General features: G+C 39.4%; 1 long non-coding RNA gene across 1 annotated transcript; it reads left to right on the plus strand.

The window, feature by feature from the left end:
• Window positions 1-28,796: 28,796 nt before the first annotated feature.
• LOC138811641 (uncharacterized) lies at window positions 28,797-35,629 on the plus strand. Its single transcript, XR_011367465.1, has 3 exons — window positions 28,797-28,975; window positions 32,123-32,314; window positions 35,029-35,629. It is a non-coding gene; the product is annotated as an uncharacterized lncRNA (long non-coding RNA).
• The last annotated feature ends 36,460 nt before the right edge of the window (window positions 35,630-72,089 follow it).

The raw sequence follows: 72,089 nt of genomic DNA on the forward strand, positions 1-72,089 counted from the left end.
TTCAAAACTTTGGCAAAGTAGCAGGGTATAAAATTAACCCTCAAAAAACAATGGCATTTCTGTATGCCAACAATGAAAAAAGTGAGGCTGAAATTAAGAAAGCAACTCCATTCGTAATAGCCCCACAAAAAATAAAATACCTAGGAATTAACTTAGCCAAAGAAGTGAAGGACATCTATGATGAAAAATTTGAAAACCTGAAAAATGAAATCAAAACAGAACTTAGAAAGTGGCAAAACCTCCCATGCTCCTGGTTTGGAAAGACTAACATCATGAAACTGGCCATACTTCCGAAGGCTATCTCCAAATTCAATGCAATACCTATTAATATTCCAACCTCATTTTCAAAGGAATTAGAAGAGGCAATCCAAAAATACATATGGTACAATAAAAGACCCCGAACAGCAAAAACAATCCTTAACAGAAAGAACAGGGCTGGAGGAATATCAATACCAAATATCAAACTCTACTACAAAGCCATAGTAATCAAAACAGCATTGTACTGGCACAAGAACAAACCTCAGGACCAATGGAACAGAATTAAAAACCCAGAAATGAACACACAGACTTATAGCCAACTAATCTTGGATAACGGAGCTCAAAAAATAGAATGGAAGAAAGACAACCTCTTTAGTATATGGTGCTGACAAAATGGGTTAACTCCTTGTAGCAAATGAAAGCTAGATTCTTATATATAATTCTGCACCAGAATCAACTCCAAATAGATCAAAGACCTCGGAGTCAAAGCAGACAATCTGAAAACATTACAGGATGGAATAGGAGAAACCCTAGGTCTCCTTAGCACAGGGTGAAATTTTCTTAATTGAGACCCAGAAACACAACAAATAAACGAATGTTTGAAAAAAATGGGATTGCACAAAATTTCAGACTTTCTGCATGGCCAAGCACATAACTAGTAAGGTCAATAGAGAGCCCACAGATTGGCAGAAGATCTTCACTAGCCATACAATGGACAAGGGCCTCATATCGAAAATATACCCTGGAACTCAAAAAATTAAATCCCCCAATAAATCTCCAAAGAAACAACTGCCCAATAAATTAGTGGGCTAAAGACTTACAGAGAAACATTTCTGAAGAGGAAAAAGAATTGCCAATAGACACATGAAGAAATGCTCAACCTCTCTAGCCATAAAAATATGCAAATCAAAACAACATAGAGATACAACCTCACCCCAGTTAGAATGGCAATAATCAAGAACTCTAATAACAACAGACGCTTGAGGGGATGCGAAGAGAAGTGAACATTACTACATTGTTGGTGGGAGTGTAAAATTGTTCAACCACTTTGGAAAGCAATATGGAGGTTCTTCAAAAGATTCCACATAGAGTTCCCGTATTTCCCAGCAATCCCACTTTTGGGCACTGACCCAAATGATCACAAACAAGACCACACTAAAGCTACCAGCACGACATTGTTTATTATTGTAGCATTATTTACCATAAGTAAGATATGGAACCAACCCAGATGCCTCTCAGTAGATGAATGGATCAAGAAAATGTGGTATATATACACAATGGAATTCTATGCCTCCATCAGAAGTGATGACATTGCTACATTTGTTCGGAATTGGAAAAGCTTGGAAAAAATTATATTAAGTGTATTTGTTAGATTGGTAGTTAAATAAATGATATTATTGTTAATATTAATTTTAATGCAATTTCAGGGAACTCTCCTGTCTCTGACCTCCTAACCCTTGTATTTTGGGATTTGTCTCTGGACATCTAGGATTTAGCAGGACTCAAAATAAACCAAGATCTTGCCCATGTAGTTGTAACTCCTTTGTGTGGTATTCTCACAATTAAAAAAAAAATAAAACAACTCAATGGTGAAAAACTAAAGCCATTTCCTCTTAACTCAGGAACAAGACAAGGATGCCCACTCTCTCCACTTCTCTTCAATCTAGTATTAGAATGCCTAGCTACAGCAATAAGAAAATATGCAGACATAACTGGGATACAAAAAGGGAAAGAAGAAATAAAACCCTCCCTCTTTGCAGATGACATGATCTTGTATTTAAAAAATCCCATAGACTCCACTCCCAAATTACTCAAACTAATTCAAAACTTTGGCAAAGTAGCAGGTTATAAAATTAACCCCCAAAAATCAATGGCTTTTCTGTATGCCAACAATGAGAAAAGTGTGGCTGAAATTAGCAAAGCAACTCCATTTGTAATAGTCCCACAAAAAATAAAATACCTAGGAATTAACTTAACTAAAGAAGTGAAGGACCTCTATGATGAAAACTTTAAAATCTTAAAAAAGGAAATCAACACAGAACTTAAAAAATGGCAAAACCTCCCATGCTCCTGGATTGGAAAGATTAACATCGTGAAAATGGCAATACTTCCCAAGGCTATCTACAAATTCAACGCAATACCTATCAATATTCCAACCTCATTCTTCAAGGAAATAGAAGAGGCAATCCAAAAATTCACATGGAACAATAAAAGACCCCGAATAACAAAAACTCTCCTCAATGGAAAGAACACTGCTGGAGGAATATCAATACTAAACTTCAAACTCTACTATAAAGCCATAGTAATCAAAACAGCCTGATATTGGCATAAGAACAGACCTCAGGACCAATGGAATAGAATTGAAAACCCAGAAATGAACCTACAGACCCATAGCCATCTAATCTTCGATAAGGGAGCTAAAACATTAAAATGGAAAAAAGACAACCTCTTCAGTAAATGGTGCTGGCAAAATTGGTTAACTACATGTAGAAAACTTAAGCTAGATCCTAATATATCACCCTGCACCAGAATCAACTCCAAATGTATCAAAGAACTTGAACTCAAAGCAGACACTCTGAAAACATTACAGGATGGAATAGAAGAAACCCTAGGTCTCCTTGGCTCAGGCCGAAATTTTCTGAATAGAGACCAGGAAACACAACAGATCAAAGAAAGTTTGGACAAATGGGATTGCATAAAGTTGCAGAGCTTCTGCAGGGCAAATGACATAGCTAGCAAGATCAATAGAAAGCCCACGGATTGGGAGAAGATCTTTACTATCCATACAATGGACAAGGGTTTCATATCTAAAATATACTTGGAACTCAAAAAATTAAATACCCCAACAACAAATCCTGAAAGAAACAACTGCATAATAAATAAGTGGGCGAAAGACTTAAAGAGAAACTTCTCTGAAAAAGAAAGAAGGATGGTCCATAGACACATGAAGAAATGCTCAACATCCCTAGCCATAAAAGAAATGCAAATCAAAACAACATTGAGATATCACCTCACTCCAGTTAGAACGGCAAAAATCAAGAACTCTAACAACAACAGATGCTGGAGGGGATGTGGACAGAAAGGAACCTTACTTCATTGTTGGTGGGAATGTAAACTTTTTCAATCACTTTGGAAAGCAGTATGGAGGTTCCTGAAAAGACTTCACATAGAACTCCCCTATGACCCAGCAATCCCACTTTTGGGCATTTACCCAAATGTTTACAAACAAGACCACACTAAAGCTACCAGCACAACCATGTTTATTGCAGCATTATTTACCATAGCTAAGATATGGAACCAACCCAGATGCCCCTCAGTAGATGAATGGATCAAGAAAATGTGGTAAATATACACAATGGAATTCTATGCCTCCATCAGAAAGAATGACATTGACCCATTTGTTAGGAAATGGAAAGTTTTGGAAAAAATTATATTAAGTGAAGTAATCCAGGCCCAAAGAAGCATAGGTCCCATGGTTTCCCTTATTTGTAATATCTAGTATATGTATGAGTCAAGCGGAAAAGGTCAGATAATGTGAGGTCAGGAAAATGAACCCTTAGCTGTGTATTTTAATGTTTGTTTTTCTTTCATGCATGTGTTTCTAATGCATTTATAAGATTATCTCTTTGTTGCTTTGTATGTCCCTCCCCCACAGTATAACCCTTGCTTTCACTATATCTGATGTCATTATTACTTGTGGAGGAGATGGGGAAAAACCAGTTGTTTAAGGATACTGGTGGACCTGTTGCAACAATGGGAAGTACAAGATGTCATGTCCAAAACGAGCTTTACAACGTCGGTGCGGAGGGGGTGAAAGAGGGAGGAAGGAGAAGGATTGGGATTGGGGGTCATTGGGGAGGCTGGGAAGGGATGTGAAGGGTAAACAAAGGAGGAGGCTACAATGCTTGGTAAGAAATGTACGCATTATCCTGCCCATGTAATTGTAACTCCTCTGTACAGTATGTTCACAAATAAAATAAAATTAAATTAAAAAAATAAAATAAGCCAAGAATATTTAAATTCTACTATTAAGGTTTAATGGTAGATCTCTACTTATCTTTCTCTTAAGTGTGTTGGAGAAACCAAAGCTGAAATTAACTTGGACTTTTGTGGTGGATGTAAATGTCTTAACTAACATCTCTGGTATTAGGTTCCATTAAATTTCAATTAGCCATCAGAGGCTCAAGCCTGTAATCCTAGCTACTCAGGAGGCTCAGATCTGAGCATCATTATTCAAAGCTAGCTCAGATAGAAAAATTCATGGGACTCTTACTTCAATTGATTGCCAAAAAGACTAGAGGTGGAGATGTGTCTCAAGTGGTAGAATGCTAGCCTTGAGGGACAAAGCCCAGCTTCTGAGTTCAAGCCTAGATACTGACCATCAATTAACAAATTCAGAGGTTCCACTGTGAGTGCTATATTCTTTTAGAGACTGAAGTATTTTTTTCGCATAGTCTTTCAAACATCAGCATCTCTAATGGAGAATCATTCTAGATCCTTCTTTTACACTTGAATAATTGTTGTTCTCCAAGAGTAGAGTGGCCAAGAGGCTTGCAGATCAAGAGCTCAGACATTAAATTGGCTAAAAAGAGATCAAATTAAAATGTATTCTTTGGTTGCAAATACCACATTTTTGGTATGTGTTTGCTAGCCTTTCCTGGCACTTCAACTGAGGGCCTGGGTGCTGTTTCTGGGATTTTGTGTCCAAGACTATTGCTCTACCACTTGAACCACAACTCTACTTTGGGCTTATTGGTGGTTAATTGGAGATAAAATTCTCACAGACATTCTGGACCTGGGTGGCTTCAAACTAGAATGCTGAGTAGCCAGGATTACAGGTATATGCCACCATCATCTGGCTCAAATACCACCTATAATGTTAAAAGTCAAGGATATCTGTTAATGTCTATCTCTGACAGATGTGCAATGTTTTACTCCTCATAGAATGAAAGTTCCTTTGAACAGTATTGCATCAAATGGAGTGGACTCAAGTTAGGTCTTGAACACCAACAATCTGGTTTGGTGGAAATGGCCTTGTTTTTCTACACCCTATTTGGCCATAGGTGTGGATTGTAGAAAAAAAAACAATTCAGTAAAAACAAATTCAAATAGTCTCAGACACTTACACAAGTTCTGGACATCACTTTCTCGTGGCTGCTGTTGTGCAGGCCCAATATTTAATCTGAAGAGAATCTTGGAATTACAAAAGTTAAAACCCAAAGTCTATTAACTTCTAAAAGGCCTGTGTAACTCCTTGGTCCTCATACCTGATACTGTGACTTAGTGGGAAAGGCAAAATGCAGATTTCTAGCTATTGCAGACTTCTCCCTTAGTAAACAATAAGTTACCACCTTCAGTCCTGGTTCCAGCACAGACTTGACTCAGGTCTGTGAACCTGAGTGTAGACGTTTGAATCTCGATAGTGTGAATGGAAATTTAACCTCTTACTAAGATACCAGTTTGAGGGACATGGATAGCTGTGGGCAAGTCTCTTTTTAATAGCCTGAACTTTGTGCACATTTGTTTTAGATGCAGGGATACAAAGCTAACTAGTCGCAGTGGTCACCCCAGGATAGAGCAAGAGAGACAGAATAGAGGGACAGTGATCAAGCTCACGCCATCTGCCATTTTATGCAGCTTTAATGGACATGTTCTTCATATATTTTAGTAATTCAAGAATAAAAATTAACACTACATATAGATTTTTAAATTGCCTCTTTGTTTCTAAGAAAAATTAAAAGTAAAAATGAATTTAAATAGAAAGGCAGTATGGTACGAGCAGGGAAAAGGAATGGAGCAATGATCATGGGCAGCTCCTGAAGTCCAATCCGGAGGTTTTATTTACCAACATTGGGGAATAAAATGAAACTATGTAACAAGACAGGCCTGCCTGTTTTTCTCAGCAACAAGGCAGCTCTGTCTGCTTTCCATAGCAACACAACAGCCCTGCCTGTCTTCCCTCATTTATGCCAGAGTCAAAGGGGTCAATAGACCATGACTAAGGGAGGAAATTAGAGCTGTCATTCAAAGATGAAAAAGAACAAGCCCTGGATATGTCTGGAAACCTATAAAGCACCTGAAGCCTTAAACACTTAGGCCTTTCAGAGACGAGTCTTTCACAGAAACTAAATATTGAGAGAGAAAGCCAAGATGTGCTCTGAGGTCTGTAGATTCCCTTACTCAGAGAACAACAAATTTAAAGTGTTAAAAGGACATATCTAAAACAACCTTTCTAGCAAATATACTTCCTCCAAATGTAAGAGATGAGCTAAGAACCTACCGATGGTCAGGCCTATAATCCTAACTCAGGAAGGTGAATTGTGAGGGTGGTGGCTCAAAGCCACCCTTGAACTTGTCCCCTCGTGAGGAACTTGTAGCACACAGCTGTCCTTGAGAAGGACGGAGTCCTTTGTACAGTCCTATTGCTGAAAAAAACATTGGATAAGGTGGCCATCAAGAATGGAGGCTATTAGCTAGTGTCTCCAGAGAAGCAATTTATAAGATTCAGTAGTCCTCTAGAAAATCAGAGGATTTTAACCACTGTCCTAGTGGTTTCAGACAGAAATGCCATGAGAATGACCAGAGCAATATGAAGCCACATGAATTCCTAAGCAACAGTCTTTGAGGTCTAAGAGCTAGAGTGTCAATGCTGGCAGGTTGTGATTGGTCCACTATTTCTCTGACCTCACTGGACCAGACTCTGATTGGTCCATTTCTTCTATGACATCACTATGCCTGGTTGTGATACCTCCATTGTGTAAGGTCATGAAAGATATATAGGAAGCCACTGTGCTCCAACCTATATCAGTTAACAGAGCTTGGAGCTCTTGCTTGATGACCCGCTGGACTGAATCAAAGTTAAATGATTTTTTGTTAGTGGGGATGGGCTGTTATTTGGATTTAGTTATTTCTTTTTACTCTTTCTGGGTTTTCCTTTACTTTATTTAATTTATTTAAGTTGACTTGCTACCTGCCATTGTAGCAGAAGGATGGAAGTACAGAAAGAATCACTCTCAAGCTCCTTGAAGGAGGAGATAATCAAACAATACCAGAAGAAAGAGCTCTTTGACAGAGGTACCTATGGAAAAGTGAAGCTGGCCCATTCTCACCTCACAGACAAGGACGTGGCATTTAAAATACTCTTGAAGTGAGAGTCCTCATCATTGGATAAAGAATGAGGTGGACATTTTTAAGAAGGTATGGCACAAACACATCATCAGGTTGTACCAGGTAATGGAGAACGAAGAGAATGTGTATCTCATCATGGAACTGGCCACTAGGGGATAGTTCCTGGGGAGGATCTGAAAATTCTGCCGCCTATATGAGGATGAAACCAGGAAGCTTGTCACACATGTTGTAAGTGCTGTTCACTACTTACAACAAAACAAAATCATACACGAAGACCTTAAGTCCAACAATATTCTTTTGGACACCAAAGACAATATCAAGGTCAGTGGATTTGGTCTGAGCATCTGGCTCACCAAGGGCAGTTGCTAATAAATGTATGTGGTGCTGTGCTATTCCATCTCCCTGAAATTTTCTTGGAAGAAATGATGGCCTGGTTCACGTGTCTCAAGCCTGTAATCCTATATATTTAGGAGACCGAGATCTGAGGATCATGATTCAAAGCCAGCCCGGTATGGCTCCACCCTCTGAGTGGACTCAAACTGATACCAAAGACTAATTTGAGTAGAAAATGGCAGAGGATAGAGGTGGCTAGCAAAATAGCTACCATTCTTCTCAGAACAAGCTGCTAAATGTGGGCCCAGATGAATAAGTTTATAAAATGATGTGTGCATAAATTATGACTCATCCACAAAAGGCTGCAATTAATATATGTCTGTCATGGATAGACACAAAATAATCAATTTATGTGAAATATATTGACTAAACAATTTCTTAAGGGAAATAGGGAAGATTAAAATTTTCTGGGGCTGGGCGCCCGTGGCTCATACCTGTAATCCTAACTACTCAGGAGGCTGAGATCTGAGGATCTCAGTTGAAAGCCAGCCCGGGCAGGAAATTCTGTGAGACTATTATCTCCAATAAAACACTAGAAAACCGGAAGTGGTACTGTAGCTACAGCGGTAGAGAACTCGCCTTGAGCTGAAGAGCACAGAGACAGTGCCCAACTCAGAGGTCAAGCCCCATGACCGACCAAAAACAAAACAGAACAAAAGTTTCTGGTGCAGGTCATTGTGTGGATTCCATCAGTATTGAAAGGAAAGTTCACAAGCAGAGGTAATGGTTAAAAAGTAGTGTGCATATAATTAATGTCACTGAATTTTATACCTAGCAAACACGAGGCCCTGTGTTCAAACTCTTGCACTTCCAAAAAAAAATGCTAAATCTTCCTTCTGTTACCTACATTAAGTGCTCTTCTACTGTTATGATAGTATTGCTCAGTGGTTCTCTTGTGGATGTTTTTTCATGCTTTTACCCATAATCCATTATTTGAATATTGATGTTGAGTTTTAAAATGTAATTTGTGTATTAAAAAAAGAGCAAAGCCTGTATTTCTAACTTAACAGGCTAAAGCAGGAAGATCCCTATTCAATCAAGGCTGCATAGAGAGGTCCTACCTAAATCCCCATGCTAGTGCTGAAACTGCAGGGACAATTGTTCAGAAGCAATTACAAATGAGAGATACGTTTCTGATCATATTAGATTTTGGTCATGACAGTTTGGATTTAATATTTACATGAATTTAAAATATTTTCCTTTTCCCCTTACTCTCAGTATGTCATTTTGAAACTTTGTGGTATGTTCTTGTTTGCAGAACTTACAAAAAAACAGTTTTCCTTTGTATCATTTTAAACATGATTTTTTTCTGTATTACAATTTATTATTTATTTTTGAATTTTTTTGTTTTTTTTTTCTCCATCTAGAGACTGGCCACTGTCTCAGAGATTTTGCTCAGTTCTGCCAATTGAGCCACAGGTCAACATCCAGCTGCTTTCTTTTTGAAGAGTTTCATGCGAACCCCAATACTACTAAGGAGGCTGAAATCTGAGGATCTTGGTTTGAAGCCAGTTTGAACAGCAAAGTCTGAGGGTTTTTTTAAATTGTTATTTTGCCATTGGTTGTGGGCCTGAAAACTAGGCTTTGGGGCTGTCCATCAGCATTCCAGCTTAAAGTTAATGCTCCATCAATTGAGCTGCAGCAACGTTTTCGGCTTTTCCTGCTTATGTGGTTCTGAAGAATCAAACCCAGTTCCTCATGCATGCAAGGCTAGCACACTACCATTGAGCCAACTTCCCAGATGAAGTCTGAGATTCTTATCTCTAATTAATCACCAAAAAGCTGGGGATTGTAGTACTCTAGACTTGAGGAAAACAGGGCAAGTTCAACACCTAGTACTGGAAATTACATACACAAGTCTCATGGACTTTCTTGTTAGTGCTGGCTTTGAAATGCAGCCTAGGTAGCTAGAATCTATCTACAGGCATGAGCAACCAGATTCTGACATTTTAATATTTTTACTCAGCTGTTTATTGCCTTCAACCTCAATGCTTTTTAATTGCGGTCAGTAGACCTGATCTCTGGGCCTTATTGCAGTTTCTTAACTATTTTTAAGGAGGGTGGAGTTGACCCCTCTGCCTGGTTGCTGTCTTTGAGCTCTTCAACTTAAGGGGAATGCTCTACCATTTCAGCCACAGCGGCACTTCAGGTTTTCTGGTGATTAATTGGAGATAAGACCTCATTAACTTTCCTTCCCAGGTTGTTTTTGAACCATGATTTTCATATCTCAATCTCCTGAATATCTAGGATTACAGGCTAGAGTCTCAGCGCCCTTATGTTTATTAGCTTTTTGACGCAAGGATTATGTTTTACAACTGAACCATAGCTCCACTTCTAGGTTTTTGCTGGCTTATTGAACGTAAGATTTTAATGTACTTTTCTGGGTGGTCTGGCTTCAAACCATGATCCTCAGATTTCAGCTTCCTGAAGTGCTCCAATTATACAAATGAACCACAAACCGATTGTTCATTTACAAAGGTTAATATGTTATTTTTTCCAATTTTTCTTTTTGCAATTTTCCTTGTTGTTATTTTTGTTTATGCTCTAGTCCTGGGGCTGCAAGTAAGGTCCTGGATACAATACCAGAGCTTTTTCTTCAAGACTAGTGGCTTACCACATGAGCCAAAATATAAATTGTGGCTATACTTGTTTTGCCTTGGTGCTTCAAATAAGGCCCTGAGTGCTGTCCTAGAAAGTGATTGCCCAGTTTGCAACTTGAGTCACAGCTCAACTCCAGTTTTTTTTTAATTCACTAATAGAAGATAAGAGTCTTATGCAAAGCCCTGCATGAATCAGTTTTCTGAAATCTGAGGATCATGGTTCAAAGCCAACCAAGGCAGGAAAGTCCATGAGACTCTTAGCTCCAATTAATCAATGAAAAGCTGGGAGTGGTGGAGCTCTATCCTTGAACAAAACAGCACAAGCTCAAGGCATAGAACAGCACATTGATGCACACACAGAGAAAGCCTCATGGACTTTCTTGCATGGGCTAGCTTTGAACCATGATCCTCAGATTTCAGCCTCTCTTCCTCTTCTCTTTGAAAATTTTATTGGTCCTGTGTCTTGACCTCTGACTCTGGGGCCTATTTCTTACCTTTTATACTCAAGGTTAGTGTTATTATCACTTCAGCCACAGCTCACAGCTCACAGCTGTGTAGCTGAAGATGAGTCTTAAGCACATTCCTGCCCAGGTTGATTTGACACTGCAATCCTCAGACGTCAGCCTATTGTATGGTAAGGATTAAACAACACACATGACCAGCAACATTTGGTTCATTTTAAAACTTTAATATGTGCTTGCTTCCACCTTCTTTTCTTATTTTCTTCATTTTTGCTTGTCCTAGGAGTAGAAATTGAAGCTCAGATGCTGTCTCAATGCACATATGGGACTAACCATAGCATTTGACTTTTGGGGGGGAAGTTAATTGGAGACAATAGACTCATGTAGAGGTAGGCCAGATTTGGGAAGCTGAAAATTGAGGAAAGTCCTTAACACTCTTTTCTCCAATTAACCACTAAAAATCTGAAAGTAAGTAGGTCATTGAAGAAAATAGTGCAAGATCAAACAGCAGGAATGGCACAGAGAGAGAGAGACAGACAGACAGAAATATATAGAGAGAGAGACAGAGAGATACAGAAAGAGAGGCATCTTATGAACTCATAACTTAGCTGAGCTTTAAACAGTATCCTCAAATTTCAGCCTGAGTAGCTAGAATCACAGATATGAGCCACCAATGATTGGTTCATTGAAACCTCTGGTATTACCTCTTTCTTCTCTTCTTCTACAATTCTTTTCATTTATTTTATTATTTTTGTGTTTGTTGGTCTTGGAGCTTGAACTCATGCAAGGGCTGGCCTGATACACAAGGCTGAAATCTGCCCATCATAGTTTGAAAGCAGCCTGAGCAAGAAAGTCCATGAAACTCTTATTTCCATTCAATAAACAAAATCCTATCTCCAGTGTGGCTACCACACACAAAACAGTCTCCTGGAATTTCTTTTTTTTTCCTTTTTTTATTGTGAAAATACTGTACAGAGGGGTTACAATTACATGGGCAAGATAATGAGTACATTTCTTATCAAGAATTGTAGCCTTTTCCTTTGTTTCCCCTTCCCATACCTTCCCATCATTCCCCTGCCACCCCACTCAATCCGCTTCCCCTCCCCCCCTCATTTACCAAAGTTGTGAAGTTCATTTTCGACATAACGACTTTTACATTTCATGGTTGCAATGGGTCCAACTGTTTCCCTGTTTAAACGATTTGTTTTTCCCCTTCCCCTCCACAAATTATACTGACATCAAATACAGTGAAAGCAGGGGTTATACTGTGGGGGCGGGACATATAAAGCAACAAAGAAATAATCTTATAAATGTGTTAGAAACAATCACATGAAAGAAAAAAATACATTTGAATACATATCTTAGGGTTCATTTCCCTAACATCCCCTTATCTGAACTTTTCTGCTTGACTCATTAAATAATGGAATTCTATGCCTCCATCAGAAAGAATGACATTGTCCCGTTTGTTAGGAAATGGAAAGACTTGAAAAAAAATTATATTCAGTGAAGTAAGGCAGGCCTAAAGAAACATAGGTCACACGGATTCCTGGAATTTCTTGACTGGGTTTGCCTTTACACTATGACTCATTTTTAAAATTTAATTGGATTTTCTTATATATTTTTTAATTTCTACTTTTTATTTCCATATGTATGCTGGGCTAGGAACTATAAATCAGAGCCTAGGTATTGTCCCAGTTCCTTTTTTTTTTTTTTTTTTTTTTTTTTGCCTGTCATGGAGCCTGAACTCTGGGCCTGGGTGCTGTCCCTCAGCTCTTCAGCTTGAGGCTAGAGCCGTACCACTTGTGTTACTGCGCCACTTCTGGCTTTTCCTGCTTATGTGTTGGTGAGGAATTGAACCCAGGGCCTCTTGCATGCAAAGCAAGCACTCTCCCACTGAGTCACCTTCCCAGCCCCGTCCTAGTATATTTTTAATACTAGCCACAGCACATTTGGAGCTTTTAAAAAAAACTGTAGTTGGCTAATTAGAGTTGAGTACATGGACACTCCTGCCTTGGCTGGCCTTAAACACTGATCCTCAGATGAGAGACCCTTGAGTAAGTACAGTAACAAGTGTAAGCTCACTCAGTTTTGCTCATTTTAAACTCTGAAATCGGCTCTCCATTTTCTTCTTCTACCTTTCTTTTCATTTATTTAGTTTATTCTTGTGTGTGCTGGTCCTGGAGCTAGATCTCAAGGTGTGGGTGCTGTCCAGAAATCATTGTCTCATTTCTGTCATTGGAACCACAGCTCAACCCCAGGTGTTGTTTTTTTTTTCTTTTTGGTGGTTCATTGGAGATAAGAGTCTCATGTAAAGCACAGAATGTCTCAAGAAGCTGAAATCTGATTATCAGTTTGAAATCAGCCTGCACAGGAAATTTCATGAGACTCTTTACCTCCAATTAGCTGATAGTGATCCCACCAATTAGCTGAGAGTAATAGAACACCAGCCTTGAGTAAAGTAGAACAAATTCAACCCCCATGACTGGCACACACAGAAAAAAATGTCCCATGTAATTTCCTGCATGGGCTTGCCTTTAAATGTTATTTTCTGATGAGTTCTGGGAAGATGGCAGAGAAGAAGCTGGAGGCTAAACAAGCTCTCGCATAGAAAGCAATTTTAGTGTTCTAATGAATAGTCCTAAGCCAGAGAATTACACCAAGTGTGCCGTCACAGGACAGAGAGTTACCCCAGAGAGGGAAAATCCAGGCAAAAAGACAGATAAGAGCACTTGGTAGTTGCCACGGATGCGGCGGCAGCAGTGGCAGCCATAACCGCCATACTTGCAACACAGAGAGTCCGGGACTTAGGCGCCAGACGTGGCAAGCGAGCAATTTCTACTCAACACCAGCAAGAACTGACAAGGAGCACACATCTTCATCCTGAAGTTCACAGACCAGAGATGACCCAGGAACCAAGACTCTGGCTTGAGTAGAAGCCTGACATCCTCACTCCTTCTCAGGGAGCAGAGGAGGGAAGGCCAACCCTCCCCTCTGATTACCGGAGATCTCCATCTTTGATACTGACAAAGCCTGGCTGTGCAGCTAGCTCCAACTCAGGCCTTGGAAGAAAACAAGATTCATTTAGCAGGTCACAGGAACCTAACCTGACCTGCCAGGCTCAGCTCCTCCTTGGGAAAAGTCATCCAGTTTGGGCCCCCAGACCAAGGAGTGTCTTTCTTCACTGGGTAAACAGAGCCAGAGGCTGCCCCTCCCTACAGTAGCCCTGACAATCAATTAAAATTCAGTAAACATAAATCCTGAGAATGGCTGCAGGCTGGGCTCTGTGAGTTTCTCAGAAGCTAACTCCTCAGGGGAAAGCTACTGTTTGCTGAAAGGCCTCAATTCTACCCAGAACCTAGCCTCATCACAGCATCTCCAAACTAGAGGAAACAGCCATCTCCCTCTTTTGTGAAACTCAAAGTAGATCTCTGTCCCATTGAACTAGCCTGGGAGGAAGATCACAAAATCCTTGGTAAAGCAGAGCATTTTTCTGCGTGCTCAAACAAATTTACTTAAGAAACCATCCAAGACACAGGAAAATAAAACACCACAAGCAGACCAGATACTCCAACAAGCTACTGGTTATGGACACAAGGGAGATACAGGATCGTCCCATCCCCCCCCAAAAGAATCAAAGATCTCTTTTCTTTTACCTTTTATAATTTTTTTCTAAACTTTTTTTAATTTTTAATTTTTAACTAAAATTTTTTTTCTATTAACTTTTTTTTCTTCCGCTTATAATTTTTATTTTGGGGATATATGTGTGTATTTTTTTCTGTTTTTCTTTTAAAATAAATTTGCTCTGTTTAGCTCTAGCGACCATTTAATCCTTTTTTTTTCTTTCCTTCTCCCTCTTTTCACGTTTTCTTCTCTTTCATTCTTTGTGTGACTTAATTGCTGTTCTCATCCTCACATATACCCGTAGTTGATTATTTGACTTTAGCCCCATTGTGTACACAGTTAATCCAGAAATTTATTACTTAATTTAAAACTACTTAGACTTAACTTCCTTAATAGCAGTACTACCTCTTAATACCTATATAATATTTTAAGCATTTTTGTTTTTAAGTTTTCCACATCTCCTTTCTATCTCTCCCGTTCTCTTATTCTATCCACGTTCTTTTCCGAATATTATGTTTTCAAATTGCATAATTTTTAAGTGTTATACTTCTTAATTTTTAATGTTTGTTTTTCTATTTTTTCTTGTCTTTTTTTCTTTCTCTTTCTTCTTTTTTCTCTCGCTACTATCATTCTATCCAAGCTATTTCCCACTTTCAGTTTAGTATTTATTTAAGTTAACTCTCCCACTGCATTTCCACATCCCTCTATGCCTATTTTTACCCACATCTCTCCCTAAACCTAATAATTTCTGTTTGCCAAATTCTTCTTTGCGGTTCGTAGTCCATTAATACTTTGTTGTTTGATATTGAATAGATATATCTATTGAACTATGTTGTATCTGCAGACTTTTGACTGTGCAACTACACACTTTGGTTGATGCTTGCCTTAAAATAGTGTGCTAGCACAAAACTGGTTTATTTTCATCCCAAATAGGCAGAGCAATCCGGAAAAACACAAGAAAAATGGCAAGGCCAGGTATCTCAACTCCCACTCATAATAATCAGGGGACAAATAAGATGACAAATAATCCATAGGAGAGTTCCCAAAAACCTCAACAAATACTACTTGTAAACATGGTAAATGTAAAGATTGAAAGCCTGCAAAGGACTCTGTATGATCATGATAGGGAGAGAGAGGAGGCAAAATAAAGTATATCATAAGTGTGAGGAAGCTACTCAAAGATTGATACAGGAATTGCGAGAGTAGCTTGAGCACACTTAAAGAGAAATAAAGGAATTGTGTGAACAGGCTGGGATCAGTCAAAGAGAAAGTCATGAATGGCGTGAGCAGGCTGAAAACACTCAAAGAGAACTACAGGAACTGCGTGAATGTGAAGAAGGTAATCAAAGACTAATAGAGGAATTGAGAGAGTGTGATGAGAATACAGAAAGATCCCTAAAGGCATTCAAGGAATCCATGAACAGAGAGCTCAAGTAAGTCAGGGAGACCACAAAAGGGAATGCTGAACAGAACCCAACAGAAGGAATGTGTATCCAAGGAAACCATAACCAATCAACTAAGTGATTTGAAATAAATACTGAACACCAAATTAAGGAAGTAAAGAAGTCCATACAAGATCTAAAACAAAATTCCAACAAAGATTCTGAAGCCATCAAAGCCGAGCAACTAGAGGGAAAAGAAATAAAAAACAATGTTGAAAGATTTGATAGTAGATTAGACCATGCTAAAGATCGAATTTCAGGGATTGAAGACAGCCTAGATTTCTAGAGAAAGAACATACAACCATCCAAGACAAATCCAAGAAATATGATAGAGCTATTCAACATTTGGAAGACAACATCAGAAGGCCTAATCTGAGGCTAATGGGTGTAGAGGAGCACCTAGAGACAGAAGTTAATGGTCTAGGAAATTTGTTTAACAGAATCCTAGCAGAGAACTTCCCAAATACCCAAAACGATAGGTCTATTCAGATACCAGAGACTTTTAGAACACCAAATAGACCAGACCAGGATAGGACATGCCACTGTCACATTATAATACACAGGGTCAATTCAGACTGAGGAAAAGTTCCTTAAAGCTGTCAAGGAGAAAAGATCAATCACCTATAAAGGGAAACCAATTAGAATAACCTGAGATTTCTCAGCAGAGATATTTAATGCTAGAATAGCCTGGAATGATCTATGCCATACCCTAAAGACAATTATCAAACAAGAATACTGTAACCAGATAAACTATCCTTCATAACCAAAGGTCAAATAAAAACCTTCCATAGCAAAGAAAAATTGAAACAATACTTCTCCACCAAACCAGATCTACTAAAAAGTCTTAAGAATGTCTTACACATAGAAAACCAACTAGATCACAATAAAGGCCAAGCAACTGCACCCAAACAGAATCCAGAAACCATAGGAAGAACCAAGTTGCCACAGCCACCAAGAATGTGGATAAAATGGCAGCAGCTCCCAAATACATCAGTCCTAAATCTCAATATTAACGGACTTAACTCTCCAATTAAATAACATAGACTGTCTACTGGAAGTAAAAAGCAACATCCTTCTATCTGCTCCTTTCAGAAGTTTTATCTTGCTCGTAAAAAAACCACATTTTCAATGTGAAAGGTTGAAACAAAATCTGCCAAGCAAATGGCTCCCATAACCAGGCGGGGGTTGCAATCCTAATATCAGATAAAATAGACTTCAAATTAAAATTAGTGAGAAAAGATAAAGAAGGTCGCTACATACTAATCAAGGGATCTCTCCTTCAGGAGGATATTACAATTCTAAATATCTATTTGCCAAACAACGGAGCACCCAAATTTCTCCAAGAAACACTACTTTCCCTCAAATCCGACATAGATCCAAACACGCAGGCCGACATTTTCTTAATAGAGACCCAAACACACAACAAATCTAAGAAGGTTTGGACAAATGGGATTCCATGAAATTGCATAGTTTCTGCATGGCAAAGGACATAGCTAGCAAGATCAATAGAAAGCCCATGGATTGGGAGAAGGTCTTCACTAGCCATACAACGGAAAAGGGTCTCTTATCTGAAATATACCTGCAACGCAAAAAAATAAACTCCCCAGCAACAAACCTTCAAAGAAAAAACTGCCCAATAAATAAGTGAGCTAAAGACTTGAAGAGAAACTTCTCTGAAGAGGAAAGAAGGATGGCCAATAGACACATGAAGAAATGCTCAATCTCTTTAGCAATAAAAGAAATGCAAATCAAAACAGCACTGAGATACCACCTCACCCCAGTTAGAATGGCTATAATCAAGAACTCTAATAACAACAGAAGCAGTATGGAATTTCCTCAAACGACTCCACATAAATCTACCCTATGACCCAGCAATCCCAGTTTTGTTCATTTACCCAATGGCTCACAAACAAGGCCATACTAAAACTACCAGCACAAGTATGTTTATTGCAGCCTTATTTATCATAGCTAAGATATGGAACCAACCCAGATGCCCCTCAGCAGATGAAGGGATCAAGAAAATGTGGTATATATACACAATGGAATTCTAGGCCTCCATCAGAAAGAATGACATTGTCCCATTTGTTTGGAAATGGAAAGACTTGGGAAAAAATGTATTAAGTAAAGTCCAGTTCCATAGAAACATAGATCTCATGGTTTCCCCTATTTGTAATAACTAGTATATGTCTGAGTCAAGCAGAAAAGGTCAGATAAGTTATTAGGGACATGAACCCTAAGATATTTATTCAAATGTGTTTTTTTTCTTCCATGCAATTGTTTCTAACACATTTATAAGATTATTTCTTTGTTGCTTTATATGTGCCTCCCCCACTGTATAACCCTTGCTTTCACTGTATTTGATGTTGTTATCATTTGTGGAAGGGAAGGGAAAAAACAAATCGTTCAAATAGGCATACAGGTGGACCCATTGCAATGAGACGTACAAGTCATTATGTCAAAAACGAAGTTTACAAATTTGGTGGGTGGGGGGAGGAGGGTTGGGTGGTAGGACGGGGAGAGGATGAGATGGGAAGGGGAAACAAAGGAGGAGGCTACAGTGCTTTATGAGAAATGGACTCATTGTCTTGCCCATGTAATGGTAACCCGTCTGTACAGTATTTTCACAATAAAAAAGTAGTCTATTTAGGAAAATGTTCCATGTAGTTGTCAGAAAAAAGTGAATTCTGAGGCTGCTGGGTGAAATATTCAGTAGTTGTCTGTTAAATCTAGTTGATCTAGGCAGTTCTTTAGATCTGCAGTTTCTCTGTTGAGTTTTTGTCTAGTTAATCTATGTAGTGTGGAAAGTGGTCTGTTAAAGTCATCAACAATTCTTCTTTTTAATTTTTATTATTATTATTTTTTTGTGAACACACTGTACAGAGGGGTTCAATTACATGGACAGGATAATGCATACATTTCTTATCAAGCATTGCAGCCTCTTCGTTTACCCTTCACATCCCTTCCCAGCTTACCCCTCACCCCCCATCCAATCCTCCCCGCCTCCCCTCCCCCGCCAGGCACCACTTGTCTTTGGATCAATTTGAGATTTTGGGGAAAGTAGTGTTTGTTGGATAAATTTCGGTGATGCTTTGTTTGGCGAATAGTATTTATTTTTGTAATATCTTCCTGAAAGAAATATCCCTTAATTCGTATGTAGTGACCTTCTTTATCTCTTCTCACGAATTTTAATTTGAAGTCTATTTTATCTGATATTAGGATTGCAACTTCCGCCTGTTTATGGAGACCGTTTGCTTGGTAGATTTTGTTCCAGCCTTTAACATTGAAAATGTGTTTGTTTTGGGGGGCAAAATGTGACTCCTGAAGGCAGCAGATAGAATGATGTTGCTTTTTAATCCAACTAGGCAGTCTATGTCGCATAATTGGAGAGTTAAGTCCGTTAATATTGAGAGAAAGGACTGAGAAGTGTTTGGTAGTTTCTGCAATTTTATCCAGCTTCTTGGGGGCTGCAGCAACTTGGTTCTTCCTATGGTTTTTGGATTCTCAGTTTGGGTGCCGTTTCTTTGCCTTTATTGTCATCTTGTAGGTTCTGTCTGTGTAGGACATCTTTAAGTATCTTTTGTAGGACCGGTTTGGTGGAGATATATTTTTTCAGTTTTTCTTTGCTATGGAAGGTTTTCATTACACCTTTGGTAATGAAGGAGAATTTAGCTGTTTACATTATTATTGGTTCATACTTTGTCGTTAGGTCATGGCATGCATCATTCCAGTCTCTTCTTGCTTTAATTTTCTCTGCTGAAAAAATGAAGTTATTCTAATTTGTTTCCCTTCATAGATGATTGATCTTTTCTCCTTGACAGCTTTAAGGATCTTTTCCTTGGTCTGAATTGACCTTGTGCATATTATAATATGACGGTGGGATATCCTGCTCTCTTCTGGTCTATTTGGGGTTCTAAAAGTTTCTTGTATCTGAATAGGCCTTTCTTTTTGCATGTTTGGGAATTTCTCTGCTAGGATCCTGTTAAACAAATTTCCTAGACCATTTTCTTCTGTCTCTAGGTGCTCCTCTACACCCATTATTCTCAGATAAAGCCTTCTGATGGTGTCTTCCAATTGCATATATCTAAATCCAATTGAATATATCTAAAACTATTTCTGGATTTGTCTTGGATAGTTGTACATTCTTTCTCTATAATATCTAAGCTGTCTTCAGTCAACAAGATTCTATCTTTTGCATGGTCTAACCTACTGTCAAGACTTTCTTCTTTGTTTTTTATTCATTTTCCTCTAATTGTTTGTCTTTGATGACTTCAAATGCTTTGTTGAAGCTTTGCTTTAGATCTCCTATGAGCTTCTTTACTTCCTTAACTTGGTCTTCAGTGCTTATTTTCAAATTACTTAGTTGTTTGGTTATGGTTTCCTTATAGTCCCTTTCCTTCTGTTGGGTTCCATTCAGCATTCCCTTTGTGGTCTCCCTGAATTCTTTCAGGTGTCTGTTTAAGGATTCCATGAATGCTTCTATTGATCTTTGTTTATTCTCGTCCCTCCGTTGCAATTCCTGTATTACTCTTTGATTAGCTTCCTCATGTTCATGCAATTCCTGTAGTTCTCTTTGATTGTTCTCAGCCTGCTCACTCAATTCCTGACATTATCTTTGTCTGTTTTCAGCCTGTTCATACAATTCCTGTATTTCTTTCACGGTTCTCAGCCTGCTCACACAATTCCTTTATTTCTCTTTGAGTGTTCTTAACATGTTCACGCAATTCTATATCTATCTTTGAGTAGCTTCCTCATGCTCATGAGATTACTGTATTGATATTTGGTTTGCTTCCTCTCTCTCCCTATCATGTTCACACTGAGTCCTTTGCAGGTTTTATGTCTGTTCATTCACCATGTTTTCCAGTAATATTTATAGAGCTTTTGGGGAACTCTCCTCTGGAATACACATTATCTGTTCTGTCACCTGGTTATCATGAGTGGGAGTTGAGATACCAGGACTTGCATTTTTCTTGTGTTTTTTTGGTTTGTTCTGCCCATTTGATATGAAGTGACACCAGTTTTCTGCTAGAATACATTTTTCAAGGCATGCATCAACCAAAGTCCTGTAGTGGCATAGGCAAAAGGACACAGGTATAATCTAGTTGAACAGATACAATCTATTCAACATCAAACAACTATGGATTAATGGGCTAACAACAGCAAGGACGAATTTGGCAAACCAGAAATTAGTACATTTAGGGACAAATGGGAGGAAAAATAGGATTAGAAGAATGTGGAGAAGTAAAAGGAGAGTGAATTTAACCAAGTTCTAATCTCAAAGAGGGAAATGGATTGGACAGAATAGTAGGAGAGAGAATAAAACAGACAAGAAAAATGGGAAAAACGAATATTTAAGTTTAAGAAATGAATCTTAAAAATTATCTAAGTTTAAGGTGATATTGAGAGAAGAAAAGGATACGATGAGAGGAGGGGAGGAATAGAAAGGAGACATGAAAAACTAAAAAATAAAGATTCTCAAAAATTATTTAGATATAAAGAGATAATACTGCTATTACAGAATTTAAGGCTAAGAAGTTTTGAATTGAGTAATAAAATTCTAGATTAAGTGTGTATACAATGGGGGTAAGGTCTTGAAACATTAAAAATTGACCATTACCATTACTAACTTGCTAAATGCTGATTCTGCTTCTGTAAACTTGCTTACGCTAGCACTGACCCTTCCCAGAAATGAGTTAAGAAGTTTCAGGGAACAAATCGGGCCTCAGGACAAGGTCAGTGGTCATACATAAAGAACAGAGAGTACGTGTTCCTCAGTTCCCATTTAGAAATTCCCCAGACAGGACCTTGAGATAACTACCACCTGATAAGACCCCAAGCTAAGCCAAATGTCAACCAATCATAGGCCTGTAACCATGTAAACCCCCCTTAAACCAACCATGAGCCAATTGTTTTACAAAGAGTGTACAAAATTTCCCGCGTGGCAAAGTGATTGTTGGCATATATGGTGACCTTTAAATGGACCAATCACAGGATGCTTTGTGTTATGCGTTAATCTTGTAACCGCTGCTCGGGGCTCTCTGACTGACTGGGACAGAGAGTCCGTTTGTGCAAACGTCAAATAAACTCCTCTTGTTTATTGCATCTCCCGGCCTGGAGTCTGAGTTTCTGGGGCCTCCTCCCATTGACGAAAGTATCCTAGGGGACTATAGTCTTTCATTTGGTGCATTGGCCAGGAACCAGGAGCCCCCAAACCCCAGATTCCAGGACCGGCAGGAGGTAAGACAGAGCTCTTGTCTTGTGTGTTTGTCACTTTCGTTTTGCGTTCTGGGATCCAAATCTGTATTTGGACTAGAGGGAAAAGCAGAGGTGCCCAGTACCCTAGTCCCGCCCTGGAGCCCTGCTCCAGGGTCGTCTGAATCTGTATTTGGGCCAGAGGGAAAAACAGACGTGCCCAGTAACCTGGTCACACCCTGGAGTCCTACTCCAGGGTTGTCTTGATGAAGGAAGAGATCTGAGTGTCTCTCTGTTCTGGGGAGTTAAGGCGCGGCCAGCCACTCCCATCTGTAATTTCCTTCCTCATCTGTATTCACTCGGTTGCCACGCAGTGTCTGGTTCTGTCTATCTCTGTGGTTCTGTCTGTCTCTGTTTAGTGTTACTCATTTTTAATTTGTGTTTTGTATTCTCTATAGAGATGGGACAACAAGTGAGTCCACTCCTAGGACACCCCGAGACATTGTCCTAGTTCGTTTGAAAAAAAAAAAAAACTGCTGGTTCTGCTTTTGTAACTTGCTTGTTTGTCAATTATGAAGCTGCCACTGACCACCTGCATGTGGCTCCAGTTAGATCTCAGCCTTGGGCCTTGGCTGGGGGGGTCTGAGCATGGGGGAGAACCTGTCAGTCTGAGGGGACGGCCGCTAGGGATTTTTCTTTTCCCTTGCCCCAAGATGACTGGGAATTCTCCTCTGCCTTGGAAGGCCCCTGAGTCAACATCTGCAGATATCTAAAAGAAAAATCCTCCGGACATGAGTAGGGAAGTTGAGTCCCCTGGTAAGTGAATGGTGGTGAGATGTTGCCCCATTCACTAAGACTTGATTTCGCCTTTGTGGCCACTTGTTTGTCTTGTTTACTTTAGTGTGTGTGTTTGTTCTATGTTTTCTGGGGTAGGGAAGTTCTGGGTGAGTGTGGCAGGCTCACTCAGCAGACTCTGGATTCAGCTTGCTGAGTGAGAGCAGCACAGAGTTCCTGTAGGAATAAACTGGGGCCCATTAGTCCCTAACTCAGGCTTCAGTACTTGTCTAGTTCTGTTTTAGAATTGGTACCAGTTTTAAATGTGGATCCTTGGTTTTTGTGTTTATCTGTGTTTTTGTTATTTATTTATTTAAACATCTCTGGGGGAATAAAAGTTCCAGCTGGGCTAGTTTGGTTTCCTTCAAGCCTCAGGCTGCTGGCAGGGAGGGTGTAGAAGGCTGTGTGTCTGGTTTGGACTTTTTCAGCTAGTCCTGACAATGTAACAATTTGTAAAGTGCTCTTGTCTAAAATTGGATTTAAAAAATCTGTCCAGTTTAGTTTTAGGTGACCCCCTCCCCCAGCCCTCCTCCAACAGAAGGGATTCAAGAGACTAATTAGTGAATTGCTTTGCTAGACAAACAAGCTCTGGGAAAATAAAGCCCAACAAGGGTACCTAGTTTAAAAGAAATACTGTCTTAAATTTTTGTTTAAAAACTTTAAAAGTTGTACGTACGACTGATTTTGATTTTTGTGCGCCTTAAGATCTGTGTGAGTGTTTTGTGTGTGTCTGTGAACGTGTTGAAACATTGGAATTGTCAGCATGCTGTAACAATGGGTGAGTTTAAATTTAAAAATTCAAAAGGTTAAACCTGAGAGTGTGTTTCTATTGATACCTGTCTAAAGGCCTGCAAAGGTAATTTAGGAATTGTTGGGATCATTAGAGATAACATTCCTAAGCCATCTAGAAAGATGCTTTTGCAAACCAGAGTGTGAGTGTTTTGTGTGTGTCTGTGAACGTGTTCAAAGATAAGAATTGTCAGCATGCTGTAACAATTGAGTGAGTTTAAATTTAAAAGTTCAAATGGTTATGAGGTTTGGACATTAAGAAAAATGTTTAAAAAATCTTCACATTGTTTTAAATGGCTCTTTAAAGATTCTTTAACTTGCAAATTAGAAAATCTGGTATTTTAGAAAACTAATGTTTTAAAATGCATAAGACTTTTTATACTGTAATCAAGTTATCTGGCTTAACAAAAATGCATTGGCTGTCTGGGATCTAGTTCCCTTGGCTAAAACTTGGGGATAAATATTAAAAATTGAAATATAAAGGTTAGTTTAACACCGGCAAAGATGTTACTTGTTCTGTCGGTCTAAAAACTGTGTATTTCATTCGAAAACCAAGAGATAAGAAAAGGGGAAAAACTTAGAAGCCAACAGAAGACCTATCTTTAGGGGTGAGGGGTGAATAAGCAGAAGTGCAGTTCAGCTGGCCATGCATGGTGGGACAAGCCCTGGGAGGAGTCCACGCATGGTGAAAGAGGGCAAGCTGGCACAAACGCAGTTCATCTAACCCTAAAGAGTCGGATTGGGTGTGTGCCCATTCCATAGAAGGGGCTGAGTGGCCCATCTTTGTTCTCTCTTTTCCCTGCAGATAGACACTGAAAACATGATGGTTAAAATGAGTGATGTGATGATCTGATTAGTATTGCTAAAACTTCCCCTTGGATGTGTTAACATGAAAATTAGGAAGGCCTTAAAAAGAGGGTTAAAAAGTTATTTGTATAATGTGTCTTACTTTCAATTATGTTCTACAATTAGGATGTCTTTAAAAGTTATAAAGGTGTTAAGTCTAGCTTTTTGTTTCAGTTATGATGATTGTTATTTTCACATTAAAGAAAAATTGTCATTTGAGTTTAAAAATCTTAATGTGTGTCTGTTGTAAAACAAGCAGCCAAGAGGTAATGAGTGACACTTGGCCTCAAGATTTTAAGGGATCTTTTCAAAATGCAAATAAAAACTAAGGTATACAATATTAAAAAGAAGATTAAAGGAGACTTAAAAAAATAGGAAATGGATTTTTGGATATAAAGTTTAAATATAAAATTGTTCTTAACATTGGCCTCAATGTACACAAAGAAAAAAAATTAAGATTATCAAAATGATTGCTATTCTAGTTTGCTCTTATAGGTTTTTTTTTTAAAGTTTCCAGCAAAATCCAGAGCAAAGCACAGAGGATTCTTACAAGTTTGTTTGATGTAACTTTGACTCTTAAAAAGTTTCAGGTAAGAGCATGCTTAAAAGCTACTTCTATGTTGACCACCTTGTTGCTTTTAATTGGAGTAAGGTGGCCTTTTATAAGACTCATTGATCTGCAAACTAGTTCAAAGCCAGCCCGGGCACAAAACGGTCCGTGCGAGACTGTCACCTCTACTCAGCCAGCAGAGTGCTGAAAGAGCAAGCAGAGTGGCTTTGGGACTCGTAGTGGCAGAGTACTAGCCTTGAGCTGTAGAGCTGAGGGACAGCATTCAGGCCCCGAGGTCAGATCCAGAGACCAGCTAAAGGGAAATGCCAATGAGGCATTTATCCCAATGTGGAGAAGACACTCCTGGGAAAAAAGCAATGGAGGAGCATCCACAGACAGTAAGCCACTGCTTGGATGGCAAAAATGTCAGATCCTAGAGTCAATTGTGCATGGCCCTTCAAAACTGGTCAGAGCCAGGAGGTCACGGGAGCTAGTTTGTAAACATGCCTAATGTTCATGACTACCTTGTAAGGGACAGGAACTTGCCAGTCCTCTGTGATAGTAAAAGGCTAATGTTATAAAATGTGGGGGATAGTTTAAATCTCAACCCCTTTATGTGCCAAAAGCTCTAATTGGCAGCTCTAATTGAGCTGACACTAGTTACATGAAGTTCATCTGCTCAGGAAAAATTGTGTAAACCTGAGAGTGTATTTCTATTGATATCTGTCTAAAGGCCTGCAAAGGTAACTTAGGCATTGTTGGGATCATTAGAGATCACATTCCTAAGCCATCTAGAAAGATGCTTTTGCAAACCAGAGTGCTAACAAGCTACACTGCTATAGCCGGAGAAAAGGTCTGTGCAGTTCTCAAAAGTTAAATATTGTTCTTAATGACATCTAACCCTGATAGCCTATTTGTAAAATAGGCTAAGGTTATAGGTTCCTGGCTAGGTAAGATCAACACCCCTGAAGTCAGCTTGAAGAAGTTACAGAAGATGGACCTTCGCCCTTTTACCCCCATTTTAAGATCAAGGGTGCAGAGTCAGTTTTGAAAAAATGAGGCAAAATAGATAAAATAATTTTTTTTAAAAAGGCATAAAAATAGTGTTAACAGTTGTTGGTGTGCAAGGTATGGAGACTGCATCTGTCAGAGATGGTTACAAGACTAAGTCTTATGAGCCTTCTGTGTCTATTTACAAAAATATCTGGTTAATAAAAAAGTTGTGATTTTGGTAAATTGTCCTGGACTATTGTTTAAAGATCTTAAAAAGCAGCAGGATACTAGATATTACAAATAAGGGAAACCATGGGACCTATGTTTCTTTGGGCCTGGCATACTTCACTTAATATAATTTTTTCCAAGTTTTTCCATTTCCTAACAAATGGGGCAATGTCATTCTTTCTGATGGAGGCATAGAATTCCATTGTGTATATACACCACATTTTCTTGATCCATTCATCTACTGAGGGGCATCTGGGTTGGTTACATATCTTAGCTACGGTAAATAATGCTGCAATAAACATAGTTGAAGGTCAGATAATGTGATGTCAGGAAAATGAACCCTTAGATATGTATTTTAATGTTTTTTTCTTTCATGCATGTGTTTCTAATGCATTTATAAGATTATCTCTTTGTTGCTTTGTATGTCCCTCCCCCACAATATAACCCCTGCTTTCACTATATTTGATGTCAGTATAACTTGTGGAGGAGATGGGGAAAAACCAGTTGTTTAAGAATACAGGTGGACCTGTTGCAACAATGAGAAGTACAAGTACTCATGTCCAAAACGAGCTTTACAATTTCGGTGCGAGTGGGGGGAAAGGGGGGAAAGGAGAAGGATTGGGATTGGGGGGGGATGGAGGAGGCTGGGAAGGGATGTGAAGGGTAAACAAAGGGGGAGGCTGCAATGCTTGGTAAGAAATGTATGCATTATCCTGCCCATGTAATTGTAACTCCTCTGTACAGTATGTTCACAAATAAAATTAAATTAAATTAAAAAAAAAACCAGCACAATAAAAGTCTGCCAAGCCTATGCAATGTATCCTTAACCAGTCTGTGTAGGAATTTACAGCCCAGCATGAGGTGTTACAGTCCCTTGGAGCCACTGAGAGACCCTACTGCTGCTGCTGCTGCTGCTGCATACCCTAATGGGTAATGTTCGACGATGGCCTGACAGCCACCTGGAGAAACTCCTGCCTGATTCCATCACCTGTGTCTGCTTCCTGGTTGACTGCAGCTAAATCTAAGATCTTGTGGGACATTCTTTTGGGTGATATCCAGAAACCCTCTCTTCCCACAGTAGATATTGGGGACAAGGATATCACTGGCTTGCTTGCCTTAGGTGCTTCAGTGCATAGTGACTGGAAATCCACACTATGGTCACAGCCTAGTTTGGCTCTGGTATGGTAATAACCTGAGTGTGTTATCAATGGAAGTAATACTCTTAGCCTTAAAATCTAGCAAGCTTCTCCAGCCCAGTGGTACCTTGAGGTTGTTCTGAGATAACTTGGTTTCACAAGCCACAGGAAAAATTGGGAAGTTTTAAACTCTAGCCACAAAGAAGCTCAAGGAATTGTAACAAAGAGGAGTGTAGTAAAGAGAGTTTTGAGAAAGGAATTGGGGAAAAAATATCCCCTTTTGAGAAGAAAGGTTTTAAAAAGTAAGGATTGTCTTTAAGAAAAACCTCAGAAAGTTTAAGTATGTAGCAAATGGTAAAGAAAGCCTTGGAAAAGGAATTGGAAAAAATTTTAAATTGTCCTTAAGACAAACCTCAGAAAGTTTATGTAGCAAATGGTATGAGTATGACGCAAATGGTATGAGTATGTCTTAAAATTGGAGCTTACAAGTACAGCTGGCATAAAATTAAGTTAACTGTGATACACGGAGTCAGGACTGGTGGGAAAAAAATATAGGGGCCTTTGGTACTGTTAATTTTGTTACAATTGGACCTTGTATACTCAACAGACTGTTGTCTTTGGTAAAAGAAAAAAAATCAGTGCAGTCCGTTTATTAGTTCTGAGATCTCAATACCAAGCACTGAGAACAACTGACACCCCACAAGATAATATAGAGACACCCTGAATTTTAAGATTAAAATTAGCCCAGAGAAGAAGTGGGGAATGAAAGATTAAAAATTGACCATTACCATTACTAACTTGCTAACTGCTTATTCTGCTTATGTAAACTTGCTTACGCTAGCACTGACCTTCCCTTCCCAGAAATGAGTTAAGAAGTTTCAGGGACCAGATGCCGGCCCCAGGACAAAGTCAGTGGTTGTAGATAAAGAACAGACATTACGTGTTCCTCAGTTCCCATTTAGAAATTCCCCAGACAGGACCTTGAGATAACGACCACCTGGCAAGACCCCAAGCTAAGCCAAATGTCAACCAATCATAGGCCTGTAACCATGTAACCCCCCCTTAAACCAACCATGAGCCAATTGTTTTACAAAGATTGTTACAAAATTTCCCGCGTGGCAAAGTGATTGTTGGCGTATATGGCGACCTTTAAATGAACCAATCACGTGATGCTTTGTGTTATGCGTTAATCTTGTGGGTTTTTGCCTTTAAAAAGGCTTGTAACCGATGCTTGGGGCTTTCTGACTGACCGGGGCAGAGAATCTGTTTGCACAAACGTCAAATAAACTCCTCTTGCTTATTGCATCTCCCGTCCTGGAGTCTGAGTTTCTGGGGCGCCCGCCCCTTGACGAAAGTATCCTAGGGGACTAGGGTCTTTCAGTCTAATATTCGATGACGGCATATATCTGAGGATGAGCAGAACAGCAATTAAGTCACACAAAAAGAAGGAAACAGAAGAAAAATGAAAAGAATGAAAAAGAAAAAACAAGAAAAAAAGGACCAAAAGGTCAGTAGAGATTTAAACAAAGCACACAGACACACATATACACCTAAAATAAAAAAATAGGAGGGGAGAAAAAAAGATTAATAGAAAACAATTTTTTTTAAAAACTAAAAAACAAAAAGGGTACAACAAAGAGCTTTTTTTTGGGGGGGCGGGATTAGATGGGAAGATCCTGTATCTCATTGTGTCTGTACAAAGTCTCTTGGTGGAGTCTCTTGTCTGCTTGTGGTGTTTGGTTTGCCTGTGGCTAGATTGGTTTCTTAAGTCAATTTGTTTGAGCAGGCAGATAAATGCTCTGCTTTACCCAGGATTTTGTGATCCTCCTCCCAGGCTAGTTCAATGAGCGGGAGATCTGCTTTGAGTTTCGCACAAGAGGGAGATGGCTGTTTCCTCTCGTTTGAAGAGGCTGTGATGAGGCTAGGTTCTGGGTAGAATTGAGGCCGTTCAGCAAATTGTAGCTTTTCCCTGAAGGGTAGCTTCTGAGACACAGAGCCCAGCCTGGAGCCATTCTCAGGGTTTATGTTTACTGAATTTCACTTGATTGTCTAGGCTGCTGTAGGGAGGGGCAGCCTCTGGCTCTGTTTACCCAGTGAAGAAAGTCACTCCCCTCACGTCAGAGCTTTGTCTGCTTGGGCTGGGTGACTTTTCCCAGGGAGGAGCTGAGCCTGGCAGGTCAGGTCAGGTGCCTGTGACCTCCTAAATGAATCTTTTGTTTTTTTCCAAGGCCTGAGCTGGAGCTAGCTCCTCAGCTGGGCCTTTTCAATATCAAATATGGAGACCTCCGGGGGTGAGGGCGGGAGGGGTGGCCTTCTTTCCTCTGTAACCTGAGAAGGAGTAAGTATGTCAGTATTCTACTCACCCTGGAGTCTTGGTTCTTGGGTTATCTCTGGTCTGTGATCTGCAGGATGAAGATACCTGCTACTTGTCAGCTCTTTTTGGTTTTAAGAAGAATCCAGTCACCTGCTGTTTCTGGCACCATTGTCCCAGACTCTGTGTTGTTCGTTTGGCGGCTAGGCTGCTGCCATTGCTGCTGCCACTGCAGCTGCAGCTAATGGCAAGTGCTCAGATCTGTCTCCTTGCCTGGATTTTCCCTCTCTGGCCAAACTCTCTGTACTGTGATGGCACACTTAGTAATTCTCTGGCCTAGGACTCTTCACTGGAACACTACAACTATTTTCTATGTGAGAGCTTGTTTAGCCTCTAGCTCTTTCCTCCTCCAACCTCCCCTAAAGTAATCTGTTGTTGCTTTTTTAAAAAAACTGGTGCCATTGGCTCATGCCTGTAATCATAACAACTCAGGTGACTGAGATGTGATAATCGAGGATTAGTAACAACCTTGGTAAGAAAGTCTGTGAGTCTATTATCTCATTAACTGGTTACCAAGAAACTAAAAGGGGCACTGTGGGCCAAACTAATAGAGTGATAGCCTTGAGCACAAGAGAACAGGGATTTCAACCAGGCCCTCAGTTCAAGCTTCACATATTAAAAAATGTTAAAAACAATTTGCCATCATTTGTAATCTCAGCATCCTCAACTAGTGGTTTATTTAAAGCCAATTTGCATCTCAGTTTGCACGTATTTAGGTGGGGGAACTAAACTTAAATCACAGTTAAAAGAAAAAAAAATGAGCACAAGGGTACAGGTGGCTCACTCCTGTAATCCTACCTTCTCAGGAGGCTGAGAAATGAGGATGGTGGTTCAAAGCCAGCCCTGGGCAGAAAAGTTACCATGAGACTGCTATTTCCAATTAACCATTAAAAAACAAGAAATGGCACTATGGTTTAAACTTGTATGGTAGAGTGCTAACTTTGAGCAAAGAAGCTCTGGGACAGCACCCATGCCCTGTATTCAAGCCCCATGTCTAAAGGAAAAAATAAAGAGTTCAGGGCTGGGAAGGTGGCTAAGTGATAAAGTGCTTGCCTTGCATGTATGAGCCTTTGAGTTCAATTTCTCAGTACCACATAAGCAGAAAATCCAGAAGTGGCACTGTGGTTCAAGTGGTATAGTGATATCCTTGAGGTAAAGAGCTAAGGGACAGTGCCCAGGCCCAGAGTTCAGGACCCATGATTGACAAAAGACAAACAAAAAAAGGGTTCAAATAATTAAATGATGTGTACAATAGACTATACACTAAAGATGAAAGATTAAATTAATAAATTAATAATTGAATTGATCAACATTGTTTCAATTTTTTAGGTGGTGAATGTAGCAGAAAAAATGATAAGAAATAATGATTCATTTCTAACAACTCTTCGATTTTTTAAACTCATTTACTACTTTTAAACAAAAGAAGTATGTAAGTATCACTTTACAGAAAAACAAAATTGTACGTGTATTTTAGCCTGAATTCCACATTTTATAATTTGCCTTTTAGTAAACAATCAGTATCTTTTCATATAAAATACCTGTAATACCTTTATTTAATACTTCACATCTTTCCAGTATTTGGTTAAATCAAAATTCCTCCCTTCCTTCTTTTCTTCCTTCCATTCCTTCATATCCTTTCCTCCTTTCAATACTAGCAATTAAACTCAGGGCTTCATGTATTTTAGGTAGGTGCTCTACAAAGTGAACTATACACCTGCTCTTTTCGCTTTAGTCACTTTTGTTTTTGTTGGTCATGTGACTTGAACTCTGCGCCTGGACACTGTCCCTGCACTCTTCAACTCAAGATGAATGTTCTACTGTTTGAGCCACAGTGCCACTTCTGGTTTTCTAGTGGTTTATTGAGATAGGAGTCTCACACACTTTGCTACCTAGATTGGCTTTGAACTGGGATCTTCAGATCTCAGCCTCCTGAATAGCTAAGATTACAGGCATGAGCCACCTGAGCTCAGCTCTGCTTGAGCCATTTTTATGACAGGGTTTTCTGTTTATGACCAGGCTCGCATGGACCACAATCCCTCAATGACAGGGAGGGTTGTGTGTAGCAAGTCAGATACAGTGGGGAAACAACTTTCTCTGCCCATCACGGGGAGAATTTTGGAGGATTGTATTAGAAATTTCTAGAAATGGGTTGTGAGGAGCATCCTGCTTCCAGGAGTCTCTTCCCACTTCCCAACATTCTAGTCATGCCAGAAAGGGTCTGTGGTAGAAGGCTCAGGATGGAGAGGGCGGACTCTCATTTTCCTTTCAACAATTTGCCAACAGCATCGATTTTTCCATCTTAACTATTTGGATGGACGTCTACCATGATGATTTTTGAGCACAAGAAATTTGACATGCTGAAAAAACTTACAAAGTATGACAAGCTCAACATGCCCTCTTCAGAATTGCTGTCCTGCTTACATATCCTTCTGGACCAGCTGGAGCAAAGCATGACCCGTGAGACCAAGAAAAAGAGTAAGTAGTCCTTGTTTAGATGCCTTAGAGCTTGTGAGTAGGGATGGAACCTAGGTATCAAGGGATGGGCCTGCTTGTCCAAGAACCCTTTGTACTACCCAGCTTGGCAAAATGTCCTTTTATGGATGTTCTATGCCGAGTAATGTCTGTTCCCTTTTTAAAAGAACTTGGACATAACCACTCATTAGAAACACCCTACCTTCTCATCAGTGTTCAGTCCAAACTCAAGTTCTACAGCTTCTCCTGTTAAATCCTCATAGAAGTTTAGTCACACTTTAACTTCTAGAGTCTACTCTAAGACTCCTGTACCTATGTTTGTGTCACTGTAGAGAACTTTCTGCTGAATTCCAGCTAAAGAACCCATCAGTGATGTCGCCTATGGTGACTGATGGAGATTGGAAGCCAACACTGGACTCCAGAAAGCATGTGAACATAGAGGATTTTTCAATGTGTAGAAAGGCTCAAGTAGTTTTGAGTCCTGTAGACATCCCATTGGTTCTGAACTCCACATGTGATATAGGTGTACATTCACATACCACCAAGTAAGAAGATGGTCCAGAATATCTTCCATTGATGTTCACAATTCACCTAGATCACATCCAAACCAGTAAAAAAGTATTGGTCTTGGAGTGCAGGGTAAATATGTGCTAATGGAAAATGACCCCAGTCATAAGTTAGGTTCAAAGTCTAGATTCAGTTGAGGAAAGGGATTCTGTCCTCACAGAATATCCAGAACAATCTGTCCTGCTGCTGGAGATCCAATTTCCAATTGAGAAATAAGAATCTGTCCCTCCCTAGACTCAGGAAGAAAATACTGCCTTTAATGAGGAAGTAGATCCCTTTGAGGAGTCTGAGGCAGAATTTGTGTCTGAAGGCAACTTAGAAGACAATCCAGATTTAGAGATTGCTTCCCCTCTTCTTTAGAAAATCTTTATGTTTCTTTTTGGTCCTGATTGTTGTAAAATGATCATTCTACTTATTTTTCTAACGTTATTAAAATGTCAATGTTTATGTTATATTATACAATTCATGAGTCTTAAATGTGTTTTTTTTTCACCTACAATGTAAAGCACCATGCACATGTGTTCTGTGTGTGGGAAAATACAGAGTAACTGCAGGCTGAACAAGGGAGCCTACTGGATATAAAGGGATCAGTTAAGTGCACAGGGAGTTGCAAGGAAGCCAGACCATGCCTGCATGGGGTGATAAGGTGGTTACAAAAGCTTTAGGACATACCAGATCAGATTATCTAGAAAGCTGTTCTGTCAATTGGGACAAATGCTACAATACTTATAGTGGTATGTGGGACTTTCTTCCCACAGTGAGTTCAAGTCTGTATACATATTCATTGTTGTTTGGGAAATATTGAAGAAAAATTTGGCTCCATTAGCATAAAAAATCTACTTAGGGCTGAATATATTTGACAAAATACATAGGAAATATCGACACTGGAAAGTATAAGCCATCATCAATAGAAGAAAGAAGGCTTACATAAATGGACAAACACAAAATCAGGAAGCAATTAAATCAGATATATGGAAATACATGCTATATTCATTACATTTTATATAGTATTTTATATGATGTATAAGATCGAATACGATTTTTCATACTACAAGGGCTTTTAACATTTTCAATCGTAAGTATTTTTTTCACATAATATTAGTGTAAATCATTATTGGGGAAAGTGGTAATATAACTTTCATTATAGTTATATGAATATATATTTTTGTGTTTCTAGATATAACACTGATTATAAATAGATGAATAAATATAAACATATATTTGTATATCTGTCTATGAGTTGAATATAATGAAACCGGCTACACGATATATAAAAAGGCAGTTATGAGTTAGTATATGAGACTCAGGCCTGTAATCCTAGTAATGTGAGAAGCTGGGTTCTGTGTTTTTATTTCTCTTACCCCCATGCCATTAGATTTTCAGAGGAGACCTGGTCCCTCGAGTGTAGCCAAGGGACACATATGCAGTAGGATCACTCTCTGTGACCCCAGAGGAAAGTCAGTAGAAATCAGGACAAGTCTCTTATGCTATGACATTCTACTTAGTTTCTGTGCCAAGATGGCCATCTGTAGAACATCAGATGGAAAGTTGGTATTCCCTCCCAAAATGTTTTTGACTATCCTGAAATAAACCTTATTTCCCTTTCCAAGCTTCAAACACATAGAAATATGCCCAGGGCTCAAGAGAGATGGACAAAGACTTACAAATACATAAAATTATATACTTTTTTGGGGGGGGGTCCGGTTGTCAGCTTTGACTCTGGGCCTGGGAGCTATCCCTCAGCTCTTCAGCTCAAGGCTAGCGCTCTACCACTTGAGCCACAGTGCCACTTCAGGCTTATTTTCTTTTTGCTTATGAGATGCTGAGGAATCAAACCCAAGGCCTCATGCATGCAAGGCAAGCACTCTACCACTGAGCCACCTTCCCAGCCCCCAAATTATATACTTTGTTTCAGTAATTCAATGACAAATCATCAAAGCCATATCTTGAATTTTTCTTTTTTTAATGGAAATGGGAATATACACTGAGTGCATCAGGGAGTAGGTGATAGTTTGGATGCTGAATTGTGGAATACACTCCTGAGCATGGGAAACACTTGTCTTGGCAACTTGTATGGGGATGCGTCTCTTCACACAGCTTCACAAAACAGTTCCCCTAACTTGTATTATGTCATACCCATCTTTCCATAGCAGCAAATAGATGTCAAGCACTGATCTTGCTCTGAGGTGGACTCAACAACACAGAAAGGCACAAAGAATGAGAGGGATGACTGCTACCCACCAGACATCAGCTTCAAGAGCTGTCCTGACCAGAAGCTAGGATAAATTGAGCTGGAAAAGGCTGATCCCCATGCAAGGCTCCTGAGCACTAAGGACCAGGCACTATTATAGGTGTTGGAGAAACAAGTGAATGTGGCTCTCTCCTCATCAATTTCATGCTGAAAAGAAAACCAGAAATCATAATGAAAATTTCTATAAATCAGAGACATGACATTGGTAGTTTTGTGGCAACAACTTCACAGCAGGTATGTGAGGAGATATCCCTGAGGAGGAGACAGTTAACCTGAGAGCCATCATCCATGCAATTAACTAGAAGCAGGTAATCCAGGCAGTAAGAAAAGCAAGTACATCCCTCAGTGATGGGAAAGGACCTAACTTGCTTCAGAAAAGGAAAACATCACTGACGTGCTTGCTTGTGAAGTAAGAAAAAAAGGTACAATGAAGAAAAAACGATATTGGATGCTATAGGTTACAAGAAGAAAAATTCTGATGTTATTCTAAATCTGACATGACCCACTGGAACCAAAGTTCTCAAATAGTAGCTAGAAACGCCTGATTCACCTAGTGAATACTTTTAAAATGTGATTCTAGCCAGGCTCTGGTGGCTCACAACTGGAATGCTAGCTACTCGGGAGGTTGATACCTGAAGATCAGGTTTGAAGCAAGCCCAAAGCAGAAATTTGGAAAGACTGATCTCCAATTAACCAATAAAATTATGGACATGAAGCTGTGGTTCAACTGGTAGAGCACTAGCCTTGAGAAAAAATTAAGGGAGAGCACCCAGGTTCTAGGTTCAAATCCCTGGACTTCACAAAACAAAGAAGTCAACAAATAAAATTTGATGCTCAGTTGATCATCACTTAGCATTCTACTACAATGTATTTGTTATGAGCCTAGGATGTTACATCCTTAGCAAATGCTCTCCCCTCATATTCTGTTTCATTACCAGTATTCAAACCCCTGGCATTACCAAAGACTCCTCCCAGTTAGCACAGCAGTCTACCACTGGGATTTAATAGATATATTTTTATTAATCATAATCTATCCACACACATCAAATGAGTAGTAGCCACATTCCACTATTCTGAATGTTTTTGCTCCACCTTTGAGTTAATAAGCCTTACCATTAAAAACTATAGAATACTTATCAAGTTAATTAAACAGTCATCATTCTTCCACCAAATCGTGAAACCTAAGTTATGTGGTTTTTTTGTTTCTTTGATGTTGTGCCCTGTATCTTGTATATACATTTCTCTAGCTTTGGGAGGTGAAGGGTAAAAACCAAATGCTTAACTAGGGATAGGCCAATTTTAACAATGAGATCAAAACACTATGTTCAAAAACGAACTTTACAATTTAGGCAGAGAGTGGGAAGGGGGCATGGAAAGTAGTTGTGGAGGTGGAAGGGTAGGGATGGTAGGGGGAAAACAAAGGAGGAGGTAACAATGCTTGAGAGGAAATAAACTCATTACTTACCTTATGTAACTGTAACCCCTTTGTACATTATTTTTACAATAAAAAAAACGTATTAAAAAGATGAAAAGACCACATAAATAAAACCGCATACTTACAATCATCTGATATTCGACAAAAGAGCGAAAGATGTAGTGTGGAAAAAACATAGCCTTACCGGGTGCCTGTGGCTCATGCCATTAATCCTAGCTACTCAGAAGGCTGAGATCTGAGGATGGTTGTTGAAAGACAGCAGGGCCAGGGAAGTCCATGAGACTCTTTGCTCCAGTAAACCACAAGAAAATGGGAAGTGGAAAGATGGTTCAAGTACTAGCCTGGAGATGAAATGCTGAAGGGTAGCTCCGAGGCCCAGAGTTCAAGCCCCACTACCCCCCCCACACACACCACACACACACCCACACAGACACACGCACACACACACACACACACACACACACACACACACACACACATCATAGCCTTTTCAAGTATTGATGTTGGGAAAACTGGACATTTATAGGCAGAAAACTAGAAGTGGATCTCTGCTTGCACTAACATCAACTCAAAATGGATTACATTAAAATCAGCCAAACTACTATAAGACAGAATAAGGATGACATTAGAATTTATAGGTGCTGAGGTGCGAGCTGGGCAGCTGCATGCCGAGCACAGGTAGTTGCGCTCCAGTTCCCACAATCTTGCACCATGTGCCTCGACCCGGTAATCCCTTACTCCAGTTGGCCCCTGCGCAGGCGCCATGCCCCGTGCTCGGGGCAGCTCTGCTTACCGCCTTGGCCCTGCTCCGCCGGCCACCTGTGACGTTGGCCCCTTCGTGCGTTGTAAGCCCTGTGAAGTGAATGGAGTGGCCCAGTGCGCGCCTCCACCTGCCGCACCCGCCTGCGGCATGGGGGAGGCTGGGAGTGTACCCCACACCTCACAGGCCTCACCAGTAATGGAGTAATCGCTCTGGAGACAACAACAACAACAACAACAAAATGTTTTCTAATTTAACTCCTAGTTTGGGGTTAAGGATAATAAGCTATTTAAAGGCAAAAGTTTATTTTCACCCCTCATCTTTATTCTTGACCTAACAAAACTATGGTGTTTAATGTTATCTAAACAGGAAAAATGAACAGCTGTTGAGAGAGCCTCATAGGGACACTGGGAACACATAGAGAATAACTTGTGTTTGTTGAACTTGGAGTCCAACTTATACTTTATAATTCAGACATATATGCAGAGAGAGATATATGTTCTCAAAGGTTAACATTGTATACAGCATAGCCCAACCATAGTAGGATCCATACTAGATAATCCTAGATAGTGTTATAGGTACTAGAAGGTGTAAGTATGGCCGTGATCAGGAGAGGACACTCAGTTCAGGCTGGCCTTTTCTCTCCCCAAGGCCAAACCCATGGCAGTGTTGGGTGTGTGGCAATTGTCCTGCCCTACACTGCAGAGAGCTCTCCTTAAGAACAAAAAGAGGACTCAAAATTGTCTGCCTACCTATTACGAGATTTCCTTTATTTTTTTAACTTTTTTTTGGGGGGGGAAAGTATTTTTGAAAAGTTTTGTCTTGCAACGTATTTATAAAAGTAAATAAAATTTTTACCATTAAAGTAATAATTAAAAAAAAGAACTTATAGGTACTGGCAGGAACTTCCTGAATAGAATTCCAGGGGCATAACAGATAGGAGAGAGACCCAACAAATGGGACTACATCAAAGGAAAAAACCTACACAGGCTAGGGACATAGCCACTAAACTAAAAAGACAGCCAACAAATTGGGAAAAGATATTTACCTGCAATACATCAGACAAAGGGCTAATTTTCAATGTATACATGGATTTCAGGAAACTACACCACCCAAAACAAATAAACCAATCATCAAGTGGGCAGAGGAGCTAAGGAGAGACTTCTCAGAAGAAGAGGTAAGAATGGCAAAAAAACGTATCAGGAAAGGTTCATCATCCCTGGCCATAAAGAAAATAAATATCAAAGTAATCCTGAGATACCATCTTATCCAAATATCTTGAATTCAGACAACAAATGTTGGTGGGGAAGTGGAGAAAATAGAAAATGGCAAGGACATTTGCACAACCATGTTCCTTGCTGCTCAATTCACAGTGACAAGAAATGTCCACAACCCAGATGCCCCACAATAAATGAATGGAACCAATAATTATGCTATCTATATACAATGTAATTTTACAGAGCCATTAGAAAGGATAAAATAATGAAATTTGCAGGGAAACAGAGGACACTAGAATAAATCATATTAAGAAAGTTAACCACATCAAATTGACAAATGGTACATTTTCCCCTAATATGTGGAAGAAAAGTTTAAAACACAATGGGATATGATATACTGTACAGGACTCTAGGCATCATATACAGTAAGAACAGAAGAGGAAGCCTTTGGCGAAAATCACCAAGTTGTAATACTCAAGCACCTTTTCTATATAATACTCTCTCTCTCCTCTCTCTCTCTCTCTCTCTCTCTCTCTCTTTCTCTCTCTCTCTCTCTCTCTCTCTCTGTCTGTCTCCCTGTCTCTCTCTGTCTGTCTCCCTGTCTCTCTCTCTCTGTCTCCCTATCTGTCTCTCTCTCTCTCTCTCTCTCTGTCTCCCTCTCTCTCTCTCTCTCTCTCTCTATATATATATATATATATTGCAATAAGAAAACAAAGGGACTTTTCTTAATTTGTCTTTTCATTTTCTGATGAGTCTGTATTCTTCACCTAATATACAGGAAAAATGGGGGAAGGACACAGAATATTGCAGCAGCAGAGCCCTCTGGCTCTACTGGACATTTATGAAAGTGAACCATGCAAGTCGAGGGCCAAGATGGGAGAGAGGGTATGGAAGAGAATGGGGGAACAGATGAGATTATGTAAAAGGAAGGAAATGTAGTAGTTACCTGACATACAGAAAGGTAACCCTGCTCTACATCACCGCTAAAACAATTTTTTTAAAAAGAAGAGATTTCCCAAATGAGAACATATGAGAATAGGAAAATACAGAGCAGAGCAGATAATTCTTTTTTTATGTCCTTGGTACTTGATAGTTTCAATCGATAGCTAATGTCCTACCAACTAAGTTATACCTCTAAACCCAAAAGTCCTTACAATATTAAAATTTTTCATTGATTTCTTCATATTTTCTATTTGCTTTTGGGTTTGTGTGTGTGTGTTTGTGTGTGTGTGTTTGTGTGTGTGTTTGTGTGTGTGTGTTTGTGTGTGTGTGTGTGTAAGAAATGGAGTTTGATTGCAGGATCTAGGTACTATCCTTGAGCTTCTTTTTTGCTCAAGAGTACACTCTACCACTTGAGCCAAAGCTTCACTTCTGGATTTTTTTGAACAGTTTATGGGAGATAAAAGATTCACAGAGACGTTTTTGCACCACTAGATTCAAATCATCATCTTCAGATCTCAGCCTCTAGAGTAGGTAGTATTATAGGCATAAGTCAAAGCTTCTGGCATATGAATTGTTGTCCCTTTTTTAAAAAGCTGGTGCCAGTGGCTCATGCCTGTAATCATAGCACCACAGGAGGCTGAGATCTGATAATTGAGGTTTAAAGACAACCTGGGTAAGAAAGTCTGTGAGACTAATATCTCATAAACTGGTTAGCAAGAAAACAGAAGCGGCACTGGTTCAAACTGGTAGAGTGATAGCCTTGAGCACAAAAGAACAGGGACTGCCCCCAGACCCTGAGTTCAAGGCCCACATATAAAAAAATGTAAAAAATATTGCAATCGCTTGTAATCTCAACATCCTCAATTGGTGGTTCATTTAACGTTAATTTGCATCTCACTTTGTATGTATTTGAGGGGGAACTAAACATATAACACTTTTTTAAAAAATGAGAAGCTGGGTTCAGGAGGCTTATACCTGTAATCCTACCATTTCAGGAGGCTGAGAAATGAATATGGTGTTTTAAAGACAGCCTTGGCCAAAAAGTTCCAATGAGACTGCTATTTACAATTAACCACTAAAAACAAGAAATGGCACTGTGGTTTAAACTGGCATGCTAGAGTACTAGCATTGAGCAGAGGAGTTCGGGGACAATACTAATGCCCTGTGTTCAAGTCCCATGTCTGAAGGAAAAATAGAGATCAGGGCTCGGAAGTTGTCTCAGTACTAGAGTGCTTGCCTTGCATGTTGAATCTTTGGGTTCAATTCCTCAGTACCACATAAGCAGAAAAACCCAGAAGTGGCTCTATGGCTCAAGTGGTAGAGTGCTAGCCTTGAGGTAAAGAGCTAAGGGACAGTGCCCAGGCCAGAGTTCAAGATCCATGATGGACAAAAAACAAACAATCGAAAAGAGTTCAAACATTTAAATGATGTGCACAATAGACTATACACTAAATATGAAAGATTAAATTAATGAATTAATAATTAAAATGATCAACATTGTTTGGATTTTGTAAGTGGTGAATATAGCAGAAAAAGTGAAAAGAAATAATGATTCATTTCTAACCACCCATATTGTTTTAAACTCATTTACTACTGTTAAACTAAAGGGGCACATAAGTATCATTTTACAGAAAAACAAAAGTTGTATATGTATTTCAGCCTTAATTCCACATTTTATAATTTCCTTTTAGTAAACAATCAGTATCTTTTCATATAAAATACCTGTAATCTCTTTATTTAATACTTATCATTCTAGTATTTGATTATATCATAATTCCTCCCTTACTTCTTTGATTCATATCCTTTCCTCCTTTCTATACTAGCAGTTAAATTAAGGGCTTCTTGCACTTATGGTAGGTCCCTCTAAAAGTTGAGCCACACACCTCTCTTTTTGCTTTAGTCACTTTTGTTTTTGTTTTTCATGTGTCTTGAACTCTGGGCCTGGAGACAGTCCTTGCACTCTTAAGCTCAAGGCAAGTGCTCTACTGATTGAGCCACAGTGCCACTTCTGATTTTCTGGTGGTTTAATGGAGATAAGAGTCTCACAGACTTTTCTGCCTAGACTGGCTTTGAACTGTGTTCTTCAGATCTGAACTTCCTGAGTAGTTTCCTGGCATGAGCCACCTGAGCCCAGCTCTGCTGTAGACTTATTTTTTTGGGGGGGGGGGCTGAACTCTGGGCCTCGCCACAGTCCCTCAGCTCTTCAGCTCAAGGCTAGCACTCTACCACTTGAGCCACAATTCCACTTCCGGCTTTTTTTTATTCTGCTTATGTGGTGCTGAGGAATTGAACACAAGGCCTCATGCATGTAAGGCAAGCGCTCTACCACTGACCCACCTTCCCAGCCCTGCTTTATCCATTTTTATGGCAGGGTTTTCTGTTTATGACCATGCTAGCATGGTCCACAATCCTTCTTTTACATTTTCTGAGTAGATGAAATATAAAGCACAATGCATTGGGTTCAGATATTGATTTATATCCAATATTGTGAATGTTTCCCTGGGCTAGCCTCAAATCATAATCCTCTCTGTATCAGTAAAGACCCAGCAGCTAGCATTACAAGTATGAGCTACCATGCGTGGCTCAAATTTCAGACAACTAAAACATATGAACAAAGTTTTAATAATTTTAAATACTGAATTTGAGGACAATGAGTGCTTTTAATTGCCTAGTTTCAAATTTCACCAAAAATCCCAAATATTAACTTTTGATTTCCTAGATGAAATAAGCATATAAACTTTAAAAATCAATTAACTATTTAAAGAAAAAAGCTAGGGCTAGGAGGGTGGCTCAGCGGTAGAGCGCTTGCCTTGCATGCATGAGGCCCTGGGTTCAATTCCTCAGCACCACATAAGCCAAAAGAAAAAAGCCAGAAGTGGCACTGTGGCTCAAGTGGTAGAGTGCTAGCCTTGAGCTGAAGAGCTGAGGGACAGTGCCCAGGCTCAGAGTTCAGGCCCCACGACTGGACCCCCCCCCAAAAAAAAAAAGCTAAATAATAATCATCCTTACCACTGTAACTTTGGACTTAACAACTTGTCAAACTTTGTTTACATCATAGTTAGTTTTTATGGGTAATATATTCCATAAACGGATCATGCCACCCCCAATGTCGATGGCCAAACAGCCTATATGCACAAGAGTGAAAGCCAGGCTGAAGGCCATCACACCAAGGGAAGGCAGGGTCCAGCAATATTGTAGGTGGCAATGTCCTAACCTATGACCTGAAGCATTAGGGCAGCTTAAACAGAGCTTTTTCCATAGGAATGATACTTTAATTATTAAGCCATACCTCTTCTTCTGGGTTTATCACTGCTTAATTGAGACAAGTCTCATGGACTTTTTTGCTTGGGCTGGTATGAAATCATGATCCTCAAATCTCAGCTTCCTATGCAGGGAGGATAATAGGCAGGATCCACCTATGTCTAGAGTACTTATTCCTTTAATAAAAATAAAAATGGCTATAGCATGGTTTAACAGAGAGCTTGAATCCTTTCCTGAGCCTTAGAGATTTTCTGACTAGAAGCAGAAAGGCAAACTGACATGTGGGAAACTGAATCTTCCTTAGGAAACCATTTTTCAGAAAAGTCTGTGGCTCATCAATTTGGCTTCTCACCAGCTATTCAAATAGGACTCACAAAATTTACATTCAACTTTCCACTGAAGTAGTGGGTATCCATTGCATGCTCTGCAGCATCATAAATCACTTGATGGTGAGATAAAATCCCTCTTTTCAATAGGAAACGCTCAATAAATTTTGTTTTTTGAATATTCATAAACCCTAGGAGATGGGAAATACCAGTATCCAATTGCATTTCCTTCTTTCTTTCCTTCTTTCTTTCCTTCTTTCTTTCCTTCTTTCTTTCCTTCTTTCTTTCTTTCTTTCTTTCTTTCTTTCTTTCTTTCTTTCTTCCTTCCTTCCTTCCTTCCTTCCTTCCTTCCTTCCTTTCTTTCTTTCTTTCTTTCTTTCTTTCTTTCTTTCTTTCTTTCTTTCTTTCTTTCTTTCTTTCTTTCTTTCTTCCTTTCTTCCTTTCTTTCTTTCTTTCTTTCTTTTTTTCTGGTACATTGTGGGACTTGAACTCAGGGCCTGTTCCTGATCCACTTTCTAGCACTCTACCACTTGAACCACAGCTTCACTTCTGATTTTGTTTTTGTTTAGTTGGTCATGGAGTTTGTTGTTGTTGTTCATGGGGCCTGAACACTGGGACTGGGTGCTGTGTCTCATCTCTTCAGGTTAGGACTAGCACTCTACCATTTGAGCCATAGTGCCACTTCTTGCTTTTTCTGCTTATGTGGTGCTGAGAATTCGAATCTAGGGCCTCATGCATGCAAGGCAAGCATGCTTGGGCTGAGCCACCTTCTCAACCCACTTCTGGTTTTTGAGGGATTAATTGGAACTAAGAATCTCATAGGGCCTGTTCTGCCGGGGCTGGCTTTGAAACACAATCCTTCCCTCTCAGTTTCCTGAGTAAGATTATAGGCATGAGTTACCTGTCCCTGGCTCCATTCACATAAGTACAAAAGTGAATAAAGCTCAGTGTTATAGTGCCTTCCACTTTAACCAAAAGCCAGTAAGTAGCCAAAATTGAATTTGAATTTATTTTAATCTGAGTCTATATCTTTTACTTTTTATTTTTTGTTCCGATCGTGGAGCCTGAACTCTGGGCCTGGGCGCTGTCCCTTAGCTCTTCAGTTCAAGGCTAGCAATCTACCACTTGAGCCACAGTGCCACTTCTGGCTTTTTCTTTTTGCTTATGTGGTGCTGAGGAATCGAACCCAGGTCCTCAGGCATGCAAGGCAAGCATTCTACCACTGATCCACCTTCCCAGTCCCTGAGTCTATACTCTTAACAACCAGGCTGTAAGTAATTTGATCTTGGCACAAGTCTGTTAGTAGATATAGAACACAGAATGGGCATTTTCAAAAATCATCATTCCTAGGATTTAAAAGACAATCAGTAATATTAATATTCCCAACCCAGCATTTTTACAAGTCAGTGAACACTGAAGACATTGGCAACTCTTTTATTAAGTGACTAGCAAGTGGCACCTGGTAACTGAAGACATTAATGGTTCATAGTATACATTCTGTGAATTACAACTTATTGAGTTTGCTACTGTAGCTGCAGCAGGTGCAATACCAGTTGGAAAAGGACAGCGGCATCCATGGCTCGAGCCCTATGACCTCCTGAGTGCACCGTGGAACCAAGCAGCCCTTCACAAAAGGCAGGAGAGAAGGCTGGATGGACACTGAAATGTGCCTTCCTCCTCAGGGGGCTGCCATGTTTCTCAAGGCTCCTTTGGTGTGGCATGAGACCATCACCTCACTTCTGCTTCCTGGCTGGAATGTTTGGCCCATGCCTGTGTCACCTCACTCCTGCTTCTGGTCAGGGTGAGTGGAGGCTACATGCTTGCACCACCACACTCCTGCTTCTGGTCTGGTTGAGTAGTTGTTGTGTGTCTGTTTCACCTCACTCCTGCTTCCCCTCCTGGAGAAGAGGGAGTAAATGGGGTAAGTGGGGCCGCATGCCTCTATCACCTCACTCCTCCTTCTAGTTTGAGTGAGTGGGGGCCTCATGTTTGTGTTACCTTACTCCTGCTTCTGGTCTGGATGAGTGGGGCCATGTGTCCATGTCACCACACTCCCCTTTCCACTCTAGGTGAGTAGGGGCCACTTGCCTGTACAACCTCACTCCTGCTTCTGGTCTGTGTGAGTCAGTCTTGGCTCAGAGCTACTTCATCCTTCCAGATGCTGTTTACCAGCAGGGATTGCAGCCCCAGCCAGAGGTTAGGCTTTTCTAATTCCATAGCATAGCAGGACATTAAGGGATTAGGGTGGCACCTTGCTAGGTTTGAGAACTCTTTTATAAAATTGTGTGTGTGTGTGTGTGTGCACGCACATTCACATGCATATGCCTGTGCACTTGTCTTGGGGTTTGAACTCAGGGCCTGAGGTCTATCCCAGGGATATTTGATCAAGGTAGAGCTCTACTTTTTGAGCCATAGCTCAACATACAGATGTTTTTGTGGATAAGTGGCACTAAAAGTCTCCAAGATTTTGCTGTCTGGGCTGGCTTTGAACCACTATCCTCAGATCTCAGACTTTTCAGTAGCCAGGATGTGTAGGTGTGAGCTACTGGAAACTCTCTATTTGCTCAATTTCCATCCAGAGATAAATGTGCGTGGCAAGCGGTCTGGAGGAAAAAGAGTTGAACTCTTTCAATTAGCAGTGGTGAAAATACTCAGGTTCTGGCTTAGCGTTGGTGGACCAGGCCTGTAATCCTACCAATTCAGGAAGCTGAAATCTGAGAGTTGCAGTTAGAAATCAGCGTGTGGAAGACTGAGTTCTTAAGACTCTTTATCTCCAATGAACTACCACAAAACCAGAAGTGGATCTGTAGCTCCAAGTTGTAGAGAATCAACCTTGAGTGTAAAAAGCTCAGGGACAGCACTCAGGTTGTGATATCAAGTACAGTGACAACAAAAACAAAACAACACAAGAAACATACCTGGGTTCTTCAGTAAAAGTTTACCTTTTCTTTTTTGGATTTTGTAAAGCATTCTTTTTTTTTTTATTGAAAATACCGTACAGAGGGGTTACAATTACATGGGCAAGATGATAAGTACATTTCTTTTTCTTTTTCTTTTTCTTTTTTTTTTTTTGCGGGGGTCCGGTCGTGGGGCCTGAACTCTGGGCCTGGGTGCTGTCATTCAGCACTTCAGCTCAAGGCTAGCACTCTACCACTTGAGCCACAGTGCCACTTTGGCTTTTTTTTTCCTGCTTAGGTGGTTCTGAGGAATTGAACGCAGCGCCTCATGCATGCAAGGCAAGCGCTCTACCACTGAGCCACCTTCCCAGCCCATGAGTACATTTCTTATCAAGCATTGTTGCCTCCTCCTTTGTTTCCCCTTCCCAACCCCGACCCCTGCCAAAGTTGTAAAGTTCGTTTTTTGACATAACAATTTGTACATCTCATTTTTGCAATGAGTCCACCTGTATCACTTTTTAAACAACTTGTTTTTTCCCTTCCCTTCACAAATTATACCAACATCAAATACCATGAAAACAGCTGTTAGGTGAAAAGTTTATCATTATAAATATCTCTTTCTCATTGTTTTTAGCTCTGTCATAGGTGAATGAATCATAAGAGACTAAGAAGCTTGGCTAAAAGAATATAGGTAGCATTGGTTTTGTGTGTGTGTGTGTGTGTGTGTGTGTGTGTGTGTGTGTGTGTTTGGCAGTTCTGAGGCTTGAACTTATGGCCTTCATCTCTTGCTTGGCATTTTTTCCATCAAGGCTGGTACTCTGCCAGTTGATCTACAGCTCTACTCTCAGATTTGTTATTATTGTTAATTGGAGGTAACAGTTTTACATACTTTTCTACCTGTGGTGGCTTATTGTAGAATGTGACTATTTGGAATCCTGCTGTAAAAAATGTGTGTGCAGATAGCTCTCCCATAAGGCTGACTTACGTTTCTTCAGGTGTATATATAGGTTTTCTTGGGTGGAACTTCCACACTGATTTCTGTTGTGGCTACACTGATTCACTAAATTGCCAACATTGTGTAGAGTACCGTTCCCCACCTACTTTCTGGTATTTGTGTTTTCTTTGATAATAGACATTCTGATTATGTAGAGATGGAAATTCAACATAGATTTGATTTGCATTTCCTTGATTACTAAAGATGTAGAATATTTTTCGGGTATTCCTTAGACATCTATATCTTTTTTGGACCTATCTAGTCAATTCACTTGCCTATTTATTAATAAGATTATTTGATCTTTGAGCATTTCATATTTATTTATTTATTGTGAAAATACAATACAGAGAGGTTACAATTACATGGGCAAGTTATTGAGTACATTTTTTATCAAGCATTATTGCTTCCCCTTATGTTTCGCCTTCCCATCCCTTCCCATGTCCCACCTTTCACCCTCCACCTGCCCAGGCCAAAGTTCTAAAGTTTGTTTTTCACATAACGACCTGTGCATTTCATTGTAACAATGTGTCCACCTGTATCTCTATTTAAATTATTTGTTTTTTCCCTTCCCCTTCACAAATTATACCAACATCAAATACAGTGAAAACAGGGGTCATAATTATATTAAGTAAAGTTAGCCAGGCCCAAAGAAACATAGGTCCCTTATTTGCAATAACTAGTATATATGTTTGAAAGAAGCAGATAAGTTGATGTTAGGTGAAATGAACCCCAAGATAAAGATTCAAACGGTTTTTCTTTCTTGAGATTGTTTCTAACGTATTTAGAAGATGATTTTTTTAATTGCTTTGTATGTCCCTCCCCCACGGGTGTTTACTTTTTTGAGTTTATACATTCTAGATATTACAATTTCTTCCGTTACACAAAAGGCAGGAGTTTAGGCTTATTTTACTTATTCTTACCAAAAGATGCCTTGTAAGTTCAAATTAATTAATCGACAATCAAATTAAAAAGGTCCTGAAGGATTTGGCTCACAGAGCAGAGTGCTCACCAACAAGTTCTGAACTGACTTCAGTGTCTACCAAAAAAGATATGCTGTAGTATTTTAAATAAATAATAGCTAATCAGCTGCATTTTTCAAAATATGTAATTCTAAATATTTCACTATTCTTTACGGTAAAACTATTGCAAATTTTAGCACAAAGTTTTAGCTAAAAATTTTAAGTTCTATATTTTTTCCTTGGTAATCATTCAAACTAGCCAAACTGAAAAGAAAATACTATTTTGGCCGTGTGCTGGTGGCTCACGTCTGTAGTACTATTACTCAGGAAGCTGAGATCTGAGGAATTCATTTCAAAGCCAGTCTAAGCAGGAAACTCGGTGAGACTTACCTACAAATGACCACCAGAAAACCAGAAGTGGTACTGTGGCTCAAGTAGTAGTGTGCTCTCCTTGAGCTGAATAGCTGTGGGACTGACCCCAGGGTAAAAGTTCAAGCCCAACGAACAACCAAAAGAAAAAAAAAAAGAAAAAAAAGGAATTAAGAAAAAAACAACCTTGTATAAAGTGGAAGAATCTCTAAGTATTTATTCAAGTTTTTAATGCTTCCGGCAACTGTTTTCATTAGGTAGAAAGTGGAAAAAATATTTGTCGTTGTGATAAACTTGCTACTCTGTGGTTGCTTTCCCCCTATTTATAGTTTCATTCATCTAACATTATGGAAGATGAAAATTCCATTAAGGACAAGAGACATTATTTGGTAAAACTGGTCAGTGAAAATGACTATTGCATTCTAATACTTTGGCAAAGAAACTGTGATCTTCCTTCCCTCCCCAGGATTTTAACAATGAAAAAAATTGTCTTGATTTTTCCAAGAAGTCAAGAAGACAGCTCATATTCAAATAATTAGAAGATAATGAAAAAAAAAAGTTTAGGATGCATAATACATTTAATTTTGAACCTTCCTTACAAGAAACTTCCAAGAAACCTAGCACACATTGGTTATAGATATTGTTATCAAAGAGCCCAGGTGCCTCACACCTACAGTTTCCACCTCAGGAGGATTAGATCTGGGATTGAGATTGGAGCCAGCATGGAAAAGCAATAATTGCATGGATGATGGCCCGTGCTGTTAGATCATATGTATTTTCCTTTGATCCTCCAATGTGAAGCTTTCTCCCCAGATCACCATCCTTCTGATTTTTTGACGTTTTCATTGTGATTTCTGGTTTTCTCCCTCAGCATGAAATGTACATGGAGGCAGGCCATTTGCAGTTGTATTCACATCTGTTTCTGCAGTTGTCTACAACAGTGCTTGGTACTTAGTTCTTAGGAGCCTTGTGTGGAGATGAGCCTGCTCTTCTCATGAAATCTCAGAATTCAATCAGGAAAGCTCATAAAGCTGTGGTCTTGTGGTCAATCGTCATTTCTTCTATTTTTTTCCTCCCTGTGTATCTAAGTCCACATAAGGGTGAGATCAGTGCCTGACACCTAAGGTTTGTGATGGCAAAGATGGCCGTGACATCATAGAAGTTTATTGTGAAGCTGCAGGAAGACCTGACAACTGAAGCACCCAAACTGGTAGGCTCCCACTTCCTGAAACACATTCCACAGCTCTGCAATTAAACCAGCATTCACTCTCTGCTGGGCTCAGACTAACCATATGGTTTGCTTTCCTATTTAAAATAAAAAATTCAAGACATGTCTTTTTTGATATGTTATTGAATTATTGAACTGTCCCTCCAACCAAAAAAAATAAAGCCATTAGTGGAATGTAAATTTAGGCATGGAAAAAAATCATTAAAGCTCCTAAGGAAAAGATCAAAACTGGCAACTGCTACAAAAGTTGATTCTTAAACCCAGAACTGGTGGCTCACACCAGAAATCCTAGTAAAGCTAATGAATTTCTTTTTGTGCCAGTACAGGGGCTTGAAATCGCTTCCTGGGCTCTGATTTCTTTTGCTCAAGGATAGCACTTTACTACTTGAGTCATAGCAACACTTCTAGGATATTTGGTTGTTTATTGGAGATTAGAATTTCACAGACTTTTCTACCTATGTTGGCTTCAAACTGTGATCCTCAATGTCAGCCTCCTGAGTAGGATTAGAGGTATGAGCCACCAGTACCCATATAAGTTATTTTTTTAAGATATAAAAATTTACTTGTATAAGATATAAAAAGCCACATAAAAAATAAAACTTTAGAGCAACAAAACTGAAAAAAAGTTACATAAAAGACAAAAAAAGAGCAACACTGATGCCCCAAGTTCAAGCCTAGGTCCACCACAAAAGAAATGAAGTATAGAAGATGAGAAGGAATAACCAGTGACAGACTTTTAGTCAGTCACTGGTGGCTTACACATGTTGTATTAGCTACATAGGAAGCTAAAGTCAGAAAATACCTTTTAAAGACAAGCCCAAGCAAGAAAGTCCATGAGGCATTTTTCCCTTGTGTGCCAGCCATGGGGGTTGAACGTGTTCTACTTTACTCAAGGCTGGAGTTCTATCACTCTCAGTTTATTGGTGGGATCCCTGCCAGCTAATTGGAGATAAAGAGTCTCATGGAATTTACTGTGAAGGCTGGCTTCAAACTGTGATCCTCAGATTTCAATTTTCTGAGTCATTCTGTGCTTTTCATGAGATTCTTTTTTGTGGGGGGGGAGGGTCTGGTCATGGGGCCTGAACTCTGGGCCTGGGCACTGTCCCTCAGCTCTTCAGCTCAAGGCTAGCGTTCTACCACCTGAGCCACAGCACCACTTCTGGCTTTTTTCTTTTTGCTTATGTGGTGCTGAGGAATCGAACCCAGGGCCTCATGCATGCAAGGCAAGTGCTTTACCACTGAGCCACCTTATTTCCAATGAAGCACCAAAAATAAGAAAATAACAGCTGGAGGTTGACCTGTGGCTCCAATGGTAGAAATGAGAAAATGATTTCTGGGACAGCCCCCACACCTTGTGATCTAGCTCCAGGACCAACACACACAAAAATAAATAAATAAAAAGAAAGGTGGAAGAAGAATAGGAAGAGACAATTTATTGGTTAAAATGAGCAAAACTGAGGTAGTTCACACCTGTTATTGTAGTTACTCTGGATTCTCACATCTGAGGATCAATGTTAAAGACACCCCGGTCAGGAGGAGACATGTACTCATCTCTAATTAGCTAATTAGAGTAAAAAAAAAAACACAAATTGTGTGGCACACATATTAGAGTGCCAGTCTTAAAAATGTACTGGGACAATACCTACACTCTGATTTATAGCCCCAAGCACAGCATACATAAGGAAATAAAAAATAGAAAAAAAAAGTATAAGAAAATCCAATTAAATTTGCAAAATAAGTCATGAGTTTTGGTTTTTGTGTGTAATCCTAAATACTAAGACAGATGAAATCTGAGGGCTATATTCTCTTATCATCAAATCACCAGCAAACCAAACAAGAAAACAGAAGTGAAGCTGTGATTGGAGTTGTAAAGCAACATCCATGAATGAGAAAGATATGAAACAGTGCCCTGGCTCAGAGATCCAGACAAAGAATCACAAAAAATGGTAATAAGAAGAGAACCTGGGGCTGGTGACTCATGACTGTAATTCTAGAACCTCAGGAGGCAGAAATATGTTGATCCAGTGTAAAGGCCAACCCTAGCAGGAATGTCCAGATATAGTTGTTTGTAGGCCATCCTGGGGCTAGAACTGTACTACTTCCAGATTTTTGACAGTTATTTCAAGGTAAGGGGGTTAGACTTTCCTGCTCATGCTGCTTTGAACCATGATGGTTATATTTCAGCCTCCTTAATCAGGCCAGGCCTTGCATGAGTTCTAGTTTCACGACCAGCAGACACAAAAAGAATGAAATAAATATAAAGTAGGGTAGAAGAAGAGAAAAACCAATAACTGAAATTTCAATAAGCCAATCAGCCAATCAGTGGTAGCTCATAACTGTAATTCTTGTTTCTGAAGAGGCTAAAATCTGAGGATAGTGTTTAAAGGCCAGACCAAGTAGGAAAGTCCATTAGACTTGTGTGTGTGTGTGTGTGTGTGTGTGTGTGTGTGTGTGCGTGTGTGTGTGTGTGTGTTCGTGTGTGAATCTGGTTACTTGAATTTGTACTGTTTTGCACAAGGCTCTATTAATTTCAACTTTTTATTGGTTAGAATTGGAGATATGATGGACTTTCCTGCCCATGCTGGTACAAACTTTGATCCTCAGATTTCAGCCTCATGAGTCTGGTCTGGCTGTGCATGATACTCATTTCTAATTAACCATGAAAACATGAGCAAATAAAACCTCGAGTTAGGCTGTTGTTCAACTGGTCGATTTGGGAAATAAATTTCTGGGTCTGCCCTGAGGCCCTTAGTTCAAGTTGCAGGACTAAGAAATAAGAAATAAAAGGAGGATAGAAGTACAAAACGAAGAGTCTTTGAGAGAGGTTGAAATGAATCAAACATTGGTTGCTCACACATTCAAGTTACTCAGGAGGATGAAATCTAAGGATTACAGTTCATGGCCAGCCCAGGGAGAAGAGTCCATGAGACTCACATGTCTAATTTGCCACCAAGAATAAATTACAAGGTGTACTTTGGCGCCTGCAGTTGAGTTCTAGTCTCAGATAGAAAGCTTAGAACAGCACCTAAACCCTAAGTTGAAGTCCTAGACACACATTTCAAATAACCAACAAAACACAAATTAAGAAAGATGGGAAAAAAGAAAATAAAGTTTCAAAATGAGCTTAGATTTTGTTCATATGCTTATTCGTAGTCATTCAGGGTTCAAAGCTAGGCTGGGCAGGAAAGTAATGAAACTCTTATCCCCAACTACCCAGTGTAGATATGATTGTAGTTGTAAAGCACTCTATTTGGTGCAAAAGATAAAAAAAGGACTGTATGTTGCCCCAGGTATCAATTTCTAGTGCTAAAAACAATTTTAGGACGAGAGAAGAAGAAAGGCCAATTGTAAATTTAAACATATGTCTGGTGCTCATGGATTATGGCTGTAGTCCTACTCAGGAGGCAGAAACCTGAGGATCAAGTTTCAAGGCCATCCTAAGAAGCAAAGTCTAGGGGACTTTGTGTTTATTTTTGTGTATGTGTGAAAGTTTGTGTGTGTGTGTGTGTGTGTGTGTGTGTGTGTGTGTGTGTGTGTGTGTGTGTGTGTGTGATGTGTGTGTTTCTGTGCTATCCTTTACCTAGTGTCCCAGCATTCCCAGTCTTTGGGTGGTGAATTAAAGATAAGAGTGTCATGGATTTTCCTACCCATGCTGGCTTTGAAACATGGTCCTCAGATTTCAACAGCTTCATTCAACTTGAAGTTGAGCCATGGCTTAAGTGGCAGAACTGGGCAAATATTTTCTGGAACTGCACCGAGACCCTGAGTTCAAGTCCCAGCACATGCAAAGAAGAAATAAAGAAGAGTAGAAGTAACCAAGGAAGAGAGAGTGATAAAGGCTTAAATGAATCAAGCATTGGTGGATCATACATTTTCTACTAGCTGTTCAAGAGCCTGAAATCTGAGGATGTTTGTTCAAGGCCAGCACAGGCAGGAGAGTCCATGAAACTCTTGCCTATAATTAATCAACCCCCAAAAAAGGTCCAAAAATTATGGTGTGTCTCATGTAATGGAGGCTAGCTTTGAATAAAAACCTCTGGAACAGAATATGAGCCCCAATTTGTAGACCCAGGAACAGCACACACATGCAAAAAAAAAGCAAAAAAGAAGGGAGTGGCAAGCACATATTAAAGTTTTAAAATGATACAAGGGTGGTTGATCCTGTGTATAATCCTAACTACACAAGAGGCTGACAACTGAGGATTGTGCTTTCAAGTCAGTCTGGGCATGAACGTGCTTGAGACACTTATCCCAACTACCTAGCACAAAGCCTTGATCTGGGGCTGTGGTGGTAAGCAGCCTTTAGTTAAAAAGCTAAGAAACAGTACAGAGAGCCAGAGGTCAAGCTGCAAGATCATTAAAAATTACAAATAAAACACAATCAATGCAAAGGAGACTGGAAGAAGAGAGACTGAAATCTGAGGATGTACACATCAAAGCTAACGAAATCAAGAAAATCCATGAGACTTTCTCTCTCTCTCTCTCTCTCTCTCTCTCTCTCTCTCTCTCTCTCTCTCTCTCTCTCTCTCTCTCTCTCTCTCTCTCTCTCTCTCTCTCTCTGTACATCTGTGTGCCATCCTGCAGCTTGTGTGTGCCATCCTTAAACTTGTGCTGGTTTGTTCAAGGATAGAGCTCTACCACCCCCAGCTTTTCAGTGGTTAATTGGAGGTCATAGTTTCATGGACTTTCCTGTCCAGGCTGGCTTGATTCATGCTAGGCTTTGGTTCAGAATCTTATCTCAAATTAATTGTCAAAAAGTAAAGAAAAAACCCTGGGAATTGAGTTATAGCTCAAGTGGTAGAATTGGGCAATCACTTTCTGGGACAGCAACCAGGCCCTGAGTTCAAGCCCCAGGACAGTCTCAGAAGGACTAAAGAAAAAGAGGCTAGAAGTGCAGAAGGAAGATCCAATAACAGAGGTTTAAAAAATCGAGCATTAGTAGCTCACTGATATTCTATCAGCTACTACAGAGAATGAAACCTGAGGATCACGGTTGAAGGCCAGCCCAGGTAGGAGAATCCATGAGACTCTTATGTCTCATGTGTCACCAAAAATATGCCACTATCTGTGCTCTGGTACAAGTGGTAGAGTGCTAGTCTTGAACAGAAAGCTCTGGGACAGCACACAGGCCCTGGCGCTAAGGTCCCAGCACAGACACCTACAAAAAGAAAGAAAAAAGACCACAAATTATAAAAGATGGAATAAAGAGAAAATTATAGTTTCAAAATGAGCCATGGGTTGTTGGTTTATGTGTGTATTCCTAGCTTCTCAGAAATTTGAAATATGAGGATCACAACTCAAAGCCAGCTAAGGTAAGAAAGTGATTGAAATTCTTATCTCCAACTACCCAGCAAAAGCTGGAAATGAAGGTGTGGTAGTAGTTGTAAAGTAGTGACATTTGGTGAAAAACCTGGGAAACAGTTCCCTGATTCATAATTCAGCCCAAAGTTAACCAAAAAGTAAACTGAAATAAGAGAAGAAATGAGCATTTTAGATTCAAATATAAGCCTGGGGTTGGTGGTTCATGCTTATAATTTTAGCTTTCAGGAGGCTGAAGTCTGAAGATAGTATTTAAAGGCCAGCCCAAACAGGAAAGTCCATGGGGCTTGTTTTCTGTATGTGTTCCAACCTGGGACTTCAATTTGTGTAGGAGCTCTACTACTTCCAGCTTCATGGTAGTTGATGAATGTATCATGGACCTTCTTGCCCATGCTGGCTTCAAAATGTGATACTCAGATTTCAGCCTCCTGAGTCTTTCAGAGTTTTATAATCATTTAACTATCAAAAGGACGAAAAATAAAACCTGGCGATTGAGCTGTGTCTCCAATGGCAGAAATGAGAAAATAATTTTTGGGACAGCACCCAGACCTTAATATTAAATTCAGGACCAATACACTTACAAAGAATAAAATAAATAAATACAGAGAAAGTTGGGAGAATAAAGAGTCAATTTCAGGGTTTAAAATGAGCCAGTCATTGGTGGCACACACCTGTGATGGTAGTTAATCAGGAGGCTCAAATATTAGGATCATAGTTGAAAGCCAGCCCAGGTAAGAGAATTCATATATTTAACTCTAAGTAGCTACTTAAAACAAAACATCAAAAAATAGCCACATGTTTTGCTGTGGCTCATGACTTAGTGTGCTAGCACACTTGGACAGCACCTGGGCTGATTTGTAGACCCAGGACTAGCATACAGAAGGAAATAAAAATACAAATAAAAAGGTGTAAGAATGGCTAGGAATATGGCTTAGTGATAGAGTGCTTGCCTAGCATGTTTGAATCTCTGGGTTTTCTCAGTATCTCATAAGTAGAAAAAGCTGAAAATGGCACTGTGGCTCATGTAGTAGAGTTCTCTTCTTGAGTAAAATAAGCTCAGGACAGTGCCCATACCCTGAGGACTAGGAAAAAGAAGAAAAAAAGATGTGAGAAAATCCAATTAAAATTTCAAAATGAGCCCTGAATTTTGGTTGATGCTTAGTGACTCAGAAAGCTGAAATCTGAAGTTCATAGCCACCCTGTGTAGGGAAGTGCATGTCTCCAATTAACCAAAAACAACAAGAACAAAAAAACAGATATGAAGCTTTGGTTGTAGTTGTAAAGCACCAGCCTTGAGCAAAAAAACTATGAAAGAGTACCCTGGCTCAGAGATCCAGCCTTAAGATCACAATAAAAAAAATTAAATGGTTAGAAAAAGAGAACCTGGAACTATTGGCTCATGTTTGTAATTCTAGAAATGCAGGAGGCTGAAATATAAGATCCAGTGTAAAGGCAAACCCAGTCAAGAAATTCTAGGAGACTGTTTTGAGTGTGGTGGCCATACTGGGGATAAGTTTTATTGATTGAATGGAGACAAGAGTTTCATGGACTTTCCTGCTCTGGCTGCTTTCAAACTACGATGTATAGATTTCAGCCTCGTGAATCAGGCCAGACCTTGCATGAGTTCAGGTTCCAGGACCAACATGCACACAAAGAATGAAATAAATGAAAAGAAGGGTAGAACAAGAGAAGAAAGAGGCAATAACAGAGGTATCAGTGAATCAAACATGGGTGGCTCATATCTGTAATTTTAGCTACTCAGGCTGAAATTTGAGGATACTGTTTAAAGCTCAGCTCAGTTATATGAGTTCATAAGATATCATTGTCTCTGTCTCTGTCTCTCTCTATCTCTGTCCTTGTCTCTCTGTCTCTATCTCTCTGTCTGTCTGTCTCTCTCTGAGTGCCAATCCTAGAGCTTGAACATGCACTAATTTGCTCAATGACATACTACTCTCAAAATTTTCGTAGTTAATTGGATAAAAGAATGTTAAGGACTTTTCTCTATTATCAACCTCCTGAATCTAGCCTAGCTCTACATTCTTCTCTCCAATTAACGTCCCCCTAAAGCCATATATTATAGTTAGTCCCATGTGTGTCATGAGACAGGATCTGAGCTTCAATTTCTACTCACAGGAAAAGAAAAAATGAAAAAAAATAGGAAAAGTATGTGGAATCAAGCACACATTAAAGTTTTAAAATGATCCAGATGTTGCTGGTCATGTGTGTAAACCTTTCTATACAAGAGGCTGACTTTTGAAGATTTCAGTGTCAAGTCAGCCTGGGCAGAAACATGCTTGAGAATTTTATCTACAGCTACATAGCACAAAACCTTGAGCTGCGGCTGAAGTGGTGATAACACTAGCCTTGAGTGTAAAAAGTAAGATATAGGTCCCAGAGTCAGAGGTCAAGCCACAGGCCCAATAAAATTTTCAAAGGAGAGAGGGTGAATAGAGGCTGAAATCTGAGGATCATGGTTCAAAGCCAGCCCGTAGAAGAAAGTCCATGAGGCTTTCTCCGTGAGTTCATCTGTGTGCTATACTATGGCTTGAACTTGTGCTGTTTTGTTCAGGATAGAGCTCCACCACTCCCAGCTTTCTATTGATTAATTGGAGCTAAGAGTCTCATGGAATTTCCTGCCCTGGTTGGCTTTGAACCATGATCCTCAGATTTCAGACAACTTATTCATGCTGGGCTTGGCATAAGACTCTTATCTCCTATTAACTACCAATAATTTTTAAAAAATGGAGTTGAGCTGTGACTCAAGAGGCAAACTGGGCAATCACTTTCTAGGACAGCATCAAGCACCAAGACAAAGCAAGTATAGCCAAAAGCTATTATTTGGCTCATGTTGTAAGCCACTATTCTTGAGGAAAAGCTCTGGCATTGTCTCCAGGCCTGGATTTGTAGCCCCAGGACTAGCAAATATACAAAAATAAAGAACACGGAAAATTTTAAAAAGAAAAAGTGGAAAAAAGAAAATATTAACATTTTTAAATGAGCAACAGGTTTGTGCTTCATCTGTATAATCAGAGCACCTAAGGAGGTTGAAATCTGAGGATCAGGGTTTGAAGCCAGACTACCCAGCAAAGTACATTAGAATCTTAGGTCCAGTAAGCCAGAAAAAGCTGAAAGTTGAGCTGTGATTGAAGTTGTAAAACATCATTCTTGAGTCAAAATGCTCAGAAATAGATGGGCATTGGTGGCTCTAGCCTGTAATCCTAGTACTCAGGAGGCTGATATATGAAGATCATGGTTTAAAGCCATCCTGGGAAGGAAAGTTTATGAGACTCATCTCCATTTAACCATAAGAAAACTTGAAGTGGCGCAGTGGCTGAAGTGATAGAGCTTTCACCTTAAGCTGAAAAGCTCAAAGACAGCATTCAGGCCCAGAATTCAACCCATACCCTCCTTAAAAATAGGTAATAAAAAGCAATAAATCTCAGAGATCGGGTATACTGACCACAATAAAAAAGCATTGAGATTGAAGACAAGACCTGATTAAATATATTAAAATAAGTCATATGCTGGTTGCTCATACCTACAAACCTAGTTACACAGGAGGCCGAAATCTAAGGGCCGCAGTTCAAAGCCAGCCATAGCAAGAAAGGGCATGAGACTTGTGTGTGTAATTATCAGTACTAGGGCTTGAACTTGCCCTGTTTTACCCAAGGCTAGAGCTCTACCACCCCCAGCATTTTGGTGATTAATTGGAGATAAGAATTTCGCTCGGAAGTTGGCTCAGTGGTAGAGTGTTTGCCTTGATACATGAGGCCCTGGGTTTGCTTCCTCAGAACCACATAAACAGAAAAAGCCGGGAAAGGTGTGGCAGCTAAAATTATAGAGCGCTAACCTTAAGCTGGAATGCTGAGGGACAGCCCCTAGGCGCAGAGTCCAGGCCCCACAACCAATGGCAAAAAAAAAATAAAGGACCCTCAGGCTTTGCTGCTCAGACTGGCTTCAAACCAAGATCCACATACTTCAGTCTCCTTAGTTGTGCTGGGATTTGCATGAGACTATTCAAAAAAGAAAGAAGCCGGAAGTTGAGATGTGGCTCAATTGGTAGAACTGAGCAAAATCTCTGAGACAGTGGCCAGTCCCTAGTTGGAGAAAAAAAGAAACACAAAAATTTTCAAAAATAAATAATAAATTGTAATACAGAAAAAAATGTTTAATATGATACATAGGAAAACTATGTTTCTTTTAAATGCAGCAAACCAAAACAAACTACACAGTTTCAAAATGGCATAGTGAGAGTAAAGGAAAAAGGAAAATTTTATAAATTCATGTAAATATTAAATACAAACTGAAATGACCAAAATGTAATGTGATCTCTCACTCATATCTCTCACTTGTAATTGTTAACAAATAATTGTCCCTCCATTTTCAGCATGTAGTATGCAGATTTAGAAATGATCTCTCTATGCAGTTTTGACTGAATAGGGATCTTCCTACTTTAGTGTCTTGAGTTATAACTGCATGAATTGCCCTCATTTTAATACACACATTATCCTTTAAAACTCAACATCAATATTCAAATGATGGATTATGTGTAAAAGCATGAATAAACATTAGAGATCCACCAGAAATCCTCTGAGGAATACAATCATAACAGTAGAAGAGCGCCTACCTCTCGAGGTTGGTAACAGAAAGAAGATTTAGGGTTTTTTTGGTTTTTGTTTTTGATATACAGGGGGTTGAAAGCAGGGACACATGCTTGCTAGGCAGGTATAAAATTCAGTTACATTAATTATATTCACACTACTTTGTAACCATTACCTTTGTTTCTGAACTTTCTTTTCAATACTTATGGAATCCACACAATCATTGAGTAATAATCACCCCAAATGACCTGTCCCAGAAACTTTTAATCTTCCATTTTCTCTTATGAAATGGTTCAGTCAATATATCTCACATAAATAGATTATTTTTGTGTCCATCTATGACAGACATTTTTGGATGAGTCATAATTTCTGCATACCTTATATTTTATAAACCTATTCACCTGACAGACACTCCAGGTGTTTCCAACCCCTGACTATTGTGAACATTGCTGAAGTTATCACTGGCATATGAGCTATTAGTTTTTTTTCCTTTCTTTTGGGTATGCAATGAACAATTTTATTGCTCATTGTTGGGTCATGTAGTAATGCTATGCCATGTTAGAAGAATGTGTCAAATTATACCATAATTGCTATATCACTTTTCATCAACACAGAAATGTACAAATGGTCAATAAAATGTACAAAAGTATTTCAAATCTTCCACAGCTGTGCCCTAAGGGATCATTTTTTTTACTTTTCACTTGGTTTTATTTAAGTCATGGAGGCCTGGAAGTATGTAGCATTCTCTAGAGCGGAAGTGGGAACAATACCAGATGCACCTGATCTAGCCTCCAAAAACATTTATACTGGTAGTCATTTTTTTCTAGAGATAAATTTTATTTATTATATGCATGGTCACTCTTTTAAAATAACATTTTGAATTTCAAAATGACATATAACTCTAACCATTCTGTGTACCATCTTTATAATAAGAAAAATTATATTTACAAAAAATATAAAAAGACAAAAAAGGGTTTGAACTAGCTAAGGTTGATGTCAGCTTCCCAGCAGAAAAATATCTTAGAATCACAGTCTTATAATGACCAAAGTAACATAAAACAATAAGAACTCATCTCAAGTAAAATGAAGAGCAAGGATAGTGGGCAGGGGTCAAGGGGTAGAGCACTTGCTTGCCAAGCACCAGCTTCTGAATCAAAACCCCAGTACTGCCAAGGGATAAAATAAAGTATTAAAATATAAGGAAAGATGCAGATAATAGTATGATGGATGACATGGTGGTACACACCTGTAATACAAACACTTGAGAGACTAGGCAGCAGAATTGTGAAGTTAAGATCATTCTTGGCTACATAATGAGACTGTATCTTAAAGAATAACATAGAATAAAATAAATCAAACTACATTTTAAAAGACAAGGGTGTAGTACAATGCACAAAAATTGCATACTTTAATAACTACAATGTCAGTTGTTCAGTGCAGTACTAGGTGCACCTTGGCTGGAATCCCTCTTGAGGCAACCTAAGGCAGTTGGTACACCTGTCTTCTGGGCTGGACTGAGGGTGTTTGTGAGCAAACAGTATTTTGAACTCCATTCTTGGATACCACTTACAACTCTTTTTTTAGTAGATCCTGTAGAAATCTCTCCCATCCCATCAATAGCCTTCTGGCTTTCAAGTGAAGTTATCTTTGATATATGTTAAGGCTCTGCTCCCCTTTGTCTGGAACTACTCTGTTCCTGGGCCCACATTTAGCAGCTTGTTTTGAAAATAGTGGTAGATATTTTGCTAGCCACTTCTATCCTCTGCCATCCCCTCCTCAAATTAGTTTTTGGTATCATTATGAGTCTGCGCAGAGGGTAGAACCAGCCTGGGCTGGCTTTGAACCGTGTTCCTCACATCTCAATATCCCGATTAGCTAGGATTACAGACATGAGCCACCTGCAACCGGCCATCATTTATTTCTTCCAGGAACATTTCAGGGGAATGGAATAGCACAGCTGCACATGGATTCATTACCAACTTCCCAAGGTTGAGCCACATGCTTACACCAAATCCACTGACCTTGATATTGCATTTGGTTTCTAAAAGGATGTTGTTGGACTTAAGGTCTAGGTGTCTGATACTATTTTGGTGTGTACAGCACTTACATTTTGTGTGAAGAGCCTCCTGGCTTCATCTTCATATAGATGGCAGGATTTTAAGATCCACCCCAGGAGGTTGATCTTAAAAATGTCCACCTCATTCTTTATCCGATGATGAGGACTCTCACTTCCAGAGTATTTTCAATGCCACATCCTTGTCTGTGACGTGGGGATGGGCCAGCTTCATTTGTCCAAAGGTAACTTTGTCGTTGATCTCTTTCATCAGGTATTGTTTGATGATCTACTAATTCAAGGAGCTTGAGGATGATTCATTGCATTCTTCCATCCTTCTGCTATGATGGCAGGTAGCAAGTCTACCTAAAATAAACTAAAGAAAATTATGGAAAACCCTGAAAAAGTTAAAAGAAATACCAAAATCCAAACGACAATCAGTCCCCGCAAACAACAATTCATTTAGTTTTGAGTCAGTCCACTGGGTCATCAAGCAAGAGCTCCCAGATCTGTTAACTGACATAGGTTGGAGCACAGTGGTTTCCTATATAACTTGCATGACCTCATACAATGGAACAATCACAACCAGGCATAGTGACATCATGGAGGAAATGGGTCAAACAGAGTGTGAGGTCAGAAAAAAAGTAGACCAATCATAGCCTGCCAGACTTGACACTTTTACTCTTAACCTCAAAAACTGTTGCTAAGGACTCCAAGTGGGCTTGAGGTTGCACTGGTCATTAGCATGGCATTTCTGAAACCTCTAGGACAGTGGTCAAAATCCTCTGATTTTCTAGAGGACTAATGCATCTTACATCTTATAAATTGCTTCTCTAGAGACACTAGCTAATAGCCTCCATTCTTGATGGCCACCTTATCCTATGTCTTATTCCAGCAATGGCACCACACATGGCCTCCCTCTTTCTCAATGACAGCTGTGTCCTACAACTTCCTCCTGATGGGATAACTTCCAGGCTGGCTTTGAGCCACCATCCTCACAATTCACCTTACTGAGTAGTTAAGATTATAGACCTGAGCCATTTGTAGGTATTTAGCTCATCTCTTACATTTGGCCGAAGTATATTTGTTAGAAAGGTACATTTTAATTATGTCCTTTTTAGCACTTTAAGTTTGTTACCCTTGCTGTCTAATAATTAATCTAGTTTTTCATGAGCAATTTATCATGATATCATTGAAGATCACTTGTGTGTGATAAGTTGTGTCTCTGTGCTTTGGGGGGTTTTCTGTCTTTGTTTAATTAGAATGTGTCATTGTGGACCTGTATAATTATGTTGATTGACTTTTTTGAGCTGGTAAATTCCTGCATAGAAGGGTTCATGCTTTCAATCAAAATTGGGAAGGTATTGGTTATTATTCCTTCAAATACTCTGTATTTCTTGTTTTTCTCTCTGTACATTATACATATATACACTATACATTATACATACATTACATATTCACATTGTTTATGGAATATACATATATGCCTACATATTTATATCATATAAACATTTATATACATATATTTATTTTCACATAGCTTCCAGTTTTGTGATTGTTTATAGTAGGAAGTTTAGATTGATCCTAGTTACTCCATCAGAGTTAGAGTAAGCAGAGCTAGCCACACCACCCCTCTATCTCTCACACTCTTTCTCTCACTCTCTCGCTCGCTCTGATTTCCTGCCTCTGTCAGGTTTCTGAGCACGGGGCATTGCTTATCTTCTAGTGTGTGCTGTCGTCTTTTGCAGTGTCATGTTCTGCTTCAATGGCCACCAGGCCTGCGCCTGGAAGAGGAACTGCTCCAAAGTCAGCCTGCATGGGTGCATCTGCCTGCCTCTGTCTTGATGTCAGAGCCCCTGCACCTACTGGTGTGGCCTAAGCATATGCCCCTGTGCCAGGTCTAATAACTGGTGACTGTGGGCGGCACAAGCACAGCCTCTTTTTTTTACCCATCAGAGGTCTGCGGTGGAGCTTCAAGGTGTTACCCTATTGGTGGCTATGCTTGGAGCAAGGCTGGCAGCTGCAGATGCCTCACTGTGGCCTGACTTCTGGTGCACAACTGATGCCACGGTTTTCTCTGGGCTCTTTTCAGAATAAATTGGCAGGTCTAGTAGAGAAGCTGAGCTCAGGAGAACCCTAGACACAGAGAAGGCAATGGAGCTGGGCGGGGCAGGGTTGTCCAGGTTGGCAGGTGGCAGATGATGATCCTATGTTAGTAGTCTGCTGGCTACCAAAAGAAAAGCGAGACTTGCTTGCTACCCAGAAATATCCCTCTAAAACTGGTTGCACCAGAGAGTCCCATGCTGTTTGGGGGAAACTGCTAAAGACTGCAGTAGATGTACCAGGATCATTTGGTGCTGTTTATGAGCAATTAAATGCTGTCTCTTGCATGGGAAATCTGAAGGTTATGTAACACTGCAAATCCAGGGAAGCCAGAGCCCAAGCAGACACCAGCGTTGTCCAGCTGCGCACTGGGCGGTCTTGTAGGTGTAACCTTCCTGGCTGGCTTTGCAGAGTCCTCAACCTGGCCCACTACTGGCACAAGAACCTTCCTAGCATCTCCTCAACCACAGAACTTGGAGACAACAGAAATCTAACTTGGACATGCAATGTCCAGCTGGCAAGAGGCCATTGTGGTCAGTGCGCGTTTGGGCAGAGTGGCAGGCCTGCTGCAGGAGGGATCACATGCCCCTTCAAGGCATCTGGAGGAAGGGGAGACTCTAGGAATAGGCTCATGGAAAGGCTGGTCTCTCCTGCCCAAAGAGAATACCTCCAGTTTGTTTGACTGTTTGGTTGGGTCTGGGGGTTCACCCCTAGGAAGCAGTGATATTAGGAGACAGTGTTGGTGAGGTTATCCCAAAATTAAAGCAATCGCTGAGGGAGCAAAAGATTAAGGTTTACTGAACTTCCCATAGCAGGTGGAGTTGAAGTCACAGCTGCTTCTGTCTTGAATGACTCAGAGACTTTATCACCAGAAGACAAATGACTGGATGCTGGCATGGAGTCCAATGGTTTTAGGAAATTTATCAGAGATCCTTACTTGGATTGTATGTCACTAGATAGAGCTAATACTGTGTGCAGAGTTTGGGATTTAGAGCTGAACATCACAGCTTGATCAGTTTGAAGGGCTGCAGACACCTCTGGAACATGCTGGAATTTCAGGAGGTCTGAATACATTATGAGATTAGATGTGGTCCTCTGAGCTTCATCCCTGGTTTGCCACAGAGCTGAACCCTCCATCCCTGCTGTCATGATACCCTCAGAGTTTGGGCTGTTTTCTAGCAGGTAGAAAAGTTTAGTATGTCTTTTATTCCCTGAGCCTCATTCTGCAGGGCTGTTGTTGGCAGGGAGGATTGTCTCATTGTTAGGTCTGTGTTCTTTGAGTAAGGCAATCTACATACCTGAGAGCAAATCTTACCTTTCTCTCTGAATGTTTAGTTTCTGTGGAAGACTGGTGCCTGAAAGGCCTAAGAGTTTAAAGCTCCAGAGGCTTTCTAGGTTTCCAGATATATCCATGGCTTGTTCTTTTTCATCTTACAAAGACAGCTCTAACTTCCTCCTTTAGTCATGGTCTACTGAGCCCTTTGGCTCTGGCATAAATTAGGAAAGACAGGCAGGGCTGTCATGTTGCTAAGAAAAGCCGACAGGACTGCCTTGTTGCTGAGAAAATGTAGGCAGGCCAGTCTTGTTACATAGTGTTATTTTATTCCCCAATGTTGGTAAATAAAGCTTCCAGATTGGACTTCAGGAGATCCCGTGATCATTGATCCATTCCTTTTTCCTGTTCTTACCATACTGCATTTCCATTTAAATTCATTTTTAATTTTTGTCAGAAGCAAAGAGGCAATATAAAAATCTATATGTAATGTTAATTTTATTCTTGAATTACTAAAATACATGAAGAACATGTCAATTCAAGCAATATAAAATGACAGATGTCATGAGTATGATTTCTGTCCCTCTACTGTTGCTCTCTTGTTCTACCCTGGAGTGATCACTGCTACTAGTTATGTATCCCTCTATCTAAATCAAATATGCACAAAGACAGGCTATTAAAAAGAGACTTGCCCACAGTTACCAATGGTTCCCCAAACTGCTATCTTAGTAAGAGGCAAAATTTTCATTCACAATATGGAGATTCAAACTTCTACACTCATGTTCACAGACCTGAGCCAATTCTGTGCTGGAACCACATGACTCATTGTTCACTAAGGAAGAAGTCTGCAATAGCTGGAAATCTGCCCTCTGCCATTCCCACTAAGTCACAGTATCAGGTATGTGGACTAAGGAGTTACACAAGGTTTAATAGACTTTGAGTTTTAACTTTTGTAATTCCACGTTTTGCTTCAGATCAAATATTAGGCCTGCGCAGCAGCAGCCCAAGAGGAAGTAATGTCCAGAACTTGTGTAAGTGTCACAGACTATTTGAATATGTTTTTACTGAATTGTCTTTTTTTCTACAATCCACACCTATGGCCAAATAAGGGCTTTCTTACAGCTAGCTGACTTACGGCACAACACTGGATCTAATTTATACCTAGTTCTGCAGATTTGTTCTATAATATGGCTGTTTCAGTCTTAGATTATAACTCCCATCTTTCTCCCCATCTTGTTCTACTCCCTCTCTGTCCTTCAGTAAACAATTCAAATAATCATTTGTTGAAAAAATGCTTGGAAAATTGTCACAACATTAAACAGCAGTGTCCACCATTCAAGCCTGACAATTGTGTTACAACAGGTGGAGAACAAGCATAATAAAAAGTATATGCACATACAGATGCGCACACCCACACCCACAACTACACCAGATAGACACATACATACAAACACAGAAATACACACACAAAAAAAATCACAGGACATTTAAACCTTGTTTCTTAATACTTTAAATACACCAAAACATTTGATGCAGTCAGAAAACCACTAGGACAAACACACACACACACACACACACACACACACACACACACACACACACACACACACACACACACACACACACACACACACACTGCCAATACTGGAGCTTCAACACAGGATGTGGATAATGTCCCTGAAATGATAAAATGAAATCTACCACTTTACTCATTTGCACCACAGCTCTACTTATGTCTTTTCTAGTGGCTAATTGGAGATGAAAAACACATGGACTTTTCTGCAAAAGTTGACTTCAAACCACAATACTCACATCAGTCTCCAGACTGATTGAACAATTTACATTCTCACCAACAGTGATATAGCTCCCTTTTGGCCACATCCATGACAGCATTATTTACTAATCACTTTTACGTGGTTTTTTTAGCCTTCCTTACTGCAGTGAGGTGAAATTACAGTGTTGAATGGTTTATATTTCCTTTATGTTCAGAGATGTTGAACATTTCTTTATGTGTCGATTGGCCATTCTTACTTATTCTGAGAAGTCTGTCTTTAGGTCACTACCTTATTTATCAATTGGGATGTTATTTGAGGGTTTATTGGGGGTAATCTTTTGTGCTCTATTTAGATTTTTCCTATTAAAAATAGGCCTTGTCTGATGAATTCTTCACCCATTCTATGGACTTTGTATGTAGCTTGGTATGTTCTTTTAAGTTTCATGCAATCCCGTTTATCCAGTCTTTCTTTGATTTCTTGTGATTCTGGATCTTTAGTTAGAAACTTTGGACCTGTGTTCTAGGAGCCATGGTGTTTCCCCTGCCACTTCTTGTAATTATTTCATGGTTTCTGGCCTTATATTGATGGCTTGGCATATGTGGACACCATTAATTTGATCTGCCTACAATTCCTTGGTTCACAGAGACAGCATAGTGGTACCCTTTCTAAGTAAGATGAGTTGGTTCATTGTTGTTTAGAAAGGGGATGGCTACTCAGAAGTGTGAATATGGAAACCATTGGTGGTAGTCTCAGGCATAATTATTTTTAATTACATTTTTAATTGTAAGTACAATGAATCCTAATCTGTGACACTTTTTTCATCACCTCCCTCATCCCTGAAGCTCAACTCTTTCTCTTCAATTTTCCTAGTTTCATTGGATATGAGTTGAAAATTGTGACTTCATTCACCTCCTCCCACTTTTCAAGTGCCAGTTTCCTCATATACATTTTATTATTCTATTAGATTTTCTAATGGATTACACCATTTAAATTCTTTCCAACATATACTGTACTTCGTGAAATGTATTTATGTATATGTGCATACAAGACTCTATATGTTTACATATAGAACTAGTTACCATATAAGAGAGAAAACATGCATCCTGACTTCACAAAATTTTTTTTCCAGGTTCCACCCATTTCTTTATAAATGATGAAATATTCTAATGGATGGGTAAAATTACTCTTGTATATATACCATATTTTCTTGATTCATTCATCTATTGAAGGCATTTGTATTATATCTATACCTTGACAGTAAGCATAGCAGTGCAGGTGGCTTTACTTTATCCTGATTTTTAGTCTTTTGGATAAATGCCCAAGAATGGTAGTACTGGACCACAAGGTAGGTCTAGTTGTTTTGTGTTTTTTTTTTCAGTGTAGTTGAACAAGTTTACATTCCCACCAACAATGGTTTATGATCAATCTAAAGTGAGATGGAAAAAGAGCAACAAGTCAAGTGGTTGTTTATTTTTGTTGTTGTTTTTTTTGATCAGTTGTGGGACCAGAACTCTGAGCCTGGGTAATGACCTTCAGCTCTTCAGCTCAAGGATAGACCACTACCACTTCAGCCACAGAACCACTTCCAGCTTTATCTGCTTATGTGTTAAGGAATCAAACCTCATGCTTGCAAGGCAAGCACTCTACCACAGAGCTACCTTCCCAGCTCATCTCAAGTGTTTTGGTTGGCATTTACTTTATGGCCATAGATGTTGAACATTTTTTATGTAATTACTTGCCAATTCTATTTCCTCTGAGAAGTCTCTACTTAGCTTGTTTGCCCATTTGTTAATTGAGTTGTTAATTCTTTGCTAGTATAATTCATTGAGCTCTTTGTATATTCTGATGTAGACATGGCAAAAATATATCCTTCCATAGGCTCGCTTTAAATTGCTAATGATGTAATTTGCCATGCAGAATCTTCTTAATTTGGGACAATCCCATTTGTGAATTCTCTCTTTGAGTCCAGGCATTATTGATGGTGAACTCTATATTCCTGTTCAGTGGGAGCCAAGGTTAGCAAGGCTTATACTTTCAGAACAATCGTTCCTAGATTTCAATCCCAGTGATGGACAGGTATGGTTGCCCCAATTTTATGGTAGAAAGGTCAAAATCTAACATTTTTCTGATTCTTTAAGCCACACATCTACTCAAAGCATAGTCTAGAACCTATATTATTCTTGTATAGTCTCAAGATAGGTTTTCCTTGTGACTTTCTTTATATTTCTTCCTTAACTCTGAACATCTGGTGTACAAAATGATGGCTAATGACCACATGGGGATGCTGAGCACTGTAAATTGTGGTGTTGTATTGATTTTGTTGTAAGGATAATGTGCACCATGGAGTTGGAACACTACATACAAAACAATAGGGGGCTACATTTTTGTTAGTTTTGTCAGTCCTGTTAGTTTTGGGGCTTCAGCTCAGGGCTTGGACAGGGTCCCTGAAGGTCTTTTGCATAAGGCGAGTGACCACTCTACCACTTAAGCCATAGCGCCATTTCCAGCTTTTACTGTTTAATTGGCACTGAGGAACCAATCTCAGGCCTTCATGCATTCTAGGCAAGCACATTACCACTAAGCCACATTCTAGCTATTCAGTTATTTTTAAATGCTGGCTTTTTCACGATTTTCCCACTTTCTTGACCAGGCTGGCTTGGAACTGTGATCCTCAGATCGGAGCTTCCTGAATACCTATGATTACAATCATGAGTTACTGGTGCCTGGCAAATGGTGGTATTTAACCTAATTTTAATTTTCCTCATTGATGGAACAGCTGAGTAGATAATATGAAGAAAGGGGAAAGGTAGAGGAAAAAGCAACAGTAGTAGATACTGGAAAAGGAAAGAAAAATAGACAAAAATTGGCAAAATGAAGTAAAGGTTGCAATTTAATTTATAGCAATAGACCAATGTTGCTTTTTTATTTTACAAACATATTATTGTTACATTCCATTAACAGTAGGGAAATGAGGGACCATACAAATTGTTTACATCATTTAAAATTTTCTGTATACTATATTTATACAATTTATTTAAAAAAAATTGCCAACAAGGCAATCTGTGAAAACATGCTTGTAATCTCAACTCTTAGGAGCTAAATTGGGAGGACTGAAAGTTATTATATAGATTATAGAAAAACTGTCTCCGAAGTAAAGGAAAGAAAAAGTAGAAGGGAAAAAAAACAACTAACCAAATGTGTCCAGGGCAATTTTGTTAAAGAAAATACCTTTTTTCCCCCTATTGTTAGGTGTCAAACCTGGAAAATTACCCATTTTATACAAGTCCTTTACTACTTCAATAATGCCCCAAGCCTTTTTATTTGAATGGTGTTTTTCTGTTTGGTTGGTTAGGAGTCTTTCTTTCTTTCTTTCTTTCTTTCTTTCTTTCTTTCTTTCTTTCTTTCTTTCTTTCTTTCTTTCTTTCTTTCTTTCTTTCTTTCTTTCTTTCTTTCTCTCTCTCTCTCTCTCTTCTCTTTCTTTCTTTCTTTCTTTCTTTCTTTCTTTCTTTCTTTCTATGTTTCTTTCCTCCTTTCCTATCTTTCTTTCCTATCTTTCTTTGCATCCTTCCTTCCTTCCTTCCTTCCTTCCTTCCTTCCTTCCTTCCTTCCTTCCTTTCTTCCTTTCTTTCTTTCTTTCTTTCTTTCTTTCTTTCTTTCTTTCTTTCTTTCTTTCTTTCTTTCTTTCTTTCTTTCTTTCTACCTTCCTTCCTTCCTTTCTTTCTTTCTTTCTTTTTTCTTTCTTTCCTATCTTTCCTTCCTTCCTTTCTTTTGTGGGGATAGGCCATGCTTAGCTGGAATAATCTGTATATGCCAGTTCACACAATGTATCTATTTGACTTCTCCAGAAAATTTTAAAAAGGTAGAAACACTTCCTAATGAATTTCATAAGCCCCACGACAAATCGAGTATGTATTTATAGTAATTTTACTTATGAAGGGAAAGGAAAAATCCTAAACAAAAGAGAATATGTATCAGAAATGAAGGACAGTTTATTTATTTTTTTCCATTTTTCCTGTGTGTGTGTTTTCCTGAAGATTTAACACAGGATTCACACATGGTATTGAAGTTAATTACCACAAACCTGCAACCCCACTTACATAGTTACAGTTTAGAAAATTTAATGCATTTATCACACTGAGTAAAGAAGAAATCCCATATAATCTCAATAGATGCTGGCACAGAAGCATTTATTAATATTTTTAATATTACTGAAAACTCTGAAACAAGGAAGATAGCTTTAGCTTATGTAGAACATCAATCAAACAAATACAAAATTCGTTTTTATGTTTTTTTATTGTGCAAATACTGTACATAGGGGATAGAATTACATGGGCAAGATAATGAGTACATTTCTTTTCAAGCATTGTAGCCTCTTCATTTGTTTCCCCTTCCCATCCCTTCTGATCTTTCCCCCGCCCTCCTCTCATAATCCTCCTGCCCCCCCCCACCAAAGTAGTAAAGGTCGTATTTCCACATAACGATTTGTACATCTCATTGTTGCAATGAATCCTCCTGTATCCCTATATAAAAGATTTGTTTTTTCCTTTCCCCTCCACAAATTATACCAACCTCAAGTACAGGGAAAGCATGGGTTATAATATGGGGAAGGGACATACAAAGCAACAAAGAAATAATCCTATACATGTGTTAGAAAAAATCACCTGAAAGAAAAAAACAATTTGAATACATATCTTAGGGTTCATTTCCCTAACATCAACCTATCCGATCTTTTCTGCTTGATTCAGACATATACTAATTATTGCAATAAGGGAAATCATGGGACCTACGTTTCTTTGGGCCTGACTTACTTCTCTTAATATAATTTTTCCAAGTCTTTCCATTTCCTAACAAATGGGGCAATTCCATTCTTTCTGATGGAGGCATAGAATTTTATTGTGTACATATACCACATTTTCTTGATCCATTCATCTACTGAGGGGCATCTGGGTTGGTTCCATATCCTAGCTATGGTAAATAAGGCTGCAATAAACACAGTCGTGCTGGTAGCTTTAGTGTGGCCTGGTTTGTGATCATTTGGGTAAATGCCCAAAAGTGGAATTGCTGGGTCATAGGGAAGCTCTATGTGGAGTCTTTTGAGGAACCTCCATACTGCTTTAAAAAGTGGTTGAACAAGTTTACACTCTCACTAACAATGCAGTAAGGTTCCCTCCTGTCCTCATCCCCTCCAGCATCTGTTGTTATTAGAGTTCTTGATTATAGCTATTCTAACTGGGGTGAGGTGGTATCTCAATGCTGTTTTGATTTGCATTTCTTTTATGGCAAGGGAATTTGAGCATTTCGTCATGTGTCTATTGGCCATCCTTCTTTCCTCTTCAGAGAAGTTTCTCTTTAAGTCTTTAGCCCACTTATTCATTGGGCAGTTATTCTTTTGAAGATTTGTTTTTGGGGGATTTAATTTTTTGTGTTCCATGTATATTTTAGATATGA

The sequence above is a fragment of the Dipodomys merriami genome, unplaced genomic scaffold, assembly GCF_024711535.1.
Source record: "Dipodomys merriami isolate MVZ:Mamm:240054 unplaced genomic scaffold, mDipMer1.0.p SCAF_543, whole genome shotgun sequence".
Taxonomy (NCBI): domain Eukaryota; kingdom Metazoa; phylum Chordata; class Mammalia; order Rodentia; family Heteromyidae; genus Dipodomys; species Dipodomys merriami.